General features: G+C 40.6%; 1 protein-coding gene across 1 annotated transcript; it reads right to left on the reverse strand.

The window, feature by feature from the left end:
* Window positions 1-15288: 15288 nt before the first annotated feature.
* CREG2 (cellular repressor of E1A stimulated genes 2) lies at window positions 15289-60522 on the reverse strand. The gene is made up of 4 exons (XM_049784949.1): window positions 59815-60522; window positions 56501-56670; window positions 19366-19479; window positions 15289-15738 (listed from the first exon to the last, which is right to left on the reverse strand). The coding sequence occupies exons 1-4, from the start codon at window positions 60205-60207 to the stop codon at window positions 15591-15593; spliced, it is 825 nt and encodes a 274-aa protein (XP_049640906.1). The 5' UTR covers window positions 60208-60522; the 3' UTR covers window positions 15289-15590.
* Between the last annotated feature and the right edge of the window lie 426 nt (window positions 60523-60948).

The raw sequence follows: 60948 nt of genomic DNA on the forward strand, positions 1-60948 counted from the left end.
CCTGAGCGTTACCGGGTGTGGCCCAAAACCAAAAAAAAAAAAAAAAAAGGAAAAGAAAACATAAACCAGACTTCTGCTGCCTGCAAGAAACACACCTACAACTACAGGACAAGCAAAGGCTCAGAATAAAAGGATGGAAATTAATTATTCAGGCTAATAGAAAACAAAAAAGAGCAGGGACAGCCATTCTTATATCAGACCAAATTGCATTCAACCTCAAAAAAGTGATCAGGGACAAAGAGGGACACTACTTACTAATCAGGGGAACACTAGATCAAGAAATACTAACCCTGGTCAATATTTATGCACCTAATGTAGAGCCAGCAAAATATGTGAGGCAACTGCTTGCAAACCTGGAGAAACACATGAAGGGAAATGTGATAATTGTAGGAGATCTCAATACTCCACTATCACCACTGGACAGATCCATCAAACAGAAAAACAGTAAAGAAATAAGAACCCTAAATGAAAAATTAGAAGATCTATGGTTAATAGACTTTTATAGGACCCTCCATCCCCAGAAAACAGAATACACATTCTTCTCAAGCCCACATGGAGCCTTCTCCAGAATAGACCATGTCCTAGGATACAAATCAAACCTATATAAGATCACAAATGTAAGGACCATTTGAAGCACCCTATCAGATCACTATGCAACAGAGGTCAAAACTGACTACAAGAAGAAGCAATGAAGAAAAACTAATACATGGAGATTAAACAACATGCTGCTCAACAACAGCTGGATCAAAGAGCAAGTCAAGGAAGAAATAAAAAGATTCCTTGAGACAAATGATAATGAAGAGACAACCTGTCAAAATCTGTGGGACACAGCAAAAGCAGTAATTAGGGGAAAACTCATAGCAATACAAGCCTATGTCAAGAAACAGGAAAATAACAAAATGAATAGACACTTCTCGGAGGAAGACCGAAAGATGGCCAACAAATACATGAAAACATGCTCACCTTCACTCATCATCAGAGAAATCCAAATCAAAACAACAATGAGGTACCACCTTACACCAGTGAGAATGGCTCACATCAAAAATAATGGGAACAGCTTCTGTTGGCAGGGATGTGGTATGAAAGGCACTCTCATCCACTGCTGGTGGGAATACCCCCTAGTCCAACCCCTATGAAGAACAGTCAGGAGAGTGCTCAAGGAACTCAGAATTGAGCTGCCATTTGACCCAGCAATTGCTCTCGTAGGTATCTACCCCCAAGTCAGAAGGACATTCATCCCAAAGTATGTGTGCACCCCACTATTTATCACAGCACTCAGTATAATAGCCAAGTCTTGGAACCAACCTTGATGTCCAACAACAGACGAGTGGATCATTAAGATGTGGTATCTATACACAATGGAATACTACATGGCAGTCAGAAATGATACAATCATGGACTTTGCAGCAACATGGATGGACCTAGAACATATTATGTTAAACAAAGTAAGTCAGAAGATGAAAGATAAACACAGAATGTAACAGTCAAGATACACCGGGGAGCAGTGCCCAAAATACATGAAAGAAGAACAACACAAACTCTTGACTACACATTATACCATAAAGAAACCAGCAACAGCAGAAGCAGCAGCACAGAGAGAACAGGTATGTAATCAACCTTCTACTACAAAGGTCCATAATAATCCCTTAAGTATTTTATACAGGACTACAGGTAAAGAATACCATGGGAAATCACTGACTCCAATGGGAACATCTCATAACAGTATGTTTTAATGCCTTAATCTTACTATATTTAAAATAACCTCTCAGCTTCTCTGTCCACAGGCATTCTTGGATACAAAGGGTGGACAAACTAAGATGGCATCTCAGGGCCCAGTCACACGAGATACCATACCCAGCTTGCACTACGAGAATGTCCTGAGAAAACTCTTTAACATACACTTTATCTCTAGGTTATACCTTCTTTTAGGACTTGAAGCACGGGACCAGCCAGAATACCGAAGCAGCAACTGTGACCTACAGACTTATTATACAGGCCCTACTTATCGAACATATTCAAGCAAACTAGTATTACCTTGCCCTTTTCTCCTTTCTTCTTACTACTTTATTCTTTTCTTTTCTTTTTCTTCTTTCTCTCTTTTTCTCTTTTTCTTTTTAATGTATTTTCTCTTCTCTTCTTTCCTGCCCCTTACATATATTTTCCCCTTTCCCCCCTTTGGAAATCCGACTATCCCTTCACCCCTCAATCCCATCCAGATTTCCCACTTTATTAAAACTCTTCACCCTCATTTCTATTAGGCATCAAGACTGACCTCCTACCCCAACAAACCAGTACCCAGCACCCAAGCGAAGGGGCACCAAGTTAAACCCACACCTCGTCCCCAGCAAGAAAAGGCAACCAACTCCCCTGCTGACTCATGCTGTATGGCCCTCCTTACCAACTCTTCCTAACGTGGACTGTTACTTGAAACCGGACTTAGCTCCAAAAGTATCCCCAAAGCAAGAACTCTTCCCAAGACCTCCCTGCCGCAAAGCTTTTGCCAATTTCAAGAAGGTCAGGGTGTGTGATGAAAAGGTGCCCGGGAACCCATACACCACAAGAAAATCTCAAAAGACAATGGGGGAAACCTATAGTTCCATCATAAGTATAAGAGCTGTATTGCACTACCTCTTTACCTGCTATTCCCCAAATGTAAGATAGTCTCTTGCACCATTTTGTTCCTTTAATTACTTTGTTATTTTTTTTAAATCTTTGTTCCATATGTGTGTGAGCACATATATTTTTATTTCTATTTTTATCTTTTTTTTTGGGTGTGTGACTCCATCCTAAGATCAGTGCAAAGACCAAGACCACCAAACACGGAAAACGGATTAAAATGACACTGAGGAAACAGAACTTCTAGAACCACAAAGAAAAGCTTCATCATAAGTTCCACTCCTTGACCTGTGCAGATACCGAGATCTCTAGATACAGAGATCTGATCTTATCACCCAGGACAAAGCAGAAGTCTTCCAAACACCACGAAAGCACCAAGGGGAGATTAAATTAACCTGAATGGAGTCTATAGTTAATCCCATGACAATATACTCCAAGGGTGGAGAAACCCTGTATCTCTTAGGCCAAGGGAATTCCTTTTCGAATGACCCCAATATTTACTGTGCCTGTGCAGGAGGGAAAAGAAAAAAAAGCATAAAACAATTTTTATATCTATCTAGGTTTTGTTGATTTCTTTGTTTTGGTATGGTTACTCAAGTTGTTGTCTCCATTTATATTTATTTATTTTCTTCTTTTCTTTTTCTTTAGGTGCTATGCCATGTTTTTTATCTCAAGATCATGGCTTTTATGTGGCGCTTATCTTTATTGTTGAAGTGCTCACTGGATATTTTATTTGACAGTTCTTTTTGTACTGTTGAGGTGTTTCACCTTCTTTTTCCCCTTCATCTCTCAAATCGATGATGAGAGCCTCTGAAAGGACTCCGCCCATTTTCGACATATTTGATTTTTACCCCAGTTTATCACTGTTCTCTTCTTCAAACAAAACCACATACCTGGAACTATCTAGTACTGCCTCCCAGTTAGAGGAGGAAACAACAGAGGTACCAAGACCAAAACAGGTGTAGGACCACTAAGTAGTAAGCTAGGCTCAGAGGGGACCACGTATTCTATCAGCTCTGGGGGTGAGGGAGGAGGAAATGGGAGGTAGGATGGGAACGGAGGTGTAGGGAAGATAATTCGGTGATGGGAATCCCCCTGATATTATGTTAATATGTACCTAAAATATTATTGTCAACAATATGTTAGCCACTATGATCAAAATAAAAATTAAATTTAAAAAGACCACAGTAACTAGGATTTCATGTATAGAAACATCTCAGAAATACTGCAGCTTCAATTGTAGACTATTTTAATAAAAATTAGTTATATATAAAAAAAAATGAAGCAAGGTGTGATTTCAGTATATCTGAATTGCTATTTTTCATTATTTCTTGTGATTCTGAAACATTGAACCTAAGTTTAGATAAGCCATATGTACAAGAGATAGTGTTCATTTATTTTGAATTATGTCCTTTCATATTTATTAAACAAGAAATGTTCTAACATGTTCTTTTGGGGGTGTCAAGATACTTTTGCTAGACTTAAATTCTTGGCTTAAGGGTCCTAAGCAATAGTACACCATGTAAGGAATTTGCCTTGCATGCAGCTGACCTGGTTTCAATCCCTTGCATCCCATATGGTCCCTTAAACACTGTCAAGAACATGTCCAGGAGTCATTCCCTAATGACTGCCAAGGATAACCCAAAATAAAAATAAATAAAATAAATTCTTGGCTGATTCACTTTTCACTCAGAGCTTTAACATTCCAGTGTAAAGTTTTAGCCACATTGGATCATGATAAAAAGTTATCAATTGATTTAATATTACTTCCCTGTCTAAATAATTAGAGGCTATGATTTTTTATATAAATTCATGTAGAAATGATACTATATCCTTTCACGTTTTTGGTCTCAGAAATTAACAAAACTATTAGAAAAACTTTAGAAGCTCTTCATATGTGAGATCTTAGTAAGCTTGGACACACTCAAAAACCAAAACTACACAGGCTTCAGAAAGATTTTATGTTCCTGTTTACTGAGGAGAACAATCCCTTAACAAACTTCTGAGTAGAATCCTGAAAAAACTCAGTGGCTTTGGGCAACTCAGAGACCCCCTAGGATTTCATCTGAGTGTCATGACTGAGTTTCCATGAAACCATCACATCAGTAGGTAACTCAGAACTTGACAGCAATTTCACAGAGAATCGTTGGTAAATGAGCAACCTAAGAGTTGAGGAAGGATGATGACACCAAAGACAAAATGTGACTGAGGCCTCCATGGCCTAGCCTCAAGCTCAACTTCCATGTACAGCATCTACTTCCTAACTTCCAATTATTCATGATGTTTGACTTTCCTTTGTTTTAATTATTTCTCAATTAAAAAATTGTCAATAAAATCTTAAGGCATTTAGTCATATTATTGTATAATAAACTTGTGTCTACCACCCTAAATATATATAATGTTCATTAAGTTCGTTGAGAAAATTAAGAAGGCTATGATTTAACTATTCATTATATAGCTTTGGTTTTACAATCAATATGAAAATTTTTTTCTGTTTAATTTAAGCAAAACTCCTCTGATATATAGCTTCTTAATTTCTACATAGACTCATGGTGTCCAGTGAAACAAGATTCTCATAACAAGGTTCCTGCAATTTAACTTTCTAACAAGCTATGTTTGATGCTATAGCTTCTGAATATTTACAATGGCCAAAGAATTTAAATATTATAGTAAAAGATTAATATATGGATTTTATTTTGGTGTGTCAAGATAACTTTCTTGCTTATTTTCGTACTTTCTTCTTTCTTCCTTCACCTTTCTTTTTTATTCTCACTCCTTTCTTTACTTTCTTCCTTCCTCCCTCCCTCCCTTCTTCACTCCCTATCTCCTTTCTCCCTTCCCTCCTTTATTCATCCTCCCTTCTTCCCTCCCTTCCTTCTTCCTCCCTTCCTTCTTCCTTCCTCCTTTCCATTTCTAATTTTCACTTTTCTTCATTTAGTCTTTACTTTCTTATTTCTTCTTTCCTTAATTCATGTTTTGCTTGTGGTCTGACCCTATGGTACTAAAGGACTTCTGCTTTGAAACTTAGAAGTAGATTTGTGTAGTTGTCAGTATAGCATGTGGAGACAGAGATCAGACTTGAACTATTGGGACCTGGGTTCTGAACAAGGAGGGACACTATTTTGTAAAAACCACATGGCAGGCTCCTTAGATTCTGAACAGGGAGAGATGCCATTTTGTAAGAACCACATGGTGTAGGACTTCACAAGCCTATTTCCATAGACAGTGTCCCAAGCCATCTGGACATATCAGGTAGACTATCAGGTTAGAACAAGGGAGTATTTGGAAGGTACCTCTGTACAATAGTCCATTATTTTATTTATTTATTTTGGGTCACACCCACCAGCACTCAGGGGTTACTCCTGGCTCTTCACTCAGAAATAGCTCCTGGCAGGCATGGGGGACCATATAGGACTCCAGAATTTGAACCACCCTCAGTCCAGGATCTCTGCTTGCAAGACAAACGCCCTACCACTGTGCTATCTCTCTGCACTGCCAATCATTTTAAAGATCATCAAAAAGCTGGAACCTCCCTATATCCTTTCCCTATATTATCTTCCTCATGACCTTGGGCAGGATTCATCTCTTTCATGCCAGTATGGGGGCCTTTTTGCAGATGGATTAAAGTATTATATTTTATTCCAGTAGTATGATCTCTCCTTTGAGTCTGGACTCTAGCATTATGGATTAAAGTATTAAACTTTATTCAATTTATTAATTCATTATTAATAAAAATATATTATAGTATATCAATATAACATTATAATATTAATCATATTGTTAATTATCATTCATTATTTATTAATAATTTATTACTAAATAATGGTTATCAGTTAATCATTAAACAATTATTAAATGGTTATTGGTGATTAATTATTAATTATTTCTTTAATTGTTTATTAACTATTTATACAATTTATTTATTAAAATATTAAACAATTTCAGTTGTGTGGTCTCATCCTTTGAGTCTGGTCTCTAGAAGCATCCACCCCTGTCTGTAACATGGGAAGGAAGTCATGATATCAACAGAGGATTATTATGTGTTTAATGTGATTTCAACATTTTCTGTTCAATTGTTGAGTTAATGGAACTTTAACGCTATAAGCTGGATTTCCTACCAGCACATGCATGTATATTCTGAGTCACACTCTGCAAGGTTCTGAGAGAAAAACTGGGTTGATTTCTCCCCATATTGCAGCTCCATCCTAACTCTAAAAGCTACCAGAACTCTTATTTTTTCAGTGATATCCTTTAGAGTTGTCCATTAAAGGGCCTCACTAAGTTTTGAAAACGAAAATGGAGGATTCGCTGTATTCATGGCCTTTGAAGGAGAGGGACAGTGAGTTATGGAATATCACTGGTAATATGTTCAGTTTCAGTATCAGCATCTTCTTCCCTGAGCTTCCTGCAGACCTGAGGACATACAATTGGGAATTCCTTTCAGTGACACATGTGTTTTGGCTTCTGCAAGAGCAATACAGATTCCTACATTTCTATTATTTGATTCCCTTGCTACCACTTTCAAAGTCTATAAAATACTGTAGCTTAAACCCTAACTTCCCCATATCCTACCACTGCCTTCTGGTCTTGAGAGTTTCTTGTGACAGGTCTGCTGTAAATCTTAGGCATGCTCCTTTGAATATAATTTTCCTTTTTTATCTTGCTTCTCTCAGTATTCTATCCCTATCTGTGGGATTCATCATTGTGACAAGGATGTGTATTGGGTGTTTTTCTTAGGGTCTCTTTTAGCTGGCAATCTTCGGGCATGCAGAATTTGGTTGCATTTCGTCTTTAGCTCTGGGAATTTTTCTGCAATGATGTCCTTGACTGTTGATTCTATCTGGGGGTTTTCTTCCTGGGTTTCTGGGATTCCAATGATTCTTATGTTGTTTCTGACAAACTTGTCAAGGACTTATATTTTAGTCTATTCACAGTCTTTGAGTAGTTTTTCCATTGTCCATTCATTTGCTTTAAGGTTCTTTTCCAATCTCTTCTGCTGTATTGTGTTCTGCTTCTTATCTTCCAGCTCACTAATTCTGTCCTCAACTGCTGATACTCTGTTGGAGAGGCTTTCCGTTGAGTTTTTAATTGCATCTACTGTTTTTCATTCCCATCATTTCAGTTTGGAGTTTTCTGATTTCTATCTTAGTGTTCTCTTTGGCTTGCTCTATTTTTTATTTGATTTCTACAAGCATCCTACATATTAATACTCTTAAGTTCCATGTCTAAGAAGTTAACTATGTGGTTGGTACTTTCTGGGTCTTCAGAGCTGACATCTTCATTCTCTATGCATGCTGTTGTTCTGCGTTGTTTTCCCATTGACATGTTTGAAGTGTGGTTCTTTTTATGTGTTGTGATGGAGTTCATGTTCTAGAAGACATGCGTGGCCATGGAATGAAGCGGAGCAGTCAAGCTTTTTTTGCTGGGGTCTTCCTTGGTTTTCACTCACCGGGAATGAGGAAGCAGTCACTGGTGCCGCTTTTTTTAGAGTCCCCCTTTAGATCAAACAAGCAGGTCAGTCCTCATCCTTGTGGGCAGAGACAAAGCCTACCTGTGCAGGGTGCTTGAAAGCCCTTTTTGCTGGGGTCTTCTTAGTTGTCGCTCACCAGAAAATCCCTAACTTCCCTTATTAAGGCAATTTCTGATGCAAAAAATTTTAAGAAAATGCTTGAAAGTTATGTGTCTGATAATGAAATGTTATTAGAAATATACATAAATCTGACCAAAACCCCAGATAGGTCAATATTTGGGCTGATATTACCAGGCACCTTTTAGACTGAGTGTGGGTTCTGTCCTTTCACATTCTTGTACTTTGAGAGCTGTGACAACCAAAAACATGAACAAAAACCTCAGTATCAGCAAAAGCGCTTGTAATTTCTGGACTGTGTGGCATGACAACCCCTCCTTTTTTTAAAATTCTAAAGATTATTTATTTCTTACTGTTTCTCATGACATTGTACTATTTACAAATAAGCATTGTATTTTGATTTATAGCATTTCTCGATCAAATATTATAAAGGGTCCTTCTACACCAGACTAAATTCAAAAGACTAAAACAATTTACCCAAGATTGATAGCACAGCACATACAACTATTAGTTTTCACTGCCTCTTTAGGTCTTTATTCAAAATTTAGCTGTCCAGTATGATCTGCCTTTAATAGAACAATTTGGCTGTATGCAGTGGTTTCTTTTCTACCATGGCAGGTTTCTACACTGCAGGCTTCTTTCAGCTGCTGGTTTCTTGGTAGCTGCAGCCTTTTCCCCTACATAATGCTTCTTCTTCTTCTTCTTCTTCTTCTTCTTCTTCTTCTTCTTCTTCTTCTTCTTCTTCTTCTTCTTCTTTTTTTTTTTTTGGTTTTGTTTTGTTTTGTTTTTCTTCTTTCCCATCAAAGGCTTCTTCCTACAGTAGCCTCTTTTCCATCAAATTTGGCTTTTTCTGCTGCTTTAATCATCGAGATTTAGTGATTCCTGGCCTGGCAAAAAATGGTGTTTTGGAGCATTTTCTTGGTATATGGGTTCAATTTCAACATAATTCAGGTTTTTTCAGTGGATTCTCTTTTGGGACTCTGTAATGAATCTTCTTGTATGGTGCAGCAGGGCTCTTTACATCTCTGGGCTTTTCAAGATTCTGCTAAGGTTGTTATTAAACAGCTTATGCATAGGAAGATTGTAGTTACTTTTGAGGGATGCAGTTTTATGCCATGTTCCATAGCATGCGTCTTAATTTGCTGGAAGCTCTTTAAGTCCACATGCAGAAATGACCCTCATGCCCAACAGGAGCAAGTTTTAGTAAGTTTACTTAGTTTAAACAAAGTAATTCCAGTAATTTTTCTGAAGGCATTCATGATGTCATTGTCTACATTATAATGATGACGTGTCCCCTGCACTGGATACAGTATTCTTCCTCCATCACACTCTCCCTCCCTTCAATAAACCTAGGTTATCTCATGGTGCATACTGCAGGAAAGTGGAAAAGGTCTGTAGGTGCTAATGTGGCATAAAAGGCTTTAAAGAGATTAAAGTTTTAGGGAGCACCCAAAAGTGAGAGGAATGAGGGCTGGAGGTTTTATGACTGATGGTGGTAAAGAACATTCAAAACAGTTACTTCAGAGAACAGGGAGAGTAAGCTGGTAGGAGTAAGACACAGGGTGGGGGCACTAAGGGAGGGTTCTGGTTCAGGGGTGAGCCTGAATTTAAGGTGAGATCTGTCTTTCCTTACTAACATTTAGCTGCATTCAAACCTGAATTTACTCAGGACTGTAGTTTGCCAGAATATATTTGAGGCTCAAGCAGTGGGGCTGACTTGGGCACACAATACCAGCTACCTGCTTGCTCTAAAACCTATTCATTATTCATGGCTGATGCAGGCTCTGTGCTGTAGAACAGGCCAACTGCTCTGTGGCAGGTCCACCAGGCTAATTCTTAGCTCCTAAAGCTGAGTCAGACATCCCACTGCCAGAGAGGAAGAGAAGCAGGCAGAGTGTCTTTCTTAGACCCACTCAGCTCAAGATGTGTGTCTCGTGTATCTTCTTTGTATATCTCATGATGTATTCCCTTAATATCTATAACTCTTTTTTGAATATCCTCTTATATAGTGACAATTTTGCCCACTGGTCTTTTTATTTGATTGTCTTTTGCTTTTCCCCCTTTGAGATCTGTTTTTATAAGCAATACTGGTAGAAGAGTATCTCTGTATAAAATTCATGTTTGAACCAAATTACGGAGAATGTTGGACTTTATTCGTTGGCCCCCAGATGCACCAACAATATCTTGTGGCATTGTTTCTCTTTTGAATAGGCACATTAAAATGGGAAAATAATACATATGTAAACAGTTTTTATCTAATAGATATGGGAACACAAATTTAATAATGCAATTAGGCCTATACCCTGAACATTGGCATAGTGATTTTGCTTAGGCCTCAGAAGAATGGGCATTGCCCATACACCCCTGAACAATAGATACTATCTATGAAAACAACCACAATTGTCTTTAACATTACCAAGATGCAAATCTCTACCATGGAAGACCTACCACTGCTCTGGCATTGACTTACTCCAAAGAGTGCTCTCAACACCCAGAGGACTCAGCAACAGCCTGCTTGCAGAGCATATCGCTCTGCATCCAATGGTGTACTGAAACTAGAGGATGCTCCACATCAGCCTAACTTTGATGAAAGAAATGCATAGAATCCAGAATCTTTAAATAAAGGAATCTGATATCAACAACAGCTAAAGTGTGAAAAAGTTTTACTGGGAACATGGAGAATGATTCAGGTTGGACAGACTGGTATGCCTGGAGCCCAGAGTCTGTCTTATGCCAATAAACTTCTGGGGAGAGGCCTACTTGTAATCAGGTCAAAGATTTTTTTCCATTTCCCCCATATTTTTCTGGGCCTACGCAAACAATAGCGATTGCCACTGTCACACCTTTACTATTGTAGGTTTTTTTTTTAACACTTATCCTTTAAGAAAAAAAAGTAGTTTACTGAACTTAAAAACAAATAACTGTAGTAGAATGCCTGTTTCAAATACAGGCAGGAGATGGGAAGAGGGGAGGGAGGCATTGGGAGGGGGGAATATTACACTGGTGAAGGGGATGTTCTGTTTGTGACTGTAGCTCAACTATAATCATGTTTGCAATCATGGTGCTTAAATAAAAAAAATGGAACTAGAAAAAAAAAAGATTTGTGTCTGAGATGGAAAGGAGGCAAACAACCAACGTGGCTCCATTAGCCCAGGATGTTCCTATCTTCAGCACAGAGTAGTGTATACCCATCATCTCCCAGAGACTCCCCAGCCCAGGGCAAGTGGGAGCAATGGCCACTTCCAGTGGAGCACAAGAACATGGCTGAGAAGTCAGAGAGCAGGCAGTCATGAAAGTCACAAAGCTGACTGACCACTCTTGTGGTTCTTGACCACATCCTGTATCCATCTTGGGCACTTTCTGCAAGCCTTGAGTTCTAGGAATAACAACTATGGCAATGAATTAATTCTAAGAGTAGAAATTATTCCAATATATGGACCCATCTGTATTTTCAATATACACTGGATACATTGCACATAGTGCCTTAAAATACCACAACACTAAAATGCTTCATTATAAATATCATGTTTAATTATAACATTACATGAAAGGACTGTGTATAAACTTCATATTTTATTTAACCAAGCATGGATATTATATCAGAAATGAAATAGACTTTGTTTGGAAAATAGATATTACACTCTACACATGCATTTCATAGCATACAACTTAGCTTCACTACAATTTAAATGCAATAGCTGACTTGATGTTACAGAAATAAAAAAAAAAGACCTTGTATTTTCCAAACTTTTTTGATGGTCAAATTATTAAAAATTAAATAGAGACTTTCTGGGAATTTTATAGAAATATCTTTCAATTAATGAGCAACTCTTTAATAAATCATTTTACAAGGCATATCCAAACAATAATATCAGAATTACACTTTGTAGTTGCCTATATAAATATTAAATTAATGCAAAATATAACAATAGGCTCAGGATATGTGTTACTCACAGAAACAAGAGAATTCTATTAACAGGAAGCTTACTGCAAACATCCTTGCTGAATCATTATGTACATGCTTGATATACCCATTCATTGTTTCCTCAACATCATTCATGGAAGAAGTATCCTTCCCCCCATATATAGTGTATTCAGAAAGCTGCTGGTTTCTTATTAATTTTATTGGCATTTAAATTGTATGCATTTAGAAGACATAAAAAAGTCATAGTTCTTTCACAAATGTTAACCAAAAAAAAAAAAAAACTAGCTTTGGGCATGTAACTCAGTTTTCCATTTAGGACCAATAAAAGTAGCATAAATGCTAATTTAAGATCTAAACTTAACTTTTGTTCATATTAAATTTTCTATTCTGAGATAATTGTAGATTCTGAGATAATTACAGATTCAGAGCAGGAGTAAGAAATAATTTTAAAAGACCTTATATATTTATAGTCTGTTTCCTTCAAGGGAACATCTTATGAAACCATCAGACTTGGCACTGATAGACTCAAAACATTTCATCACCACAAGGATATTCTGTGTTACCCATTTAGCCACATGCACCTCACTTCTGTACCCTCTTCCCTGGCAGCCCTTCTCTGTACTTTATTTCTATAGAGTTTAGCATTTCAAAATGTTACATAAATTGACTGATATATTATAAAACTTTTGGAATTTTTAAGCATAATTTTCTGAAGTCTTCCAAGATAGTGATTTTTTCATAAATTCATTCCCTTTTATTGTTAAGTAATATCCCACACATGATGTTTCATAGGGCACCCATTTAAGAACATGTATTTGATTACATTTTGTTTGTTTGTTTTTGGACCAAATCTAGTGCTGCTCAGGGATTACCCACCCTGTGGTTACTCCTGACTCTAAACTCAGGAAACATTCCTTGTGGAGCTCAATTCCCTTGTGCTGGGAATCATTACATGCAAAGCAAGGGCTCTACCCTCTCTCATTCCAGCTCCAATTATTAGCATTATTTAACTGTTAGCATGCAGATTTTGAACATGTTTTGCCTAATTTATGCCTCAATCTTTACTTTCTATAAGATGATTATAAGTGACATTATGTTTTAAATTTCTTTTACTTTGAAATCAATATTTAGATATGCTCTTAAATTTGGTGTGTTCATCTTGTATTCTCAGAGGTTGCTGCATTCATATATTAGTCTTAATAGTTAAAATTTTTTCTTCAGAAGTTTCTATGTAGAAAAATGCATCATCTGTAAAAGAGGATACTTTTATTTCTTTTTCTCCAATAATATTCATTTTATTTATTTATTAATGTGTACAGAACTTGGAGTACAGCTATCTAATATTAGCTGAAACTTTCTGGCCTGATGAAAACCTATCAAATTCAAACCCAGGGATTTGACACTCTCTCTCATTCAGTCCTTCAGATTTGATTATTGTGAGTTGGAGAATGATGTATCATACGAATAAGTAATTTAAATGGCACCCACATGACCAGGTATCATGCAGCAGTGTGTTGGACTTTAATAAACTACAGTAATGGAAACCACAAGCAATTCTAGTGTTGGGGCATTATACATAAGATAGACTAAGAAGTGGAGGCCGGGTTGTTTTGTGAACTAGGATTTAAGGTTAATATAAAAAAATATGTTTTTTTCCCATCTTACCTTTGAGGATTGAAATAATTTTAAACTTGTAAAACATAATACACCCTCAGATATATCTTTTGTCTTACACTAAAAGTCCAAAGTTTCTGTGAGAACTGATTTTTGATAAAGAATTATACCAAAAACAATAACAAAGAAAAAACCCCAAAGAATTATACACATATTACTCTGTTTTTGCTTACAGGCACTTAAATATATAAAGACAACTCAATGTGTGATTCAATTCTTAAAACAAATGTGTAACTATTACTCACACTTCTATTTAAAATGTCTATTTCATATGCATATATATGTAGATATTGTGGTCTTTTCGTGTGCTACACAACATGCCTAGCCACCAATATGTATGTAGTATCATTCTAGAAAGACAGGAAACTGGTAACAGTCTAGATCCTTGAAAGATTCAATATGAGGGTTTCTGGACATGTAATCACAGACAGATCTTAGACATATACAATTACAGTCATTTCTGAGAAATACCAGGAGTTCCTGAATATAATTTGTAGAACCATTTAAATTATGTTGTCAGGACTATATACCAGAAACTTTGGTGGGGGGGAGGGTGTAGAAATTAGTGGCATATCATCTGCAACCAATCACTTATCTCTTCAGATCTTTATTCCTTTTTCCAGCTTCTATACTCCATATATATATCCTTTGTTCCTGATACGAGTATCTTCATGCTAAGAGTCTGGAGTCACAACTCAGGAAGCTAGTATGGCCTCTCTGAGTTTCAGTCCTCCTCCCTTCAGCAGCAGCAAGATGACCTTGTCCAGGGCCTGGGCTGAGACAGGGCAAAAAATGTTCCTTTATTTACTTCCTTTTTTCCTTCTTTAAGACACTAGCTGTGTGCTAAGATGCAGTCTTGGGGCCAGAGCAATAGCACAGTGGTAGGGCATTTGCCTTGCACGTGGCTGACCCAGGACGGACCCCAGTTCAACCCCCAGCGATGGTCCCCCAAGTCAGAAGTGATTTCTGAGCGCATAGCCAGGAGTAACGCTTGAGCGTCAGTGGGTGTGGCCAAAAAAAAAAAAAAAGATGCAGCTTTGTCTTCTGCTCCTTGTTCCCTTCCTTCTCTTCCTCCCTCTGCTGTCTTTGCATCAAATGAGTGCTTTGATTCTGAATGTCACTCCTCATGCCTAAACAAAGCATATGCCTGGTGGTCGAAGAGCTGGAGCTGAAGATGAGTCTCCCTCCATTGCCAGCTCACAGAGAACAGCTGAAGCACCAAACTCCTTTTCACATGGCCCAACCTGCACAGAGGGAAAGCAGCACTCCATGTGGCCAGTGCATTCCAGCAGAGAAGTCAATACACTCAAAGTCCAACAGTATGATTTGGCAACCACACAGCCCTGCCATGGGGGAGTCAGGCCAAGTTCTTTTGTGATTTCCATGAGTTTAAAGCAAGGTCTGCTTTTGGCACAGCAAGTAACACACAAATCTCACAATACACAGCAGCCACACTGTATATATAGATATACACTGGTTGTTTTGCTTGTTTGTTTGTTTGTTTTGAAAAACAAAACAGTAACTGTCTTAACTCTGGCAACCAACAGATGAGTTTAGATTGGAGGTCTGGCAGGGCAGAGAGATTGTGTGTGAAGGACCTGTGTGAATGGGGGTACGTGACCCACCACTTATCTCCTGGTTGCACAGGGCTCTTGGGTCACCCTCTCTCCTGTGCTGCCAAGATGTTGAGCCTCTTGAACCCCAGAATATGTATGCTGCAGGCAAGAGCTGCCTGGCTACCACACAGAAAACCTTTCTATAAATATGAATGACTTTCTTCTCCCTCCGTCAGGCTTTTCTGGGAACAGCTTTGAAATATTCCTCCCTTGGAACGTCAGACACTTCTCCATACCAGCTCTGAAGCCAGACATGCTCAACTCGCATCTTCATGAAGAACCACTCATACTGCCGAGGCCACTTCCTCATCACGGGGTGTCTGTAGGGGGAAAGGGAGGTTGTGAAAGAAGTTCTCTTGGAATGGGCACCCTTGTAGAACATGGGTACCCAGATTCCCAAGATTCCAAAGTGAATTTGAGCCCCAGTTCAGAGGAATGATGTTCCTCAAGCTGAGGCTGCTCAATGACCTCATAGGAGATATTGGCTGCACTTGGTTTTGATGCTGTGTAGAGAATGATCCATTAAGCATGGACTTATTTTCCACAAAGGTTGCTATCTGAAAACACACAGATTTTATGTGTCTTTTACAAAACAGTTAAAGAGCTGATCCCTGAAACATCTGATGGTGATTTCCATTCCTGATTCCTGAGGTGGACTTGACACATGCAGCCAACTAGAAGCAAGCACAGACAACACTCACCTGCCCACTTGTGCCACTGACCTGCTGTCCTTAAATGTCTGGGAGAGCCAGCGCTCATTTTTACACGCCATTATCTGGACTGTATCTAAACACATTCTTACTAAAATATGACAATAAAATGTAAACTGAGAAAATGATGGGTAACAGTACAAATGGAATAAGAAGTTATTAACTGTCTAAAACAACTAATGTGTTTTTAAATGACCATAAACTTTCAGAGAAGCTGAAAATACAATCTAAGATCACTTTTTTCCCCTACACATTTGGAAGTTAGCACCAGCTGATGACTTAGCAGCTAAATGCTCTTGTGGCTAAGATAATGAAATAATTGTTGGTAATTGCTGCTATTTTTAGTAAGCTAGTTCAGGACTCGCAACTGAAATACATTTTGGCATCTGCAAATAAGGGGCAGATCTAGTGTACTTCAGTCTGGGACACTGGCTTTGGGTTTAGCAAGTGTCAGTGGAATTGTGGATGTCACACTGGTTGAGCTGCTCTGTGAAATCTTCTGTCTTAACAGTATTATTACTGCTAATACCATTTTATTATCTCTCATCTTTCACATATAAGAGGCTTTGGCCATTGTCGCTGCTGCCACATCTTATTGGGCCAATCAGACTGGAGCCACAGGGCAGAAAACAAAACTGAGTTTTTGAAAAATTTGGGCCACTTATATCCTTCCACCATGCCCCACTCAGCCTAGGGCCTTGAACAAACATATATTATAAGAGTGTCTGTTACCTCCCCCAATTCATCCCTCTAGAACAAGGCAGCAAGCTAAAGTTCTGGGTCTCTACTTGGATCACTGTGGGCCAGTAGAGTCTGCTGTGTCGTCCCATGAGTGGTCTGTACTTCTCCTATTTGAATAAGTACATACATTCCTCTAGGCTTTAAAAAATAAAATCAACTTGATAAGCCCAGCTCTGTCACGTTATTCTTGAAAAAACATATCAGCTATGAGAACTTCTCACCAATAGAAAGAAAGGCCTTGGAGAGAATGATCTGTGAACTTAAAAGAAGGTATAGGTGAAGTTCCCAGAAGTAGGAGGTAAAGAACTGAGCTAGGCATTGCTAGACAGTTTAGAGATAGTGCTGCCTGTTGTCATGTGGGAAGTGAGAGGGGCATATCCCAGGGTTCTACCTAAGATTTGACCCCTGCTTGTTCCATGGAAGAGAGGCTAAAACCAAGGAATGATATCAGGACTTGTAAACAAAGTATATTCAGGAGCCAGAGAGATAGTGCTGTGGATAAGGCACTTGCTTTGCATTCAGCTGACATGGCTTTGATCCTTGATACCTTGTAAATGACATTGGTGAAGTCAAATCCCAAGATGTAGAAGTCACTGGTGACATTTTTTATTGGTTTTTTTTTTTTTTTTTTTGGTCTTTGGGTCACACCCGGCAATGCTCAGGGGTTATTCCTGGCTCTACGCTCAGAAATCACCCCCAGCAGGCTCGGGGACCATATGGGATGCTGGGATTCGAACCAGCAATCTTCCGCAGGCAAGGCAAACACCTTACCACTGTGCTATCTCTCCGGCCTCTTATTTTTTGGTTTTTGGGTCACACCCCGTAGCGCTCCGGGGTTACTCCTGGCTCTGCTCAGAAATCGCTCCTGGCAGGCTCAGGGGATTATATGAGATGCTGGGATTGGAACCACTGACCTTCTTTCTGCATGAGAGGCAAACACCTTACCTCCATGCTATCTCTCCAACCCCAAGAACCACATTTTTAAAACCGAAGAAACATAGGATGGTACACACAAAAAGTCATGCCCCCCCCCCCAAAAAAAAAGACGTCACTGGTGAGGTCAAATCCTGGGCAATTTAGAGTACTCACAAAGAAGCACCCACTAGAAACTTCTGGAGAGTAACTCTGTTTATTATAGGTGGGAAATGGATATGTATCTTAGGGTATGGACTCTGTGTTAGCCAATTAGGTAGAATGTGAGAGAGGATTAAAACAGGATGTGTGCTTCTGTGTTTTGGGAAGACAGGGTAGGGAGATTAGGGAAAGCAGGGGGTGTGCCTCGGTGTTAAAACAGGGTGTGTGTTTAAGGTGATCAGCTATAGTGCCTTATATGGTTCCCTTGCCAGGAGTAATCCCTTAAATCCTGAGCCAGAAGTAAGTCTCATGCGCAGTCATATGTGGTCCAAAAAAAAAAAAAAAACAATAAAATAATGAAGTATATTCACATGCATACACATATCAATGTTTATTTCTCTGGATCAGTGTGTCCCAAAGTAGGTGAAAATGCCCCACACACACATTTCTCAATAATGGGAAGGGGGTAAAACTATGGGTGAAACTTGGGGCACTTGTTATTTGTCTGCCTACAGAAGGTAGGTTTCCAGGGGGGACACTGTGTGATTTTTTTTTCCTAAAAAGTAGTGCTCTAGATATTGGAAACTATAAATCTGTGTTAACATATCGGATCCCAGTCCACTCCAGAGTTAATTTTGTTTTTCCCTTTTGTTCACTTGCAAACCCTCTTCAGGATAGTAATAAAATGGTCTTCCTTTGCTATGTTTACTTACTGGATAATTGTCCAATACATAAAATAGCCCCATCCTTGTGACCAGGTCATTCCATTTCCCACCTGCTTTTGTGTAAATCTTTCAGATTATTGGCTAAGTGCACACTGGCCTATTTAGGGTCCACACTACTGAGTGGTTACCCACTGTTCAATTATGCCCTTTATGAATATCCTTCTCACCCACAAAAGCAGATGCCTACACTCCTAAACACTCTCTCCATGCATACACTCTCTTAGCCATAAACAGCCCTGACATCCTCTAGCAGTGGTTCTCAAACTCTAGCAAGTACATTCATGTGCTGGGGCATGAGGATTACATTTTAGGTTACTGAGTCTTATCTGTAGACTGCCCAGTGTGGTCAGTTGGCCAGGGGTGGGTCAAACACATAAGTGAGAAGTTCATTCTAAGACAAACTTTTCTCATCTCTGCTTAGAGCAAACACTTGGAAATGTTTGTGTTCTTTCTATCTCAAGGTCAGGCATTGGTAAAAGAAAGAGTGCAAGGATCTGCATGGGACACCTGGATATACCACATTCTTGCCAATCCACTATACAGTCTGGTCTCTGTGGCCACCTCCACCTACCAAATGAGTTGCAAAGTGCAGCCATTGAAAGGCAGCTCAGATCATTTCTGCTATGCCCCTCAACTCCAAGCTCTGCTTTTCATTCCTGTGCATCACTGGGAAAACAACTAAGAAGAATAGACCAACCTTGAAAACATAGCTTGCTTGGCAAATTCTATTTCTTCAGGTGGTACAGCAACCATCTGGCCAGTCAGTGTCAACCGGGCACACCGAGGGTCTTCTGGGTCAACAATAGTTTTTCTGCAAGTCAAGAACATTTTTATTGATTAAAATGAGGATAGACCATGAGGCTTAAACACTGACAATTTTCTTAAAAATTAAGTATAATTGCATTGCTGATCATATCATTTAGGTTTGTACATTGGAATTCCCTTGCATGGGTAGCATGAAATGTGTACATATTTGTGCATATTTGGGACACTAGATAATAGCTGAGATGATTGAACCAGGAGTGCATGGGCGGGCTAGCCTAAGACATCTCTTTCAAGAACCACTGGCCAAGACAAGTATTGCTTTGCCAAATAAATCCAGGGCCATCATTCTGAAAAAAAGTGACATATCAACTGTAGCAGTGTAACAATCTACCTGAATCCATCAGTGTCTGAGATATATTAAGAAGGTTAGTTGGGGATCATACAGTGAGTCCACCCTATCCAGAGTACAGTAAGTAGTGTGTTTGCATTATATGCAGCCATTATATGCTGGCTTCTATCACCAGCACCACATATGATTTCCCAAGCCTGCCAGGAGTGATCCCTGAGTGCAGAGCCAGGAGTAATCCCTGAGCACTACTATGTGCAGCCCAAAATGTTAAAAAAAATGCTTTCCAATGAAGTCTGAATATATCAAATAGTCCTGATTCATATATATTTATCTTTCTACAAAGGGACAAAGTCATTGTTAAGGGATGATTCAGGAGCTTTTCTAAGTCCTATTTATTTTCCCTTTAGCTAAGAGATTTTTTTTATTTCTGGGAATCCTTGTCATACAGGTTGTAAAAGATTTTAAATACACAAATTACTAAAGAAGCAAATATTTCAAAACTGCTAATAAAACTTAGCTATCTTAAAGACTAGGTATATTTAAAGAATTTTAGTAATTTTTCTTCTTTATTGTTTTTATTTTTGTTATTGTTTGTTTGTTTGTTTGTTTTGGGGCCACACCTGGCAGTACTCAGGGGTTACTCCTGACTGCAGTCAGGAATCACAGAAATCACTCCTGGTACTAGTTACTCCATATTATGGTTCTAGGGAAACCATATGGAATGCTGAGGATCAAACCCAAGTTGGCCAGGCACAAAGCCCTATGGCTCTGGCTCTGAAATTTTAGCCATCTTCGCAGACCAATGACACAATTTAGTCAGAAACTTTTCACAATAGTCTTATGGTACTTTTTATCTTCTTAGCAAAGAGAAAGCTAAAATATGATTTTACTCAAATATACTACAGATGCTAAAGCCCAGTTTTATAATAATTTAGCTGGATCATACATATTTTCCTTTCCCAAAATTAATTCTCAAACCTTCTAAGACCCTCTATATTCAAATATTGTACATTATAATTAACCACTTGTAATTTAATAGAATTTAATTATAAAGCATAATTCTTTTCTTTCCTTAAACAAATATCTTCATACATTATCTGTCATACTTAAAGCACATTTATATTTTCTATAAATTTAAACTCCTGTCTTTTTTAACTCAAATAAATTAATTACTAAAATTTATAATTACTAAATTAATTACTAAACTTTGATAATTCCCAAAAGACTTGGAAAAAAGACACAACTTCAAAAATAGTTAGTAGGGAGTGTTTGCCAGCATGGGGAATGGCAGGCCTCCGCCATGCCAAAGGCCTTTTTAACCAGGCCTAGGAGGGGTACGGGGCTTGGGTCACCCCTGCACCGGTCCACCTCCTCCCTCCAGAACTCCAGGGCTACCCCTGGTCCACGCTTCCAGGGGGCCAGTGAGGTGGGTCCCAAAGAGGAGTTTAAAGGGGCCTCCAAGCTCTCCCTATTTCCCGCCCAGCTCCAAAAGGAGGGTTGGGGGAGTGAGTTTCCAGGCTTCCAGCTCTTGAAGGATCTCCTCCTTCCTGGGAGCCGGGAGTGTTTGCCAGCATGGGGAATAGCAGCACAAGATCACAAGTTGTGCTGGCTTCAGGAAGTCATAGGTACCTTTCCTTCCTAACCCTGTCCATTCTGAAACTGTGCCGGGGCTAGACAAATACAGACAATTATTTGGATACCAGTGCATTTCACCTGTTTGTCATCATATACAGAATGTCTATGTTGTATACTTTCCTTCCCTCCTTGGCTCACCACCCAAAAGCTCATTTTTAGTCCTTTACTACCTCACTCCCAATGCCTATTACCCCACATTTAACCATTTTTACCCCCAGTTCTTGGATCCCCATGAAGCACATTATTATCCCCACCCAAGCTAGCAGCCAACCAGCTACCAAAGTGGAAAAATAGACTCTCAGGTTGAAAGGAAACCAGTACTCTGTCCCTACTTATCTACATTCAACAGCCGCATGTCCTCCACCTTTCTTCATTGTGTAACTGCAGTTGCTACCATACTAGGTTTCTGATTAGTTCCCACAGAAAGGCATTTTCCGATATGAAACTGCTAGGAGTCATTTTGCAGACTCCAGAGGGCCAAATCACAGACCAAAGTGGCATCCAGGATTCAGCACTCTCCTCCGTACTATTTTTAATGACAAAAGGGACATGCATTTATGAATATCCTAAATGTATTCCCTTAACCACTATAACTCTTATTGAATATCCCCTTATAAGTGAAATTGTGCCCAATGTTTATTGTTTGTTTGTTTGTTTTTCTTTCTTTCTGATCTGTTTAACAAGGAATTATAGTAGAAGAGCCTTTTGCTTTAGAATTCATGTTAGAACCAAGTGAAGGGGGTTGTTGAACTTGTTCCCTCCGCTCCCCAGAGACACCAATAATACATTGTGTCATTGTTCCTCTTTTGCATAGGCACATTAAAATGGGAAAATACTACATATGCAAACAAGTTATCATCTAACAGAGATAGTAACACAAATTTTGTAATGCAGTTAAGCCTTATACCCTGAACACTGGCATAATGACTTGGCTCAGGCCTCCGAAGAATGGGCATTGCCCATACACCCCTGAACCATTGACCATCTACAGAAACAACCACAGTTGTCTACAACATCATCAGGAGGCAAACCTCTACCAGGGGAGACCCTGCCACTACCATGGCATTGACTTTACTTTGTTCCCTTGACACCCAGATGACTCAGAAACAGCAGCAACTTGCTTGTAGGGCAGGACACTTTGCATCTGATGGTGAGGTGACTTCGATGAAACACAGAAACCAGGATCTTTAACTACATAAACCGGACAACAACAACAGCTAATGTGTGAAAAAAAATTGTTGTGACCACAGAGAATGAATCAGGGGTTGGACAACCTAGGATGCCTAGAGCCCAGAGTCGGTCTTACGCCAGAGAACTTCAGGGATAAGGTCTCTTTGTATTTAGGACAAGGTTCTTTTTTTATCCATTTTACCCATATTTTGCCGGGCCTATGCAAACAACACTTGCCACTCTCACACCGTTAGTGCTGTATTTTTTTTTTTAACTTTTATCCTTTAAAAAAAAAAAAAAACAAGAAGAGCTTACTAAAGTTTCTGCTGGTGCTTCAATGAATTCATTGTGAGCCAATAGTTTTCAAAAATATTCTTTCCTTTCTCTTCCATCTCTTTAGTTTTTCTTTCAACTTTCTATTTCTTTAAAAAAAACATGTTGCTTTTAGTCTTCCTAAAAATATATTATTATCAGTTATGTCAACTATGTAATGCATTTTCTTTAATTAAATTAAAAAATATAAAAAAAGTAAGATGCAATGTTATAGCTTTAGAATTATCTGGATATAGTCTAATTTCAGTCAGTCTGAAAACAGTATCTTGCCTGACATGACCCACTATTACCCTCTCACTAAGTAGGTCTAAAAATTTAAGTTGCCAAAGTCTCAGAGGCCAAATATTTGTAGGTGTTTCTATCATCTTGATTTTTCAAGTTTACCTGACTTGGAAACTACATTGATATTAGCACAATCATCTCTATTTTTTTCTCTATACCAGTCAAAAATATTCTAAGATCAGATAAGCTACTTTTCCTTCCTGATAATCATAACTGATCCTAATTAATAAGAACTAATAAAATAAAAATTTTGACTCCATATATTTCAAATATTTCAAATTATATTTTAAACTCTTTTTATTCAAATTATATCAAACCACAAGTATCTTAAGACAAGATAATCTAACAATTCCACCCACAAACAAAATGAGAGAGTGAGAGACATACATTTAGGCACAAAAAATAATCTTACAGGTTTCATTAAAATTTCAGATCTCTAGGGGCCTGAGAGATAGCATAGTGGGAGGACACTTACCTTATGTGCAACTGACCCTGGTTTGATCCTCAGCACCTAGGATCACTAGGAGTGATCCCTGAATCCAAAGAAATGAGTAAAACCTGAGCATCACAGGGTATAGCTCAAAAACAAATAAAAACGTTCATATATCCATAAACTAAAATATTTGAACTACTCATATTTGTACTAAAAGCAATCAATTTATTTTTCTTCTTTTGTGTGGCAGAAGGGTTCTCTTTAGCACCTTCAGGAGTGCTCCTACACCAAAAATAACAATGATACATTCATTCTGTGCATTTAACTTAGTTTCATAAGCTGAGGCCATACCTGGTAGGCAGAGAGGTGGAAAGTGCTATGTATGAAGTCACAAGAGCATAAGATAGCACGAAGGGAAGCAATGTCAACAGACTGCCCAGCACTGAGATTCTAAGCTAGGCACCATCCTATTTTATGAAAGTTTAACATTCTTGGAGTTCTATAACTCTCTGCAAGTTTAAGTCAGTTCAGTGGTCATTGAGCAAACTCTGGCTTATTATGTGATCATGATAACTTAGTGAAGTCATGATAGTTTTGCAGTTTCAAATTACCATGTCAGCCCATGGCCACAGCCAAATATGTTCAAGATCTCAGGCTCCCATGCGTTCCTCCAACTTTGGGATGGAGAAAAGTGGAAATGTGGCAGAATAAGAAGTGAAATGAGACACTGTTGGCCCCATTTTTTACCCTCTTTCCCTTACATGTAGAAGTGTCTTTCTCCTGCCTTTAAACACTTTAATCCTCAAAGCTGCTCATTTCTGCTCATCACATTTCCGTGAGGGGTGCTAAACCAGGCCTGGTGATGCTCAGGGCCTATTCATAGCTCTGTACTCCATAGACCCTTGACTTTCTTTGAGACACAGATTTTCTTTCTTTTCTTTTCTTTTCTTTTCTTTTCTTTTCTTTTCTTTTCTTTTCTTTTCTTTTCTTTTCTTTTCTCTCTTCTCTTCTCTTCTCTTCTCTTCTTTTCTTTTCTTTTCTTTTTTTTGGGGGGCCACACCCGGCAGTGCTCAGAGGTTAGTCCTGGCTATCTGCTCAGAAATAGCCCCTAGCAGGCACAGGGGACCATATGGGATGCCGGGATTCGAATCAACCACCTTAGGTCCTGGGTCGGCTGCTTGCAAGGCAAATGCCGATGTGCTATCTCCCCAGCCCCAAAGACACAAAAATGTTCATGACCTCTAGTCTCTCATATCTTTTTCTCTCTGAAGAGACCCACATATTATTTAGTAGCCTCCCTCAAAAAAACCATTCTACTTAAGTATCTGAGATGTCCAAACTTCTTATTTGTGGGGGCTGAAGCGATAGCGCAGCAGCAGGGTGTGTTTCTTGCAAGCAGCTGATCCAGGATAGTCTTCTGTTTGATCCCTGGTGTCCCATATGATCCCCCAAGCCAGGAGCCATTTCTGAGTACATAGCCAGGAATAACCCCTAAGCATCACCGGGTGTGGCCAGAAAAACATTTTTTTATTTGTTAATTACTTTATTTAAACTCCAGGGTGATAAGGTCCTTCATCATAAAGTTGACTTTTTTTCAGACACAAAGCTGTACATGACTGAGTTTTAGTCATACTATGTACACCACCCAACACCAACATCCCCAATTTGCATCCCACCCTACCCCCTACCTGCCTCTGGAGGACCTTTTTCTTCTTTGTCTCTCTCTTCTCTCTCTCTCCTTTTCTGTTTTCCCTTTTAGATACTATGGTTTGCAATATTATTACTAAAGGGTTCTATGCCTATCACTCTACCTCATGCCTATCACTTTTTCCTTTCAGTACCCATTTCTTGTACAGAGTGATAATTTCCAACTATCATTGTTATAGTGATCCCTTCTCTACCCTAACTGCATTCCCCTGCTATTTGTTGCAAGCTTCCCATCATGCACTGGTTCTCCTGGATCAGTCCCTTCTAGTTTAATTTTCTCTGGCTATTAGGATATTATTGCTATACTATCTTTTCTAAAATTCTTTTGTGAAGAAATACAGAGTCTAAAAAACTCAGGTGGAAATGAAGACTGGCATTATTCTTTTTATTTTCTTTTTGTTATTGGACCACACCCAGCAATACTCAGAGCTTACTCCTGGCTTTTCACTCAGGGATTACTCCTTGTGTCAGGGATTGGCTCTGGGTTGGTCATGTGCAAGGCAAATGTCCTACCCATCATGCTATATCTCTAGCCCTTGGAACTGACCTTTTTTTTTCCCTAAAAAGAGTGTATAACCTTGCCTCAGAGAACCACAACTCTTTGAAAATTCAGGTTTGGAGAACTAGTTCCACACCCATAGCTAAGGGGCCTTAGATGTACCCTCAGGGCCAACCTCACAGCGTCAATGTCTAGACCATACAAGAACTGTTGTAGACTTTCACCAACCCCAACCTCTTGGGAACCCACCCCTCAATGCTATCTATTCTTTTTTTGGTTTTTTTTTTTTTTTTTTTTTGGTTTTTGGGCCACACCCGTTTGACGCTCAGGGGTTACTCCTGGCTATGTGCTCAGAAATCGCCCCTGGCTTGGGTGGACCATATGGGACGCCGGGGGATCGAACTGCGGTCCTTCCTTGGCTAGCGCTTGCAAGGCAGACACCTTACCTCCAGCGCCACCTACCCGGCCCGATTCTTTTATGATGTTTCATAAATTGATTAATGCTTGAGAGAACATTTAGCATTTTATGCTTTTAAATCAGGTAAATCACTCAGCACTCACAAATCTGGTGCAACCCTCAGTATATTTATGATATAAAATCCACTTCCATTATCATCTTCTGTGATAAAGGGTTGACTGATAGACCTGATATCTGTCTCCAAGAAGGCTGGTCCTGGGTGGGCTGACTCCTGAAGGCAAGTGCTAATCTTTCTCCTTCAAACAAAATCTCAGTGTGCAGCCCTAGTGCTGGAGTCAGGGGCTCCCCCTGGTTGGTATATGTCATGCATCTTTGCTGTCAAGTATCAAGAAATGTCCCTAAGCAATTCTACTGAAAGGGGACATTTGGGACCTCAAGTCTAATTTCTCTCAGACTTTGCCCTAGGCATCTTTCCCCTTTGGTGACTTTGATGCATATCTTGTCATGAAAATAAACCACAAGCACCTGAGTCCTGTGGGTCCTAGCAAAATATTGAGGACACTCATTCTCATCCATTCAATCACATTACAAAATCTTAAGAAAGTGATATTTGTTAAGATGGCATGTTTTGGTTATGTGTTTCACTTGTCTAGTCATATTACTTTATTAGGCATATGTTGAATAGTAACAAGAAAAGCCATGGGCAAGTTCATATATTCAGACCAATTGCTTCAATAGGGCAACACTATGTACCATTCAAAATAACTATAATTTGCTATGTTTTTGCCACTGACAAAAGGCACTGGCTGAACTGTGAGTTTTTTTAGTAAGAACAAAGAATAGATGGGATGCAACATCCATGATACCCACAAAAATAGAATATATATATTGAATTTGGTAACAAACTTGAAATGTTTCTGAGAAAATAAGTAAAAACAGAAACTAAAATTGCATATACCAGACAAGATTTCTGTCAGCTGCACCCAATTTATTTGCTCACAATAAAAGCTCATTTCTTCTCAGAATTGCTCTGTGATGAAAGCAATAAAATTAGCTTTCATAGTTTATACAAAAACATACTACATTGATATGCCAAGTATTCCACTTCTCCGCTGGTGGTGATTACAAACTAGAAAGGAGATTAGATAGTTAATGATGCAAACAACAAACTAATTTACATAGTGATCAATGCAACTAAATGTGGTATAGCTTCCTTTTTGCTGTTGGAAGCCAGGAAACTCCCTCTGCATTACTGTTTTTTGATCTCTGGAACATAAAACTGTGTTACTTTGTATGAATAAGGAGGACAAAGGTAGCTAACCAGCTGTCATGTGGGGGGGGGGGAAATGTCTTGCATGATCTGATAAGGTCCAATGCAGTCCTTATGAAAGCCCTTAAAAGTTGTAGTACCATCAAGAGAGATCCCTGAGCTCCAATTCCAGGAGTGATCCCTGAGCATATCCCCCCTCCAAAAAAAAAAAAAAAGTGAAAATAGGAGATAAAAGAGAGCATGAGGGCCCAGAGAGATGGTACATCAGGTAAAATGTTTACCTTGCACACAGCAGACCCAGGTTCAAAGCATCCCATATGATCCCCTGAGCAGTGCCAAGGGTAATTCTTGAGCTCAGAGCCAGTAGTAACCCTGAGCACCACTAACTAAAAGAGAGACAGAGAGATGGAGAAACAGAAAGTGAGCATCAGAGTGATATGAGATAAGGAAGACTTAGCACACCATAGCTGTTTTGGAGTAAGGGATGGGCACATGCCAAGGGATGAAAGCAACTGGAACAGTTGAGAAAATGTCTTTTTCTCTGGCAGCCTCTAGAAAGGAAGAAAGTGTTGCCTATAGTCTATGATTAGCACAGAGACCTATGGGATATTCTAGCCCCAGTTCTATAATTTAGCTCATTCATGCTGTGTGAAGTCACTGAATTGGGATAATCAGTTACAGCAGCAAGATGAGTGTGATAACTGAGGTCCTGGCACTACTTCTGAAACAGTCAACAGAAGCAACAGTGTCCAGGAGAGCCATGTGCCCCAGCAGCCTAAGTAATGATCTTTAATCCAACAGAGCCTACTCTGGACCAGGTACAGACAACATTGTTAAGGAATCTATTTTTCCCTCACACAGATTCAGAGACCAACCCCTGCGTCATTTCAGCTCCTAAGGGCTTGAAATTTCCTAAACCAGCTAGTTCCATTCCTTGGTCATTTGTATGCAAGGCAAGCATGCAAATGCTCCAGCCCCTATTATTCTGATTTGGGGGCCACACATGCATAGGGCTTACTCCTGACTCTGCGCTCAGGGATCACTCCTGGCAGGGTTTGAGGGAACATATGTGGCTTCATGGTTAGACCTTGCTCAGCAGTATGCAAAGCAAGCACCCTACCTGCTCTACTAAAGCTCCAGCACCCAGATGGAATTCTAGTGATCCCCAAGCCATTCTCATTGTATTTAGGCAGAAGAGTTGCCATGGAACCATGCAAAATGAGGATGGCTATTTGCATGTTTCCATTCATGCAATTGCCACACAAGGTGAAGATCACTGGTATCTAAATTATTATACACAATGTTTACATCTCTGTGAACAAGATCTACATACAACAATCTATTAGGGAACCAGGCTGAGGGTATTCTGGGAATCTTTTATCCCAAGTTAAGAGCCAGTTGCCTGCCAGAATGGTCTTTATGGCAGGTGTCATGGTTTTTCATGTTTCTGAGTAACCTTGTGTTCTAAACCACTTCAAAGATATAAACATAGCAACCTAGCTTGGAAGATAATACCATCCACTGGTCCAGTGCCAGCAGGTCATTCTAAATCTGAGCCTGAGGCACAGGTGCCTAACCTGATGCAGCCCCCTCGTATTTAAAATCTCACCTGTTCTTCAGGCCAAAAGAATGTTTCCTCTTGCATGGCTTATAGACCAAAATAAGGGAAAAAATTTCTTGCCTATGTAGAATTATAAAGCCACCAATGGCCTTGATTTGTCTCAATTTGTACAATCTTTATGGATTCCTGCCCAGCTCTCCAGTCTGACTGGCTCTGCAGAAATTTTTTCCTTCCCTGCTGGACCTGCCTGTAGTCTCTCTGGATTTCTCTTGCTCACCACTCAGTATTTCACATGCAACCCTCCCTCTAGTCTCACACCCCATCTGGCATTTCCTGACTTTGTCTCTGGCTTGCCTCCAGTCTTCTGCTCCTGAAGAACAAGTATAAATATGTATTCAAGGATTAGAGAGATAGTTACAGCAGGCAGGGTGCTTGCTTTGCACATGATTGACCTGGGTTTGATCCCCAGCATCCCAACCGTTCCCCTTAACACCACCAAGAGTAAACCCTGAGCACAGGGCCAGGAATAAACCCTGAGCACTTCTGGAGTTTCCCACCTCCCCAAAGAATAAGGACTCCTAAAGAAACAATACGATACCAGCAGCTGTTCCAGATTTTGTGTATTTGTGTGTAAGTGGGCAGAGCAGACAGCAGCAGCAGACACAGGGTATTGATGCAGCCCAGGACTGGCTGCTCTCAGGTTCTCAGGTTTTGAAGGCACATTATGAGTCTTGCTGGCAAGGTCACTGCCACGGTCCCCCAGCTAGTGTGGGGAAGAAAGAGAGGCAGTGATATTTGCAAATGCCTTTCTTGGTCAGCATATGAGATTCCTGGACAGGTAGAAGACTGGCTCATGATATGAAGCTCACCACAGAGAGTGGTGAGTACAGTTAGAGAAATAACTACACTGACAACTATGGTGACAATGTCAATGAGTGAGAGAAGTAAAATGCCTGTCTTTAATACAGTGGAGGTGGGTGGGGGGCATTGGTGATGGGAATGTTGCACTGGTAAAGGGGGATGTTCTTTATAAGACTGAAACCCAACTACAGTCATGTCTGAAATCAAGGTACTTAAATAAAGATATTATTAAAAATAGAAGTAATTTTTTAAAAAAGGAACTGTATTGTATTTACATGGGAAAGTTTCTGAGGCTCAGGGAAGGAAGAAAACATATTCGAACGTGATAGATACAAAACTTGGGGGGTGCCTAGAGCACAGCAGAAGCTGGAGGAAGGGTGTGATGTGATGCTGTTTTTGTCCTACACTGTTGCTTGGTTGACAGACTGTAAATACAAATCAGGCAGCTCAGTCAAATTTGAAGTTTAGACAAATAACATCTGTGGTCAGTATAATAAGTCCCAGACAATATTAATGCTAGCCCCATGCTTAAAGAGCTATTTATTTCTCTGAGCTATTTATGTCTCTGAATTCGGGGTTATTGGGGCCCTCAATATTTCATTTGACAATCTTGCTGTCCCAACTCCCATATTTTTGTTTCTTTTATGGGGTGAGTCCAGGCTCTGTGCTCAGTCTCCTCCAAGCAAAGCAAGTGCTCAGCCCACTGAGCTCTGTCTCTAGCCCTCCTCCTTTTTTATCCCAAGTCCTAGGTGTTGCATTAAATAATTAAGAATGGTGCTGGATGGTGATGGATGGATGGAGGAATCTTTCTCTGCCATCCCAGGCCACGTGGCTCCGCAACCCCCATTCAGCTGGCGAGTCCCAGGTTTAGGTGAACGGCGGAATCAGACTCATCCAGAGATAGGCATCAGGAAGCAGCAACTTTTTTCACGCCCTATCCACCACATGTGTGTGGCCTATATCATAACCTTTCAAGCATTCAGCCATTCTTAGCTACCCTGCATCTTAATTCCTTTCAGCCATCTTCCCTTTCACCTCCATGCTGGCCAAAGACTAGAAGCAAAGACCAGAAGCGCACGAACCAGCCAAAAAAGCCCTAATCCCCTCTGGTCCATACCTTATCTACCTTTTCCAAGACCCCTCCCAGGAATGGGCGGGGGTCTTGCAGGTAAGGTCAAGTTACCTAGGGAGAAAGGGTGGGGGATGAGGCTTCACTAGGAAAAGTCAGATTCAAATGTGGACACAGAGGTGGTTGAGCTGCTGAGCTAGCTGGGACAGTGTCATCATGTCTTTAGCTCCTCACCTAATAACTGGGATGTTCAGGCAGGATTGCTCTCTCCTGCCATCAATGGGGGTAGTTGCAAACAGGATGCACAAACAGCATTCTACTGTGTTCTTTGCTATTCCAGGCTGAGAGGCACTCTTTGGGGCATGCCTCCCTTTTCTTCCAAGCTTTTTCTTGGGTCCTCTGCCTTGCCAGAGGACTCCAGGCTCACCCTATGTAGGGGAGTCTAAAGCTGCCTTGCAGGACCTCAAAGGCTGCTGGGAACTGCACTCCCCACTGGCCTTAGATGCTCATTCAGCACCACATTAGGTAAGAGGGGTTGGGAGGTAAACTGGGGTCATTTGTAGTGGAAAATGTGTACTGGTGCATTGTATTGTGTACTGGTGTGTGTGTATTGTGCATTGTATGACTGAAACTCAATTGTGAAGAAATTTGTATCTGTGAGGAAAAAAAGTAACTGCATTATGAACAACTTTGTAATTTAAAAATTGGGGTTGGGGAAATTGAGCCATGCATGGTGATACTCAGGGTTTATTCCTGGCTCTGCACTCAAGAGATCACTCCTGACAGGGCTAAGGGGATCATCTGGGGTGCCAGGGATCAAACCCAAGTTGATTACATCAAGGCAAGTACTTTATCCACTGTACTATCTCACTGGCCCCAGCAAATGTTTTAAAATATTTATTCAACTTAACTTTAATTATTTAAAATATTAGAAAATATTCATACAGACCCTCTTTGGTGAATGTACTCTTTTACTACACTGGATTGTCCAATCCCATTACTGATTATTAGTAGTCCCAATAGTGAGTATTGTAAAGAAGGCTCTTTCCTGTAAATGACAACTAGAAACCTATGAATGGGCTTTTTCACAAAGACAAGGCTGGGGCCTTCCTCATACTTACTGAGCAAGAGACAAACTTCTTTTTTGTTTTTTGTTTTTTGTTGTTTTTTTTTGTTTTTTGGGTCACACCCAGCCGCACTCAGGGGTTACTCCTGGCTGTCTGCTCAGAAATAGCTCCTGGCAGGCACCAGGGACCATATGGGACACCAGGATTCGAACCAACCACCTTTGGTCCTGGATCGGCTGCTTGCAAGGCAAATGCCGCTGTACTATCTCTCTGGGCCCAAGAGACAAACTTCTAAGAGCTGCACTGCGTGTGGTTCTCCCCTGTACAGTGACCCTCTCGTGAATGCCACAGAGCACACCTGGCCCGGCCACTGAGTTATGTGTCTCACAGAAGTGTCCAGGGTGGAGGACAGAGAGGACAGAGCACACTTCAGACCTAAGCCTTGACAACTGAGTCTGAAGAATTCTTTTTGATTCATTTTTATTGATGTAATGTTGCCTTACAAAAATGAAAATGTTGCCAACCCACATCTACCTCCAAAGTCCTAATATCCCTCCACTTTCATTTATTTTCTTTAGTCAGCAATTATTATTTAATCCTACCTATAAGCCACATTTCTTTTCTTCCTCTTTTTTGTTTTGTCTTGTTTGGGGTTCACAGCTGGTTTTGCTCAGGGATCACTCTGATGGACTCAGGAGACCATTTGGGTACCATGAATGAAAGCCAGGTCAACCATGTGCAAGACAAGTGTTCTGTCTGCTGTACTAATGCCCCTGCTTTTTTTTTTCTTTTCCTCTAAGCAATGGTTCCATCAATACTGTTTTAGACTTGTAATGCTGCTACACCATGCCTATCCCCAGAATGCCAGGATCCCTCACACCATTGTCCCAATATTTCCTACCCTTGGAACCATCAGATTTTTCATTCTATTGACTGTACTATTTCAGGGTTTGATTGGGGTAATTCAATTCCTTGTTTTGCTTTTTCCTCATTCTTTCTCCTTTTGAGGGCATCATTTTCCTGGGTGTGACTTTGGCTTTATGACAATTTTTCTGTATCTCCCCAAAATAAGAAGTCACTGTATCAAACTTCTAGTTAATATAACCCACAGCACTTCCACTAACCTCAAGGTTACTTCTACTTTTCAGGACATATTGAATGACCAAGGAGCTAGAAACATCCTCCATAGTGTCAAAAGTAAAGCCCATCTTGTTAATCAATCCCTTTGTGCAGTTAAACAATCTTTTATCCCTCTAGCTTCATGTTCTTTTCTAAATTAGATCAGATAAATAAGTATGATTTTGCCCCACATTTTTGTTGCCTGATTAATATTATTCTACTCTGTAGGTTTTCTGGTAAAAAAAAAAAAACTGTGGTAATGAGTCTAGAGATAGCATGGAGGTAAGGCATTTGCCTTGCATGCAGAAAGATGGTGGTTCGAATCCTGGCATACCATATGGTTCCCTGAGCCTGCCAGGAGTGATTTCTGAGTGTAGAGCCAGAAGTAACCCCTGAGCACTGCCAGGTGTGACCCTAAAACAAAACAAAACAAAAAATAAAAACCTGAGGTAAAAGAAATAAAAGTAAAGTGAATAGTTTTCCAATCTACCTCTTAGACAGGCAATTAGAAGGAGAGTGGATATTTTTCATAAGACATTGTCCCCAGTCAACATTTTATCATTCATCCTAATTTAAGGGCATTTTCCAAAGATTCTAATCCAGAATACATCTCATCTATATTCTTCACAGACCTATCTAGGCTTGGTGTTTGAAGATGCTCCACAAATCTGTCTTCTTGTTATCTATATAAGTTCCTTCCATGAATTCAATGTTCTTTGTGAGGATTGGGGCCACTCCCAGTTGTACTCAGTGTTTAATCTCAGCTCTGTGCCATTGGGAGGTACACCTGCTGGTGCTCAGGGAATCATGCAGTGTCATGGATTAAAGCAAACCTCCTACATGCCAAGAGCATGCTCAGCCATTTGAAGTATCTTTCTAGTGCTATTCTATGTTCTTATCCAAAACATTTTTTGGAATAAAATGTCTGATGTTCATATTCAGACATTTAAAGATAAAAGTGCTCCATGACAACATTTACTCATCTTTGGCTACAATGGTTTCCTATCATAAGTCAAATCTCATAAAGCAATAGATTCCAACTTGCCACAAAGTGGCAGAACATGAAAAAGATGGAATTGGGTTGAGTGCCAGGTAGGAGAGGAGCATGGCTGCTCACACAGTTCACTCTAGTAGACACACCTATTATCAGGTTAATTAATATCCCTTTCTTCTGGAGTTTTCACATTTCTCTGCTATTTGACATGCTGATGATATATTAAAGTTCACATTTATTGATCACATGCATTTGATCCTCTTTAATATCTATTTTTTTAAAAATCCAAATGGAAAATATGTACAATCATGAAGCCTTCAAAATATCAGAGATGATGCTTTAGAATACATTACCACACTCTGGCTGAATTTTGCAGTAAAACTGGGGTATTAAAGTTCATGTATAGACATTAATACTGCCTCATTGAAGATATCCACATCCTAATAATCAGGAATGTGATTGTTGTCTGTAATGATTTTGCACATGTGATTGATGTTAAGGCTCTTGAGCTAGCAGGATTATCCTGGGTATTTCAGTCCTTACACAATGAGTTGAGTAGAGAGTGGTGAGTTGGGGGACAATGTAGTTGAACAGACTACAGTGATGAAGGGGTTACATGCCAAGGAGTTCAAGTGACCTTTCTAAACTGAAACAGAACAGGAGCCCTTCTCAGAGGCTCCAGAAGGAAGCATCCCCTTTTCCCTTGATTGCAGCCTATATCTGACTTTTGACCTGTAGGGACTATCTAAGAATAAATATGTGCTATTCTAATATATGAAGTTTGTGGTAATTTAAACAAACAACAATAGAAAATTAATCACTATCTCTTAAGACCTATTCCATATATTATCCCACTCCTAATATTTATCCCCATGTATGTTTACTTCTCCCAACTAGTTGCTGGGCTGATAAAATGCCTAAATGTCATTACTCAGTACTCAGAAGGACTGTACTATTGAAAGACACAAGTATTTTGCTATAAATGTTTTAAATGCTTGATATTATTACATAAAAACCTGCCTATGTTTTGAAAGTCAGGAAAGACTAACATTTGAAGGATGAGAATCAGGTAAAGAGTGGAAATAGACTGAACTTTGAGGCAGAAAAATAAGAAAGGGCAAAGGGCAAAAACTGTCTTCCCTGAAAAGAAAAATTACAAGACCACCACGACCCAGAGAAAGCCAAGTAGAAGACCAATGATAGACAGACTAGAACTGCCTAGAGTGGACCACTTACCACATAAGCCCTAAATGCCATATTAAGATTTTAGCTTGGGCTGGGGGGAGGGTCACACTTGGCAGTGCTCATTCTCATAATTCTTGGCTCTATACTCAGGAATAACTCCTGGTGGTGTTTGAGATATCATTTGGGATGCTGAAGATTGAATCTGATTCAGGTGTGTGCAAGACAAGTGACTTCTGCACTATTATTCCAGCTACAGACACATTAATATTTTAAGCAGTCATCCTAAAAAAAGAAAAAAAGAAAAAAAAAAGCTTTTATCCTGGGAATGAAATGGTGAGATGAACTTTTTGAAAGGCTTTAAGATACAGAGGACTAAGGAATGGAGGAGGGCAGAGATCCAGGAATAACATACAGGAATTTCTAGGTACAGGTAAGCAAGAGTGGACATGTGGGCCAGGGCTAGAGAGAGGTGACTAATTTGGGGAACTTGAGATGGTAGACCAGATGACCCTTGTTGACTGATATGAGAGTATGGCTGGGCCCTTGGTGGCAACTGAATGTTAGTTCCTAACAGCCTAGCATATGGGGAGCTGAGGAATAAGAGTCCTCTCAGGAAGATAGAAGAGACTGAGTTCAAAGTGTCTTTGATATATATAGCCAATATAAAACTCAGATAAAGATTTAAACTAGGTGAAGTTTAGAGTCACTGACACATATGGGTAGTATTTGGAACTGGAAAGGATGGAATGGGGAAGAGAATGGGGAGTATAGAGACATGTTTATTCAGGAGAGTTTTTCACCATCCAATGCATCCTAGAGGACTTAAGCACTCAGCCTGTGTTAGAAGTATTTTCAGGGTCTGAGAAAAAAAACCTCTAGTAGCAGCTATATTTCAGTATAGAGGTCCTGAGTTTAGTTCCTGGCACTTAGAAACAAAGAAGAGGATATAATTTAATGTGTCTTAAATGATTCTCCTCTCAAAGATCATCTTTTACCATTATCCTCAGAATTACTTAACATGATTCATTGCTCAATACTCATTAATGTGTGGGACCAAATGCCTCCCACATTCAAATAGGTCATTCACATATACTTGTATGAGTGAATTTAAATCAAGTGTAATTTCTGCCTCCATTTCAGTTTAACACATATTATGGTAAAGGTATGCAAACCACTTACGATCTACTTCTATGCCTCTGTAGTTTCTATAGCTACCACATTAGTTTTCTCTGAAAGGAGGCCAAGGATGACCATTGTCTCTGTGAATAGATGATAGTAAAAAGGTGATGGCAAAAGGCATGATTCAAATACCAATTGCTTGGCACTGAAACTTGTCCTTTTAGAACTGCACAACAAATTGCAACCCCTCCTCTATGATTCAGTTTCCCCATCTGTCAAAGGACTAATATCAGTGCTTCTCATAGGACTCTGGAAAGGTCTCATGGGTGAGGTATATAAGTTATCTGGAACACTGTTTGGGATGGAAAAAGTATTAGACCATCACAGTTAGCATACCTATAAGGCATACACTGAAAGACATTATCGATCACACCTTCTTTTCCTATCTCTCCCATCCCCAATTCTACAAGGAAAATAACTATTAATAATAATAGTGATCAATTATCAGTGATAACTATTATTCTAAATTCCAAAGTATCAACAGATCTGTCAGATAGTACTTGTTGGGTCCCGTTTACTCCTTTATTGATTATTGGTGTATCCTCAAAGAGCTCCCAGAATGAGAAATTGATTCCCATCCCCTTATCCCCTTGTGGGGGGAGATCTTGGTAATATTTATCCACAGCAAATAATCCTCAGACAGGAGGGTAAAGGGGTAAAAAGGTTGAGTCCAGAGAGTCCTTTGTCAGCCTACTACCAGCTCCAAAAAAAAACCTGGAGCCAGCCAGTAAACTCTTCCAAAAGACCCTGAACACCTCACTCCTCAACTATTTATTCGGCTCTCAACAGCGCCCCCACCTGAAGGTCAAGGTGGGACAACAGGCAAAGAATAATCTTACGGAAATGTTTCCATATCCAACAATTTCTCCCTTTTTAGTAAAGAAACAATAATAATGTACAAAAGTTAGTAAAATCTGTTATAATTACAAAAGGAACAACTAATCAATAAGAAAAGTGTGACTGTTTGCATAAGCGATTCACAGGGAAAAGTAAAGAAAAACTTCTAGCCTAAACACAGGGTGTCCAAAACCAGAAACGTGTCGATGAATCAACTACAAGCTCCAGAGATGATAGATCTATGACGTACAAGATGAAGAATTCCAAGTAAGTTCTTCCTTGGAAGAGCAGATGGAGTATCTTAAATTCAATGATCAAGGATCTAGTAGGCGATGAAGAGCTCCCAGGGCAATCAGAAAGCCCAATTGTAATCCGGAGACAGAGATCCTTCAAAGAGACGCTAGAAAGGCTGTGTAGCAGGCGGATGAAGCAAATTTTCCATTAATGTCCAACTTGACCAGAAAGCCCATCTTTGGGGGCAGTGAATTAGGCCCCTACTTTGGAGGAAGAGGCATACACACCCTGTTCAGTGGGGGGCAACTGTAATGATGATCAATAGGTATCTGAACTTAATCCAAGTTCCTAGTCCATGTAGAAGTCCTTTAAACTGGAGCTGGAGAGGTGGCACTAGAGGTAAGGTGTCTGCCTTGCAAGCTCTAACCAAGGAAGGACCGCAGTTCGATCCCCCCTAGTCCCATATGGTCCCCCCAAGCTAGGGGCAATTTCTGAGCCTTAGCCAAGAGTAACCCCTGAGCATCAAACAGGTGTAGCCCCCCTCCAAAAAAAAGGAAAAAAAAGAAGTCCTTTAAACTTCGTTGCTATGGGAATATCAGGTTCTGCCTTTGGCTAAAGGCGGAGTCAGGAATACAAAAGTTTACTACCCTTCATTTATATTCATGGAGGGGGAAATATCACCCCACCCCCATCTTCCACATAACTACCTTAGGGTAAGACCTGCCCATTTCTGGGAGGGGTCTTGGGAGGTCTCAAAAGGTTTGCCTGAGGGGGCAGGAAGGGGGATGGATTTTGGAGAGAGGATTTGGGAGGATACTGCAAGAGAGAAAGCAGCAGGAAGAAAGATGGCTGAGAGACAAGGTACAATGCAGGGCTGAATAGGAATCTAGCGTAAAAGTTTATGATAGGCCACACATGTTGGCTAGGGCTGAATAAAGATGATATCTCCTGAAACCTGTCTGTTGATTTCCTCGCAGCTATTCTGAAGCTGCGGACCTGTTGGCTGGAGGAGATTACAGACACATGGTCCTGGGCTGGAGGAGAAAGGCCTCTCATCCCTCCATCACCATCCACCACCATCAAGCCCCATTCAAGGGCTGAATAATTCAACAGTGCTCGCCTTGTACACTGCTGACCCAGATTCAATCCCTGGCATCACATATGGTCCCCTGAGCACCACTGAGAGTGATCCCTGAGCACAGAGCTGGGAGCCAACACTGAGCACCACTGGATGTGACAAAAAAAGAAAAAAGAAAAAAGGAGAAAAGAAAGGAAGAAAGAAAGAAAGAAAGAAAGAAAGAAAGAAAGAAAGAAAGAAAGAAAGAAAGAAAGAAAGAAAGAAAGAAAGAAAGAAAGAGAGAGAGAGAGAGAGAGAGAAAGAAAGAAAGAAAGAAAGAAAGAAAGAAAGAAAGAAAGAAAGAAAGAAAGAAAGAAAGAAAGAAAGAAAGAAAGAAAGAAAGAAAGAAAGAAAGAAAGAAAGAAAGAAAGAAGGAAGGAAGGAAGGAAGGAAGGAAGGAAGGAAGGAAGGAAGGAAGGAGGAAAGAAAGAAAGAAAGAAAGAAAGAAAGAAAGAAAGAAAGAAAGAAAGAAAGAAAGAAAGAAAGAAAGAAAGAAAGAAAGAAAGAAAGAAAGAAAGAAAGAAAGAAAGAAAGAAAGAAAGAAAGAAAAGAGAGGGAGAGAGAGGGAGGGATGGAGAGGGAGGGAGGGAGGAAGGAAGAAAGGAAGGAAGGAAAGAAGAAAGAGAAAGAAAGAAAGAGAGAAAGAAAGAATGAAAGAGAGAAAGAAAGAGAAAGAAAGAAAGAAAGAAAGAAAGAAAGAGAGAGAGAGAGAGAGAAAGAAAGAAAGAAAGAAAGAAAGAAAGAAAGAAAGAAAGAAAGAAAGAAAGAAAGAAAGAAAGAAAGAAGGAAGGAAGGAAGGAAGGAAGGAAGGAAGGAAGGAAGGAAGGAAGGAGGAGAAAGAAAGAAAGAAAGAAAGAAAGAAAGAAAGAAAGAAAGAAAGAAAGAAAGAAAGAAAGAAAGAAAGAAAGAAAGAAAGAAAGAAAGAAAGAAAGAAAAGAGAGGGAGAGAGAGGGAGGGATGGAGAGGGAGGGAGGGAGGAAGGAAGAAAGGAAGGAAGGAAGGAAGGAAAGAAGAAAGAGAAAGAAAGAGAAAGAAAGAATGAAAGAGAGAAAGAAAGAGAAAGAAAGAAAGAAAGAAAGAAAGAAAGAAAGAAAGAAAGAAAGAAAGAAAGAAAGAAAGAAAGAAAGAAAGAAAGAAAGAAAGAAAGAAAGAAAGAAAGAAAGAAAGAAGGAAAGAGAGAGAAAGAAAGAAAGAAAGAAAGAAAGAAAGAAAGAAAGAAAGAAAGAAAGAAAGAAAGAAAGAAAGAAAGAAAGAAAGAAAGAAAGAAAAGAAAGAAAGAAAGAAAGAAAGAAAGAAAGGAAAGAAGGAAGGAAAGAAGGAAGGAAAGAAGGAAGGAAAGAGGGACCAGAGTGGTAGCACAATGATAGGACATTTGCCTTGCATACGGCTGATCCAGGATGACCTTAGTTCGAGTTCCAGCGTCCCATATGGTTCCCCAAGCCAGGAGAGATTTCTAAGCGCATAACCAGGAATAACCCCTGAGTGTCACCAGGTGTGCCCCCCGCCAAAAAAAAAGAAGAGGAAGAAAAGAAGGGAGGAAGGAAGGAATATATGAAGGAAGAAAGAAGAAAAAGAAATGTTAAGAAAATTTCTGACCAAAAAAAATGTTTTGCTTTGTTTTTCTCTGGATTTTTAGGCCATGCTCTGTGGTACTTCACAGTGATCTTTGGCAACACTCAGTAGATCACAATGCAGTGCCAAGAATAGAACCAGAGTCAGTTGTAAGGCAAACACCTCTTCCCCCTACCCAGTTATTTTGATTAATTGAATTACAAATAAACTTAAGAGAGAAAACTATCACATTCTATAAAGACAGGATGGGAAGATAATATATTAAGTTAAATGTGAATTGAATTAAGCAAACCATAGGCTATATTTAGCAATGAAAATATGCAGTCTTTTCCTTCAGGTGATATTGTTTGAGCATTCATTCAGGCATGCTAGGAATGGATTTATAGGTCAGTCTTTGAGGCACAGCCTTTTATATATTAATGTGTCCCAGTGGTAGAATATATACCTTATGTGTGTAAGGTTGTGTGTTTAATCTCTAATCTTCAAAAAAAGACACAGGCTTGTTTCCACTTACTTTTCATTTATCATTTTAATTGGCACAGTGAGCTCTAACACTTGAACATGAGATTAAAGACCCCTCTCAGTTAAAATATACTATCTAGCCGTACTTTCATTTTTCTACATAGAAAAGAACAGTAAGCTGGATAAGACAATATTTAACCTGCAGAATCATACACGTTGCCCTCTATGGTATTTTTAGACAGTTCTAATCCTGTTTGGGCTCCCACCCTCCGCGTCTGCTCTTCCTGTAGCCTCCTTCTGTTCTTTCAAATGAATAAAACAGTTTTCCCCTTTCAGCTCTCTGTTGCACACCCCTAAGCAGGAGAAGCAATGGACACACCAAAAATGTTTTTGTTACTTATTAGACTAAAGATAATTGTGCTGACTATGTTTTAGAGCAGAAAGGGGGAAAAGAAGTACACTTGAGGGTTTCTGCTGGGAGTCACTATCCTGCTCTGACCTCTGTCATCCAGACAGATGTAGACAAGCCAGGATCTGAGGAGCACAGGGAGCTTGGATGGTCTGATTGGAAATAGTTCCAGGTATCATTCAATCAGAAGCAAGCACTCAGGTGAGAAACTTTAAGGGAACCCCAGGCCCTAGAAGATGATCAGGTGAGAGGGGAAGTACCTAGAATGCTCTGGTGCCACTTGGCATCCACCTCAACTCTAGCTGGCTACTGGCTTCCATTGGAGAAAGACAAGTGAGGCTGAATTCGGAAAACTTCTGCTGGGCAGCACTTAACTAAGGTGGGGAAAGACCAGGAAAATCACCAGGTTTGCTTATAAAATTCAAATTCCTGTGCACCAGCAGGCTCTAAAGAGAGATGTGGACATGGAACCTACATTTTAGAGAAAAATCTGTGGATCATTAAAGTGTATTTAACTATGAGAACTACTACTTTAGATTTGTAGTACATATATTTGACTTCTAAATTCACCAATTAATATCTGCCTAGCTTGATAATCTTCATTAGTTTCCCTAAAACTGAGTTTTCCCTTTTCCCCTACTTCCCTTCTCTTTGTTATTTTTGATGTTATGACCAAGGGTCAGATTTGAGCCTCCAAGTTTGATCTTAGCTTGTGGGTTAGCCTCATGCCTGCAGTCCAGGAGCTCTCCGACTAAGTGATTCTTGGAGTTCTGAATCCTCTCTCTCTCTCTCTCTCTCTCTCTCTCTCTCTCTCTCTCTCTCTCTCTCTCTCTCTCTCTCTCTCTCTCTCTCTCTCTCTGTTTTAAAGCTACATCCAGAGGTACTCAAGGAACTCTACAGTGCAGAGTTCAGCCCATGGAGTTTGTGCATGCCATACCTGCACATCAGTCTACTGTGTTTTCTCCCTGCCTTTGTCTTGATGTTCTCAATGCTAAAATGGCAGCAAATGCCATTGGAAGACAGTTGTTTAGGCAAGTGCCAAATTCCACTGTAATGACAGTTGAACCTGAACACACCCACTTGTTATGCCGGGTATAAAAGAAAAAAACTTGGACCTTTTTTGAGGGGGTCCAGGATAGTACCAGAGCAGCACCTGCTGGCTCACAGGGGAGGAGAAGCAGAGATAAAACATTGGTGAGATGCTACCACTTCTAGTTGATGAATCTCTCTCTTTCTCTCTCTCTCTGCTCTCTCTCTCCTCTCTCTCTCCTCTCTCTCCTCTCTCTCTCCCTCCCTCTCTCTCCCTCCCTCTCTCTCTCTCCCTCCCTCCCTCCCTCTCTCTCTCTCTCTCTCTCTCTCTCTCTCTCTGTCCCAGGTAGGCAGTCGCTACACCTGTATTAGCTCTTTGACCTCCCATGACTACACAGAAATAACTGGGTATACTTCTGGATTATCTCAGGAAAGTTAATTTAGTTAAGTATTTTTCTGAAAAATGAAAGACATTCTTGCAATAATAATTTTCAGACACAAAAGAGAGGAGGGCTGAGAGTTACAGCTCACCTCATGAAGCTCACCACAAACAGGGATGAGTTTAGTTAGAGAAATAACTACATTGTGAACTATCCTAATAATGAGAATGTACGAGGGAAATAGAAAACCTGTCTAGAGTACAGGCAGGGGTGGGGTGGGGAGGAGGGAGATTTGGGATATTGGAGATGGGAATGTTACACTGGTGATGGGTGGTGTTCTTTACATGACTGAAACCTAAACACAATCATGTATGTAATCAAGGTGTTTAAAATATATTAAAAAAGTATTTTTCTGATGGAAAAAAAATCCCACCTAAAAAGAATTTTTATCAAGGAATGTATGTATATTGAGTGTTGCTTTTCATCATAAAATATATATATATGTTAGAATGTATTATGAAACAGTTATTACATGTCTTATAAAGGTCAGATAAAATCTTCTAATCTCAATAATAAAAGGACAACTCTTAGGCCAGAGAAATATCTCAGTGTTTAGCAAAATCTCGGTGGGCAGGAGACCTGGATTATATCTGGCACTGCACAATTCCTCAGCAACACCAGGAGATACTACTGAGCACATAACCTGGAATAGCCCTCAGTGCAGCCAGGTTTGTTCCCAAAGCAACACATGCAGAAAGAAATACACGCACACACACAAAGAGAGAAATACACACACAGACCCCAATAACCCAGATCAAAAATTGGTAAAAGTTTTGAATAGTCAAGTCTCCAAATAAGATATACAAATAGCCAACAATACATGAAAAGATGGCCTGTGTATTAGCGAAATATATTATAGAAAATAAAACACTGAAATATCATTTCCTACTCAGTAGGATGGCTATGGGAGAAATAGCATTTAATAATAAGTGTTGTTGAAGATCTGAATGGACTAGACCCACTGTATATTGCTAATAAGAGCATGCATTGGTGTGGCCATTGTCTAAGAGTGCTCAATAAACTCAAAAAGTTCAACATAAAATTAGAATATGAGACAGAGGAAAGAGATAGACATAGAATAGTCTCACTCATCTGTGGGATTAAAGAAAAAAAGACAGTATGATAATAATATCCAGAGACAATAGAGATGAGCGCTGGAAGAACCAGCCCTTAATATGAAGCTTACCACAAAGAGTGGTGAATGCAATTAGAGAAATAACTACACTAACAACTATCATGACAGTGATAGAGAGTAAGAGAAATAGAATGCCTGTCTTGGGAATGGAACAATGGCGCAGCTGTAGGGTGTTTGCCTTGCAAGCAGCTGACCCAGGACAGACCTCAGTTTGATCCCTGGCATCCCATATGGCCCCCAAGCCAGGAGCGGTTTCTGAGTGCATAACCAGAAGTAACCCCTGAGCGTCACCGAGTGTGGCCCATAATCTAAAAAAAAAAAAAAAAAAAAAAAAAAAAGAAACAAAAGAATGCCATGCCTGTCTCAAAGACAGGCAGGAGGAGGGTAAAATGGAACATTGATGTTGGGAAAGTAACACTGGTGGTTTACATTCGATGACTGAAACCCAACCGCAAACATTTCTGTAACCACATGCTTAAATAAAAAAAATTTTTAAAAAACAAAGACTTGAACACAACGAGTCATAGCAGCATTATAAATATTAGCTAAAACATGAAAAATAAGTATTCAGCCATTATGAATAGATAAATTAATGATAATTAAAATGTGGAATATTTATTCATTAGTGTTTAACTGAAAAGAAAAGAAATGTGGTATTGATACATGCTACAACATAATGGAGCTTTAATTATTTTATTTAGTGAAAAAATCAGTCACAAATGATATATTATGTACACTTCCATTAATATGAGATTTTCATCTACAGAAAAACTTTCTAGAAACCATAGATTTGTATAATAAAGTGCCAGGATACAAAATAAATAAAATCCATGGCTCTTCTATATACAAACAGTAAAGAGAATACATATTTAAAAAAACAATTCCATTCACAATTGTGTCTCAGAAAATTAAGTTTATAAAGAAAACTATGAAATGCTTCTTCAAAAAAATAAACAGGACACAAGAAATAGAAACACATTGCTGCTAATGGATTGGAAAGATTAGCATCATTATAATGGCAGTACTTCCATTGCTCAGATTTTATAACATTCCTATAAGATTACTCATCATATATTTCAAAGAGGTAGATCAAACACTTCTGAGATTTATCATGTAACAGATCTACATGAATAGCTACAACAATCCTTGGGAAGAAGAAGATGGGAGGTATCACTTTTCCTAACTTCAAAAAATTACTATAATAGTAATAATTAATGCAGAATGATATTAGAATAAAGGCAAATCCTCAAATCAATGGAATAAACTACATATCCTGAGACAAATACTCAGATCAATTAATCATTGATAAAGGTGCAAGAAAGATGATATAGAACAGGAAAAGGCTCTTCAACAATAGGCGCTATAAAATCTACATGCAAAAAAATGAACTCTGGCATCTTTTTAATACTATGCAGTACACAAAAGTCAAATCAAACTAGATTAAAAACCATGATATTATAAGGTATATAGAGGAAAATATAGAAAGAACTCCCCATGATAATAAAGCTAAAGGCATCTTCATGAATGAAACACCTTAAACTAAAGTGGAAGCAAAGATAAGCAAAGGACTATATTAAACAAGGAAGTCTCTGCGCCTCAAAGAAAATTATGACCAAGACACAAAAGCTTCTTATGGTTTGGGAAAAACTGTTCACTGACAAGGGGTTAATATCTAAGATATATAACATACTGCTAGAACTTAACAAGAAAACATTTCCTGACCCCATCAAAATATGGAGAGAAGATGAAAGAAACATCCTCAAAGAAGAAATATAGATGGAAAAAAGACATATGAAAAGTGCTTCACATCATTAATCATCAGGGAGACACAAATCAAAGCAACAATGAGATATTATTTTAGCCACAAAAACTGACATACACCAAAAAGAATAAGTACAACCAGTGTTGGCATGAATGCAGGGACAAAGGGGCTCTCATTCATTACTGGTGGGAATGTAGACTAGTCCAACCTTTTTGAAAACAAATGAACATTCCTCAAAAAATAAAACTTGAAATTGAGCTTCTATAATATCCAGCAATCTATTCTTATGAATATACACTAAAGGTCCAAAACACAATGCAGGAAAAAAAGAGCATCTGCAGTACTATGTTCATCATCACACTATTCATAATAGCCAGAATCTGGGGGGAAAAAACCACAAGTATTCAAGAACAAATAAATTAATTGTAGTACATCTAAAGAATGGAATACTACATAGCTGTTATGAAAAATTAAGTCATGAAGTTTGCTTATACATGGATGGATATGAAAAGTATTATGCTGAGCGAAACGAGTCAGGGAAAGACATAGAATCATTGTACTCAGATGTGGGATAAAAAATAAAGATAGCCTGGTAATAATATCCAAAGACAATTGAAACAAGGGCCAGGAAAACTGGTACATGAGAAAAAGCTTTCCATAAAGCTTAGGGAGTATGGTTAGGGCAGAAAAAGGACCACTGGAACAAGAGTTGAAAATGATCTCTCTAGACCAGAACTGGGTGCTAAAATGAGGTAAAGTGATGCACATGATACCCTTTCCGTAACAATATTGCAAAACACAGTGTCTAAAAGGAAAATAAAATGAAAGATTGAGAGAGAGAGGACAGAGAGAGAGAGAGAGAGAGAGAGAGAGAGAGAGAGAGAGAGAAACAGATAGAAAAAAGAAAAATGTCTGCCTTAGAGGCTAGCAGAGAGGATGTTAGGGAAAAAGCAGGAGGAAATTGGGGGCATTGGTGGTGGGAAATGAGCTGGTGAAGGGAGAGGTGTTGACTATTGCATGACTGAAACTCAATCATGAACAACTTTGTAACTATATCTCATGGTGAAAGGATTATTTAATAATGAGATGTCCAGAGTAGGCAAATGCTTGCCAGTGTTATTTGGTTTTTTGTTTTTATAAACAGAGCTATAACATTCATTTAACTTAAAAGCTTTCATGGATAGATACTACATTCCCATCATTTATCTATGTCATTTCAGTTCAAGTTAGAATCATATCCAATAAATGAGTATATATTTGTATATTAGATACAATTAGGTAATTAATTGGAAGATACAGGAAAGGAAACAAGAAGAGAGACAAAGAACAAGAACCATGGCCTATATATAGTATGATATATAGTATTTACTACATATATAATATGTAATATACATATTATGTGTGTATATATATACTTATATATAGTTCAATGGGCTGAGCATTTGCTTTGCATTGAGAGGGCCGGGTTCAATCCCCAGTACTGAATGGTCCCCTAAGCATCACCCAGAAACATGGCCTGCAAACAAGGCAGGGAGTAGCCTTGAATATTACTGACTTGGTCTTAAAACCAAAACAAACAAGGCCCACAAAAGAACCAAACTTGTGGAATCATGAAATGAATCCTCTGGGAATCAGGGGAGAAAATATGGAGCTGAAATGCAAAAAGGGTGAAAGAAGTGATTGCAGGCTTCTATGGGGCTGCTCAGAGAAATGAATAGAAGACACAGAAACCTGCCCCTGGAGCTTTCTCTCTGCAAACTTCCTAGACTGCTCTTTAAAAAGCGATTCTAGGTGGGCCATAGAGATAGCACAGTAGTAGGCCATTTGCCTTGCATACAGCAGATACAAGACGGATGGTGGTTCAAATCCCAGCATCCTATATGGTCCCCCATGCCTGCCAGGAGCGATTTCTGAGCACAGAGCCAGGAGTAACTCCTGAACACTGCCGGGCATGGCCCAAAAACAAAAACAAAAACAAAAGTGGCTCTAGGGGCTAGAATGATAGCACAGCAGATAGGGCATTTGCCTTGCAAGCGTCAAACTCAGATTCAATCTCCAGCATCCCATACTGTCCCCCGAGCCTGCCAGGAATGCTTTCTGAGTGCAGAGTCAGGAGTAAGCTCCAGTGGGTGTGGCCAAAAACTAAAAATATAAATAAATAAAAAGCAACTCTACTTTGAAAGTTATAGTTGGAACTGATCACTCTGGGTCATTCTGGATAAGAACTGAGTCCTGAAGGGTATAAAGTGACATGCATGGCACCCCTTCAACAACAGTAGTGCAAACTACAGTGTCATAAAAGAAGAGAGAGAGAGAGGAAAAGAGAGAAAGAATAAGAAGTAAAATGCTACCCGGAAGGCAGGCTAGGAAGGGTAGGTAGGAAGGAAGAGGGTGTCAGGAAGGGTGAGAGAGAAACTGTTGACATTGGTGATGGAAATGTGCACTGATGAAGGTTGTTGTGTGAAGGTTGTTGAGCAATGTATGAGTGTAACTCAATCATGAACAACTTTATTTGTGGGGTGTAAAAATACCTGTAACCCTGGTGTTTAAATAATAAAAAAAAATTGACTCAAGCCATCTTCATTAGTATAGTGATGAGTATCCCTTCCTGTCATGCAGGAGGCTAGGATTCAATCTTCAACAAGGAGGCATACATCAGCCTATGGGCTGGAATGATAGTACAGTATAAAGAGTATTTGTCTTGCCAATGACTGGCCCAAATTTGATCCCTGGCATCCCAATGGTCTCTAGAACCTGCCAGAAGTGATCCTTAATAAAAGAGCCAGGAATAAACCCTAAGTACTACCTGTGGCCCAAAAAGCAATAAATCAATCAATAAAACTTTACTCGTGTCACTCTTAGCTTTCTGATTACAGAAGTGTATAGGCAAAAAAAAGAAAGGGAACACAAATACAGACAGCAATTTGCTTAGAAAATCTGTACATTGCCTTCAAGGGAAATGAATAAAATTCAGTGCTAAGAAATTGAATTCAGCTTCTTTATCTGATTGTGGTTGGACCCTATAGTTTGAAATGCACATCACATCTCAGGTGGGCAAACAATAAGCATATGGCTGTTAGAATCTTGGCTATTTGCAAGCAAACTGCTAGTAGTACCTACTTATTCTGGTACTCACTGATAGAGCTCCTGCAGAGAATGATTGAATAGAATAACCTCCATACAATCTAGGAGAAAGAAACATCAGAAATGGCATTTGGCATTCATCTGAGCTGAGCTGCTCATCTAGCATTCAACAGTATCTTTTGTTTTTAGAATAAGAGTTAAAAAGATGGAGGGGGGCAGAGTGATAACACAATGGATAGGGCACTTGCCTTGCACATGTCCAAGGCAGATTTAATCCTGGCACTCCATATCTTGCCCTAAGCCTATTAGGAGTGATTCCTGAGCATAGATGTAATTCATGAGCACTGCTAGGTAACCCACCCCCCAAAAGAAAGATGGGTGGGAAGGAAGAGAGATTAAGAAACATTTATATTTCTGGGCTCTTTATTTTCTACTCAGATTTGTGATCAAGCCCAGTAACACTAATTTATATGTTTGTGCTAAGGATTTCTCCTGGACTCATGATGTGTTGGATTAAGTGGGTGCCACTCAACTCAGAAAGCACCTTGTTACTGGTTAGAAACATCTTTGAATGAAGCACTTGGTCTCCAACCCAGGCTATGCTCTGGTTCTTCCTAATAAAAATCCTGGGTCTCAGGAAAACACTCTCTTGCATTTCTGTCTTTTCTCCACTGCTTCTTAGAAAAGGAAGGCTTGAGTGTTGGAATTCCTGAACCCACTTACCTCCCCTTCAGTGTGTGTGGATTATTTCCTGGGTTGGCGTTTGCTTCCAGACCCGTGTCTCTCCACTGTTCTGGTCTTAGCATATGAGGCTTCCTTCTCAATGGTGTAACGGCAAAACAACCTTACCAGTGACACAGAGGAAGTGGAGGGGGGGGGGGGATATTGACAGACAGAGACAGAGACAGTAAGACAGAGACAGAAAGACAGAGAGACAGACAGACAGAGAGACAGACAGAGACAGAGAAGCCAGATAACTGAGTCTATGCAAATCGCCATTTTAAATCTCACTTAAATGAAGTGTAGTCAGTCAGAGATGGTGGGAAAGGCTAGAGGCAGAGATAACAAACACTAAAAAGGGGCACATCACTTCCTCTTTGACCTCTCACCTGCGTCCAGACAGACTCTCACACTTGAAGCTGGAGAACAAAGGACAGTCAAAGTGACCAAAAGCATAGATCCCAATAGAGTGAAATAGGCTACAAGTGCAAGAAGCCTAAGAGGTAGCACAGTGGTTAAGGTAGCATTGCCTGCAGTCAATCCAGGACAGGACAGAAGGTGATTCGAATCCAGGCATCCCATATGGTCCCCCTGGCCTGCCAGGCATGATTTCTGAGCACAGAGTGAGGATTAACCCCTGAGCACTGCCAGGTGTGACCCAAAAACCAAAATAAGATAAAATAAAGAACTCAAGTGCAGATCAGAAGAGCCCCAGGCACTATGCATCATGGACATTGTGGGACACACAGCCGGCGGGCTTGAAGGGACAAGGTCATTCTGGACATAGAGGGGCCCCAGAAACTCCTTATTAGATAGCTTGGAGAAAAAAAAAACTGTCACCATAAGTACCTGAAATTCCTATGTTCATTTTATAATCAATCTTATGGGCCCAACCACACAGAGGAACTAAGTCCAGATCCACTCAGTCACCACAACACCCTCCCCTGAGTTACTCTGTTTTACCATAGGAGTTTCTTCTCTGGACCAAGTGCCTATTAAATGCAGAAGCAACTCATTGGCCAGGATAGGAATGATTTCTAAGCCAAATCCATGATCTCATAGTCCGTTGTGGAAGCAGTGCCTATTTTGAAGCATGCTTCTTTGGTGTGGAGTTGCTCCTGCAAATACATCCCTCCAAATTAAGTCCAACTCGTGCATAGCTCTCCTGAAGGCCTCCACTGTGTGTTCTGTATACCCATGGGCTTCAGTCATTCATGGTCTGCCACCCTTAGAATCGCGTTTCTTTGCTAGCAATTTAGCAACTCCTCTGATATGAAACCACAGTGGACCTGAGTGACTGGAGAGCTCTGACAAGGATGGCTGATGGTCATCTGGAAAGGAACAACTTCAGCCTAGAATATTGTCGAGGAGAATGATCCCTGGTGGCTGCCAAGCCAGTCTTTGATTTAAAAACCTTTTATGTGAGGTCTTTCCTTTCTTGAAAATCAACTATGTTTACCTAAAAACCTGGCACTTTTCTAAACTATCCACTAAATCGTGGTCTTTTCATGAAAAGTATCTGATAAAACTCTTTTCCCACCCATGGATTTCCAGATTTTTAAAATGAAAATTGATCCAATGACAATGAACAGCATGTCATTCAATAGAAGAGTTTTCCCTGGGGCTGGAGAGATAGCATGGAGGTAAGGCGTTTGCCTTTCATGCAGGAGGTCATCTGTTCGAATCCCAGCGTCCCATATGGTCCCCCGTGCCTGCCAGGAGCAATTTCTGAGCATGGAGCCAGGAATAACCCCTGAGCACTGCCAGGTGTGACCCAAAAACCACAAAAAAAAAAAAAAAAAAGAAGAAGAGTTTTCCCTGATTCCCAGCTTTCTCTAGGCTTGTTTAGAAGATACAAATTTTAAAACAATCACCCTTAAGTCAGCACAATCTGGAAGGAAAGAGGCTTCAATGCAAGAAAAATTTCATGAGTGATCTCTTTTTGCCATTCTATATTTATTAAGTTTCCATATAACTGGATCTCAGGCAGTCTGAGCAGATTCATTTACTCTCAGAGCATCTTGACGTGTATCCTGAGCAAAGAGGTTTGAAGAAAAGGGACTTAAACTGCTGGTAGATCTATTTATTAAATAGTAATGTTATTCTCAAATTGTCAAATTAACCTGAATTAGAAAATAGATTTACATCCCTAATTCATCTAATTAATTAAATGAAGGAAACACTTCACCAAGGAATAAACAAAATAATTGAATGAAACTGACTTTAAATAAGCCAACAGTAATTAGGCAAGTCACATTTGAATGAAATGAAACCTCTCTGTTTCCCAGAGGTTATCTTGATTCCATATATATATATATATATATATATATATATATATATATATATTTATATATATATATATATATATATATATATATATATATATATATATATATATATATGATATGGGTCAAGTCACAGGTCTTTATAGACCTTCTTTGGAAACCTAGAAAGTGCATCTAAGACTAATCCACATCCTTATTCCCTCAAAGAAGCATTGTCACCCTACACTCTCTTCAAACTATGAGCTTGGTCCTATAAGCAGTTCTGGTCTTGTACCAGGCAAGGGCAGACTATGATTAGCCCTTGTGACCCTGACCTGTCTTGAGCAGTCATGTTATTACATTACTCTAAATTTGTGGTACTGAGCAACATTCCCATAGTAACTTAGATGTAGTCTTCTCCTTAGTGTGTCTTTAAAACTCTTGGAACCCTCAGATTGCCTCCCTTCCCTCTGCAGTGCCTCAATGGCATACTATGCTGCATGGGCAAGCTACTTCTTTCCATTCTAAAACTTTTCTTAAATAATTGGTTACATACCAACTTAACACTTCTCCAGTAAGATTTTATAATCCAGGAAATTGACCAATTTAACTGAGTAAATTCAATTTGACATTTTAGGGACTATTCAGGCAGCAGAGAAAAATGAAAAGTTTTGGGAAACCTCATAACTAGATAAGATATATTATGCCAGGCCAAATTTTACAGTCAATTAGATACTTTTAGATACTCCCTTATAATTTGATAAAATATGGCAGGATAGGAACCAGAGCAACAACACAGCAATAGGGCATTTGCCTTGCATGCTGCTGACCCAGGATGGACCTGGGTTCAATCCCCAGTGTCCCATATGATCCCCCAAGCCAGAAGCGATTTCTGAGTACATAGCCAGGAGTAACCACTGAGCATCACTGAGTGTGTCCCCCAACCCCCCCCCCAAAAAAAGACAGGATATTTATTCTTTTTACTATTCTCAACCTATTGCCTTGCTCAGTTTCATTTAAAGAAATTAGAGTAGCTGCATATCTCTTCATCATTAAGCTTCCTGAGATTCAAAAATACATTACCCATATAACTTTACCCATATAACTTTAGTTTCAACCTTATATTAATAATCCAATTAAAATCTGGAATATATGGAGCTAAAAAGATAGCTGAAAGGATGTCTTTTTTGTTTTGTTTTGGTTTGGTTTTTGGGCCACACCTGGTGATGCACTATCTCTGCACTCAGGGATCACTCTTGGTGAGCTCAGAGTACCAGGGATAAAATCCAGGTCAGATGTGTGCAAGGCAAACACTCTAACCATTATATTATCTCCTGGTCTGAGAAAGACACTGCCTGGAAATCAAACTACACCAAAAGTCATGAAGACCTTGAAAATAGGCTTCATCTAAGAAAACTGAAAGATCTTTGAGATGTAGACAGAATTATGCCCAAAGCATAAATTACAGTGTAATGTACTTATATGAAGTGTGAAGAGAATACTGGTAGCCTTGAGAGAGGAGTCTATTGCTTACTTCTTTATCCATCTGGCTAACTGGGAAGTGCCCAAGAATGTCAGGACCAAGTACTACATACCCTACACCTACTGAGAAGCTCCACCTGGCAGCCACTAGACTGGGCTGATCTTCACAGGGTTAGAGATAGTTCCCACCACCCAGGTCCTTCAGGAGCCATGAGCTCAAGTAAAGGAAAACCAAACCTGTTTTTTTTCCTCCAGTTCATTGTGTGTCCTCACAGAAAATAATTTCAGCAAGGAAATAAAATTGGGGTGGGAGAGAGAGTTTGTACTCAGAAAGAAGACAGATTTCTCCAGACTAGAGCAAACAAAGAATGTGTTCATATTTCCAGCAGAATTGCTGGTGAATACTCAGACTTGAAAAATGTTCCAAGACTATATAACTCAAGTAGTGATGCTAGTAACCCCAGGTTAGAGAAATGTGTGCCTTGGTCTCTATAAATTTACTTTATCTTTTTTTACAATTTCCCCAAACTTCTCTCCAGTATCTGATCTCAAAGGTTTTCCAGGCTCCTCAGTTGGGTCTTGTATTTCCAAAACCTTCTTGCTTTCAGGCTGGTTCGGGTCCCAGAAATCTCTTCATTTGCAGAACTCACCCATCTCTCTACCTTTAGTTTTTTCAATTATATGCTCCAATTTTAGAAATACATGCCAAATACATTGGCTCTGATAAGAACAAGCCTTCAAGTTCAAACTCTCATCTTTCTCTAACTAGTGCATAAATTCAACACTAAGTCAGCCAGCAAAGGGCACTGTATTACTATCTCCTATATTAGCTTTCCAGGTACCTGTTTGGACAGTGAGTCCTGGGCCTACCTTCTTCACCTTTCTACACTTGAGCACCAGCTCCCACCCACAGAGTAGTACCTGAACACCATCTTGCTGGCCTCAGTAAGGATTTTCATTTCTCTGGATGGAAGACTTTAAGCAAGGAAATGTTCACATCTGATTTGGATTAGGGATGATTCCTTTGACTATGAATGCATTCAAGTTGACAAAGAGGGAACACAAGAGTCCAAAAAGGGGCCAATGCAGGATGCTCTTGGATCTGAACAAATGTTACTTGGTGCTGGCAACTGCCTGGCTGATGCAGACAATATGGCTCTAGCTTATATTTTTGTGCTCCACAAGACTGGAGACAAAAGTTACATCTGAGCTTGGATGTATATCTCCCACTGAGGTTTGGGCATAAAAGGTTCCTGTGAAGCAATAAAACTGGATGAAGCATGCTTTGGGGATATTTACTGCACTCAGTAGTGTTGTTAGCATTTGTGGGAAGGTCACAATTCTGAGAAATAGTTTCACAAGAGATCTACACAGTAGGACCAGGAGGGAAGGAGCTCCTGTCTCCTCTCATGTCTCAGGGGTAGAGATGGGTGTGGCTGTCATCACTGAACCTGAGTTGCCCAGTGGAAAATCCCCCTTGAAGAGTGCTCTCTTCATGTCTGGTCCAGACAGGTCGCATCTGACCCTGGGCAGTCTGAATCCTCTGAGGGAGCCTGTTCTAGACTGTGCTTCTCTTTGCTCCTAGTTCTTAGTTCATGCCTAAAAAGGACCTGAAAGGTGTCTGCAGATAAGTCCCCTCACAAGCCCCAAGTCAAATGTGGCTTCAATTTCACTCACTGCCCTGTTCTGTGGGTGCCCAGAGCAGGCATTCTTTGGAGATCTAGCTCAGTAAATCCACAATATACCTCTGTTATAATTTCAGTCCTGAGAACAGATGTACTTCTAGTGGCAGCTGCTCAACTAGCCAAGAACAGGAGACTCCAGCCTATGAGAAGAAGCCCTTCCTTTTCCTGGTTTCTGTCATCACAGGATAAGGAGACTGAAGCCCTGGCATGTCTTCAACCACACCCAACATTCCAAAGGAAAATAATAGAACAATGGAGGCTCCCTCAGGCTGGTTTTTCAGTGTCTTGTTGCTTTTGTTTTGTTTGTGAGGGAAAGCAGACCAAGCAGTGTTCAGGGTTTACTGCTGGGTCTGTACACAGACATCACTCCTGTTGGGGTCCCAGAGGACCCCAGATTGGTGACTTTCAAGGCAAGCACTCTACCCACTGTAACATCTCACCAGCCCTGCATGTTGCTTTGATTATATGGTCCCACATACTGGGAGCAAATATATTTATCTGCTAACAGAGCTTTCATGCCTGGTAGTAAAGATAATCAGCTTCTGAAACTGAAATATGCCTTATCTGTATCCCTAAGTTGTCATGGCATTTTACAGGTGATTTCCAGGAGCTCAGGGACTGACAAGGTTAGGTGTACCTAGGATCCTAGAGGGTGCTTCTCACATGTTCCCCCATCCCCCCCCACACACACACCTGGGCAGACATCCCACAGTTATCAGCAGTATCTGATCTCAAGTTCTACAGTTTTAAATCCAAACAAAGATGCATGAATCAATGTTCCACTTGTGATTAAATGTATTTTCTTGTTTTGGGGTCACTGGTGGTTCTCAGGTGATTTTTTACTGTTGGTGGTTCTCAGGAGATAATCTGTGGTGCTAAGGATCAAACCTGTGTCAGCCACATGAATGCAAGGTCCTTAAACCTTTACTATCTCTCTACCTTCAGTCTTTCCTTTCACACTATTTCCTATAAGAAATTACAGGACTCAGTCCTCACTAATCATGTCTTGGATAGGGCATATAGAAATAAACTTGAAGAACAGGGCCTGAGAGATAGCATGAAGGTAAGGCATTTGCCTTGCATGCAGAAGAATGGTGGTTCGAATCCCAGCATCCCATATGGTCCCTTGAACCTGTCAGGAATGATTTCTGAGCATAGAGCCAAAAATGACCCCTGAGCACTGCCGGGTATGACCGAAAAAACCAATAAATAAATAAATAAATAAATAAATAAATAAACAAACAAACTTGAAGAACAGATTCATCTGTAGAGTGCAATAAAGTCAAACCACTGCTTTTTTTCTTTATCACTTTCTCTTGTTCCCCTGCCCATTCTCCTAAGAGCTGCCATGGGCTCATCGAATACTGCATGAGATACTTGACAAATATTCCCCCCACTCTCAACAACCGTGTGAGGGAACTGAAGTTTCTGAAGGCTAATTATAGCCAAATTATAAAGCATGGTAGTGGAAGAATTCTATGTCTTTCCAAGAGTTATGTGCATATATCTATGTTTTCTATAGCATCTATCTAGATACCTACATATATATATATAAACTATATTTTATGTTAGTAAAGATGTCATTGTGTGTCCTGGAGCCTGGAGAAAGTCATACCCACCCCTGTCCTGCCCTGCTCAGCAGAGAAGACCCAGCCCCCAGAATATCTGCTCTTAGCAGAGGCTTGTGTGGACACCCTTGTTTACCTGCAGAATTCTCCTTCTGATTCTGGCAGTAGCAGTGAAGCTACGGGGCTCTTCATCAAGTCAGCCACTGCAGGGTCCTTGAGTGTCACGTAGAAGAAAGGAACACCAGTGCTGTTGTTCAAGGGACCATCACTCACAGACAGGCAACTCCCAAAAGGCAGTCCTGGCATCTAATCCATAAAAAAAAAAAAAGACAAAAAAATGTGTTTTCAAAGCAGGGTTATAATTTGCCTTAGTCAGGGAACTTAGGTTGTCTCAGACCAGGAAACTGACCACTGGGAGGGGACCCTGAAATCACTATTAGGACAACAGGGGGTACTGCTGACAGTGGAATTTCCAGGGATGAGCATCCCCATGGCATTCTCTTTCAAAGGTGTGGTGAGGGCGTGTCCCTGAAGCTATGCTTCAGCAACAAACACACTTCTTTGGTTTAAGGTCATTTGGGAGAGCAGCAATGGCATTTGTCAAGGAGTGTGGGGAGGATGTCAAACTTTTCCCACAAATTGCCCCTAAGACCCCTCAACCCCAACCTTCACTGGCTCTCTGAAGTGTTTGCCAGCTTTGAGAGGGAGCTGCAGTCTTCACTCTAATAGTTTACCCAGCCCCTGGAGACTCTGAACATTGTGTCTTTGAAGGCTATACCCCCTGCTCATTGATTAGCCACATTTTTCACAGTGATCAAGATTTCCTTAAATCGGCAGCTTATGGAAGTAGGCATCTTGCCCTCTTGATGATGGGTAAGATGCTATGCCCAGTTTCTGAATATGATCACCCACAGAGCCTGTGTGAGACACCCCCAACAGACAAAAATAGGTCTCAGGTTTCCCAAATCCTGCTAGGCCCAACACCCCAACCTCCTCAAAGCCCCTCCCAGCCCACCTCCAGAGTTCCTCGGCAGCACTGGGCTCAGAAGTCAAGGGGCTGTCTGACTGCAGTGTGCAAAACTGTGATGAGAAAGGAAGACACGATGTGCACAGTGCGCTGAGTTTCACAGGACCACAATCAGAATTCTCCAAAGTGGGCACACAGGTGTGTATAGTCTCTTTCCCAGCTTGCCATGAGCTGCCCAGAGTGGCACTTTGCACACAGAGCAAGCACATGTACTCTCTGAATTTGTTGACTTTGGGTAATCTTTTGACTTCAGGCTAAAAGTCAATATTGGAATGGGAAGTTTCTGTAAGATGACAAATTATCTTTGGTAATAGTAGCACTAGACACTAACGACTAGAAATTATATGACCTTTAAACCAAGTTCAACCTGAACTCTATGCTTTGTATATCATTAGCTGCATGAGATAGGAATGAAAAACTACATGCATCTTAGGTTACAACTTATTTTACCCAAAAAAGAAGATCACCCCTGGTTTCTTTGTATCTGTTTACAACGTGGTTTCACCCAAAACAAATATGGTTGTATATGTAAATCTGAGTGGGACAAGGTCAGGATAGCATGAGCTATCTGCCCTTACTATGTCCTTACTGTTCCACCTGGGGGTGGTTTCTGTACTCAATAAAAACAGTTCTGGCAGGCAGCTTGCAAGATATATGAGGTAGAAGATTGTCAGACTACATGTGTTTAACTTCAGCCTGGTCTGGATTATTTTATGCACCACCCTGCTTTAGACTCGTTCACTTGGGGTTGGAGATACAGTGAGTGGGGTGATTTTACACTTGATTGGGCTGGTATCCAGCAGGCTGCAACTCTAATGCCAAAGGGGTTAAAAAGCATTGCCACAGCCAGAATAGAGTGATTCAAAGATGTCAGGAGTCCAAAGGGACCATTACAGTAACCCCGTCCACACTTAATTTCAAAGGCAAGGAAACAGAGTTCACAGCCCTGGCCAAGGCCTGGAGCCTTGCTGGCTCCTGCCACTATGGCCCTCCCATCCATATTCTGTAACATACATATATTTTATAGGTTAATTATATGTTTAAACAAATAGAAATATTTCATTGAATAATTATAATCATAGACTATTAATTGTTGTGTATGTAAATATTTTAGGGGATTATTATGTTACTGACCCTACCTGATCGGTGATTGTGCCCTACCCTAGGTTGTGACCTGACATTCTGCCCCCACCCTAGGGTGGTACCTGATTCTGCTTCCACCATTGGGTGGTATCTGATCCCACCATTGGGTGGTACCTGATTCTGGGGGATAAAAACAAGGGTCTGTGGAAGGCGAGAGGCTTTTGGCTGGAACTTATGCTGGGTCTTTGGACTTCAGTCTTGTCCACTGAATAAAGCTAATATTTCCACAAGCCTGACTGTCTGCGTGCTGTTTACCCGCCGTTTCACCTCAGAATTGTCGGCTAGACAGGGTTGCGGACGCGAGCTCCGCGCTGGAGGGGAAAGACCTCATCCTCCATCCCTCCATCAGTCAACCTCTTCAGGGGCTGACTTGCAACATTAATTAAAGTAATCATGAAATAAGCTGAGGTTAAATGACAGGGGTGTCACATCCTTCTTTCAGCTCAAGGTAGAATTAGGTCTAACAAGTGAGCTAAACCTGGACTGAAGGTAAAACTGTAGCTACCACTATTTTATGCATGTTGCCTAATAAAAGTCTTCAAAGAAAAACTCTGGAATTGAATTTTTAGGCCACACTGGCAGTGCTCAGGGCTTATTCTTGGCTCTCTGCTCAGAACTTACTCCTGACTGTGCTCAAGGATTACTCCTGGGTGTACTTGGGGGACCATATGGAGTGGGGGATAGCCATCAGCGTGCAAGCCAAGGACCCTACCTCTGTACTATCAGTTCAGCACCTGGAATTGTTTTGTTTTGTTTTTAAGTAAAAATGTCCACCTACCAAAGCCTAGTGACATATTTCTCCAGACGTTGCAATGTGGGATGTAGCTAGCGAACGGAAAATTAATTTAACTATTTGGGGCCTCTTCTGTGGCCAGGCGCTGGGCGTCTGCTTCGATCCATCTATCCTTTGCTCTGTCCTGCCTGCACCGTCTGTGTCTGAGCGTGCGTGTCTGCTTGGTGCCGCCGTCTGTGTCTGGAAGCGGGCGTCCACTTGGTCCCGTCGGTGCTTGTCTGCTCGGTCCCATCAGTGACAGCTGCTCAGTCGGGTCCGAGCCGTCAGCACCGCGGGTTCGAGAAGCCCGACTATCTTCCCTCCCTAGCGCACCACCACTTGCTGGCTCCAAGGCACCGCTTGGTCCCGTTAGGTTCGCAGCCTCAGCTCTGAGGCCCCCGATCCGCGCACGTCCGCTCCCCAAGCCTCCAAGCGCGGGGCGCTCCCAGAACCCCCAATTCCTAATCGCGGGACCCCTCAGGCCCCCGCTCGCCTCGGGGCCACTCACCTGGTGGAGCGCAGAGACGGTGGCAAGGCAGCCCCAGGAGCTGGCATGGGCCAGGGAGCGCGCGGTACCCGGGCGCGGTCGGGGAGCGCTGTCGCGCGCATAGGAGAACATCCCTGGGGGCGCGGAGCGCGGCCGGGCGCGGGCGGCGCTGGCCCGGGGGGGCAGGTGCGCGTCCTCCTTGTGTGCCGAGGCCGGGAAGCGCCGCTGCCAGATGCTGCCCGGGTCTTCCAGCAGCGCGGGCAGTGCCTCCTCGGTGGAAGCGCTGTCCAGGTCCTCGTCCACCTCGTTGGTGACGGCCCAGGACACCGAGCTGACGATCACGTACCCCGCGGCTGGAGCCAGGAGGGCGCCGCAGCAGAGCAGCCAGGAGAGACGGGTCCCCGGCCCAGACATCTTGCAAGGCGGCCAGCCCAGCCTCGGGGACCGCCAGCAGCGCGCCGCGGACGGAGAGACTGCAGTGCCCCCGCGCGGCAAATGAAGAAAGGCCCACGCGCCTCTGACCGCCGCAGGATTCCGTGGCGCGAGCCCCCAAATCTCCCGGGATGCCGCCACACACTTTACGGGGAACTTGGGGTTCCCGGAAGGATCAGGGGTAGCTCCAGCCGCCTGCCCAGTTTCTGCAGACAGAGCCTTTCGACCCACATTCGGCGGACGCTTCTTTGGGTCCAGTCCCTCCAGCTCTCCTCCACCCCTCCGTAGACACAAAAATGCTGCAGAGCTCTCAGCTGGCAAAGAGAGGACCAGAGCACGTCTAGAGAGAGGCGCACAGCAAGCATTCTGTCTTTTTTTTCCACTAGGTCAGAAGCTTGAGAAAAATGATCACACGAAGATGAAGGTACATCCAACAGATTTTATCTGATGCCAAGGTTTATTCTGCTCCTGATGACAAGGACCAATTTGCTCTGCAACTGCACTGGGGCACTGACTGACACCAACTCACCTGAAAGCACAGGAACGGTTATTTGCACCTGAATTTGCATCCAGAGAAAAAGTGCCAGGATGTAGAGGGCAATTTTCCTTCTGTGCCCCAATTTCAAAGCATTCTCTAATTGATGGAAATTTGGATTGTTCCCAGGAATAAATGTTTTGGGGGAAAGGATCACATCAGGTGCTCAGGGCTTAAATATGGTTCTG

This window comes from Suncus etruscus, chromosome 12 (genome assembly GCF_024139225.1).
Source record: "Suncus etruscus isolate mSunEtr1 chromosome 12, mSunEtr1.pri.cur, whole genome shotgun sequence".
Classification (NCBI taxonomy): Eukaryota; Metazoa; Chordata; class Mammalia; order Eulipotyphla; family Soricidae; genus Suncus; species Suncus etruscus.

Coding starts and splice junctions, on each gene's coding strand:
- CREG2 (XM_049784949.1), bottom strand. CDS start 60,207: ATGTCTGGGCCGGGGACCCGTCTCTCCTGGCTGCTCTGCTGCGGCGCC. Junction 56,671..59,814: donor CCGTCTCTGCGCTCCACCAG/GTGAGTGGCCCC, acceptor TTTATGGATTAG/ATGCCAGGACTGCCTTTTGG. Junction 19,480..56,500: donor TCAGAAGGAGAATTCTGCAG/GTAAACAAGGGT, acceptor CTTGACTTGCAG/AAAAACTATTGTTGACCCAG.